General features: G+C 37.6%; 5 protein-coding genes and 2 long non-coding RNA genes across 8 annotated transcripts; 3 read left to right on the forward strand and 4 right to left on the reverse strand.

Moving 5' to 3' along the window:
* Positions 1-2,975: 2,975 nt before the first annotated feature.
* On the forward strand, positions 2,976-4,807 carry LOC110786747 (LOB domain-containing protein 15). The gene is made up of 3 exons (XM_021991324.2): positions 2,976-3,044; positions 3,192-3,480; positions 4,027-4,807. Exons 1-3 carry the CDS (start codon positions 3,031-3,033, stop codon positions 4,516-4,518), a joined length of 795 nt encoding a protein of 264 aa, XP_021847016.1. The 5' UTR covers positions 2,976-3,030; the 3' UTR covers positions 4,519-4,807.
* Positions 4,808-13,869: 9,062 nt separating this feature from the next.
* Positions 13,870-14,778, reverse strand: LOC110786748 (uncharacterized). Its single transcript, XR_002532935.2, has 2 exons — positions 14,290-14,778; positions 13,870-14,071 (listed from the first exon to the last, which is right to left on the reverse strand). It is a non-coding gene; the product is annotated as an uncharacterized lncRNA (long non-coding RNA).
* Positions 14,779-20,807: 6,029 nt separating this feature from the next.
* On the reverse strand, positions 20,808-22,282 carry LOC110786749 (peroxidase P7). Its single transcript, XM_021991325.2, has 4 exons — positions 22,024-22,282; positions 21,723-21,914; positions 21,457-21,622; positions 20,808-21,368 (listed from the first exon to the last, which is right to left on the reverse strand). The coding sequence occupies exons 1-4, from the start codon at positions 22,237-22,239 to the stop codon at positions 20,977-20,979; spliced, it is 966 nt and encodes a 321-aa protein (XP_021847017.1). The 5' UTR covers positions 22,240-22,282; the 3' UTR covers positions 20,808-20,976.
* A 4,888-nt stretch (positions 22,283-27,170) lies between these two features.
* LOC110786750 (peroxidase P7-like) lies at positions 27,171-30,015 on the reverse strand. Of its 2 annotated transcripts, none has more exons than XM_056834828.1 (4): positions 29,704-30,015; positions 29,416-29,607; positions 29,145-29,310; positions 27,171-27,867 (listed from the first exon to the last, which is right to left on the reverse strand). In XM_056834828.1, the coding sequence occupies exons 1-4, from the start codon at positions 29,917-29,919 to the stop codon at positions 27,482-27,484; spliced, it is 960 nt and encodes a 319-aa protein (XP_056690806.1). In that variant the 5' UTR covers positions 29,920-30,015; the 3' UTR covers positions 27,171-27,481. The 2 variants fall into 2 exon arrangements, with proteins under 2 accessions (XP_056690806.1, XP_021847018.1); XM_021991326.2 differs by having other exon boundaries at positions 29,698-30,015.
* Positions 30,016-39,611: 9,596 nt separating this feature from the next.
* On the forward strand, positions 39,612-42,623 carry LOC130466106 (uncharacterized). The gene is made up of 4 exons (XM_056834829.1): positions 39,612-39,685; positions 41,017-41,135; positions 41,871-42,266; positions 42,357-42,623. The coding sequence occupies exons 1-3, from the start codon at positions 39,652-39,654 to the stop codon at positions 42,096-42,098; spliced, it is 381 nt and encodes a 126-aa protein (XP_056690807.1). The 5' UTR covers positions 39,612-39,651; the 3' UTR covers positions 42,099-42,266; positions 42,357-42,623.
* Positions 42,624-50,011: 7,388 nt separating this feature from the next.
* On the forward strand, positions 50,012-52,837 carry LOC130466107 (uncharacterized). The gene is made up of 5 exons (XR_008926127.1): positions 50,012-50,140; positions 50,225-50,379; positions 52,180-52,249; positions 52,351-52,449; positions 52,551-52,837. It is a non-coding gene; the product is annotated as an uncharacterized lncRNA (long non-coding RNA).
* Positions 52,838-53,869: 1,032 nt separating this feature from the next.
* Positions 53,870-56,857, reverse strand: LOC110793348 (peroxidase 4). Its single transcript, XM_021998214.2, has 4 exons — positions 56,562-56,857; positions 56,261-56,452; positions 55,961-56,126; positions 53,870-54,502 (listed from the first exon to the last, which is right to left on the reverse strand). Exons 1-4 carry the CDS (start codon positions 56,769-56,771, stop codon positions 54,123-54,125), a joined length of 948 nt encoding a protein of 315 aa, XP_021853906.1. The 5' UTR covers positions 56,772-56,857; the 3' UTR covers positions 53,870-54,122.
* Between the last annotated feature and the right edge of the window lie 14,365 nt (positions 56,858-71,222).

Below are 71,222 nucleotides of genomic sequence, written 5' to 3' on the forward strand. Positions count from 1 at the left end.
GAAGGTTATTGACATGGCTACAAGTGATTTGTCGAGTGCAATCTTATCCCCGATTTTCCGCTCTTTGACAGCTCCTGATTCTCGTCTATTTATCTTTTTAGCTGCCGAAGAGGTTAAACCACAAATATCTAAACCACCAGAAATAACATTTGCCACTTTATTGTACCGCAGTGGCTCTGGTTGGTCGTTGCTAGGCGTTGAGTTGGCCTGGTGGGTCTTTTCCTTGTTGTAGGTCTCCTTCCCTTTGTCGCTCAGCAACTCCTTCAAGTGCCTCCGTTTCAGCAAATATGCGACCTCCTTTTTAAGGGAGATGCAATCTTCTGTTTTGTGGTCGTTGTCGCGGTGGTACTCACAATATTTGCTCATGTCCTTCATGGAATCGGGTATGTCGCTTTTCCTGGGCCATCTGACGCTTCCACCAATGTTTTTGAGGGCATTGACGACGCCTACAATGTCGACGTTGAAGCCATGTTCGGAGATGTCGGGGTAGTCGGCCCATTCATTCCTTTAACCATTGTTAGTATCATCATATTGATTGACACTTTGTACCGGGTTTTGGCGATTGTATGGTTGGTGTCGCCAGCTGTTGTTCCTTGGCGTGTTTGATCATATGTCGTTGTTACCCCCTGCTGATCGCTTTGCCGTCGTCAGGGTGGCCTCATCATCTTCCAAGCGCATTTGGGCACATGCTCTGAATCTGACCTCTTCGAACGTCGCACGTTGATATTTGGTAATCTTCCGGTACAACTCCGAATTAGGGATGAGACCTCTTTCAAAGGATTCTACAGTTGTCTTTACATCACAGTTTTTTATACTAATTTTTCTTACAATTGAAACGATTGAAGTAATTACGTACCGACTCGGTGGGAGCTAAGACCAACCGATAAAGGTCACTGGTTTGCTTCTCTAGTTGACGGTTGCTGGCGAACTGCTGGCCTGGTAAAAGGAATTGATCAGGTCGGCGAGGCATGAGATGGATCCGGGGGTGATGTTCATGAGCCACTTCGGCCAGTGCTAGTTCGTCGAGGGTACCTCCTAAGGATTTGCACACGACAGGTTCGACTAGGTCCCACGGATTGCCGATCTGCCACATCCGCTGCTTGTAGACGTTGACATGTCGGTAGGGGTCAGACGTCCTATCATAGACGGTGGTCCGAATGGGATCCTAAATTAGTGTGGGACTGTAACTCTGGCCATCTCCTCGCAGAAGGGTGACACAACGTATCCGTTGGCTGGTTCGGTCTCCACCGGTGTAGGTGCTCCTGGCATTTTTAACATTAGCTTCAGCATTAACGAACTTTGCTTCTCCAGAAATTTCAGGCGACGGGTCACGGGGTCAGGTTCTCTACCATCGTTCTCAACTGGTTCTTCCTTGTCGGACAGGGTCACTTCTTCCTCATCTCCAAGATCGAACTTCCGCCGGGCCTGAAGCGAGACTGATACTTGTAACTTTTTGCGACTCAAGCTCCTTCTGGAGGGTTTCGACAAAAGCCTTGAGGGAAAATTTTTAGATGTGATTCAACTCTGCTTGGGCCTTGGCATAGGCGGCCCGGATCTCCTCGAGCATCATATCTCCGAAAGACATTTTTTAGAGGGTTATTTTTTAGGGATTGTTTTCAAGGCCAAGAAACCTAGTTAATCTCCCCACAGACTGCGCCAAACTGTTTATTGTCAAATTTCGTCTAAGGGGAGACACTTGGCTTGGGTCGACACTAACTAAGAAATCGAATAAAGAAAGCAAGAACAGAGAGACGCCACAAGGAGATGGTGACACGGAAAACCCAGGAATAGGGAGAAAAACCGCAGATAGCAATGAGGCTACCAATCCACTAATATCCCTAATAATCTAAGTAAAAAAGAAGTACTTTGCGATAATGAAAGTACAGTAATTTCTTGATAATCTCTAAAGTGAATGGTAATGATATAATGCTTGAATGCTTGAGTGAACGTGTCTATTGCTTTGCCCGACTTCATCCTTTTATAGCTTGAGTCCAACAGACATATTAGTTACTAGGATCCCTGGGAAATAAGAGTCTGTTAAGTGGTCGGTTCCTCCACGTCTCCTGCTTGTCCTCAACGGTTTACTTAGTCTTTGATCACTTCCTTGATTCGTTCAACTCCATAAGCGGCGCTGCAGCTTGGATCTTGCCCATTACTTGCCCTAATTCCTGGTTGCTTAATCTCTATCGCCTACTTCTGCTCACGCCCGTTCCAGACCACACGTCTTAATCTGTAGATACGACAACACCGGTCTGGCGACACGACACAATCATTCGACAAAGCAGTTACGTCGTTAGTACAAAAATGGGATAACAATGCCCACATAAGTTAAGAAGTTACATGATTTTTTTCCGCACGCGTATACAAATCCTTGTAGAACATTGTTTATTTGACAATTTAATAAATTGTAGACCATGGCATGTCACTCATCATCTCATACTCAGCTAGCAGCCTATCATGAACTGACAATTAAGTAAGTAGCTACCACGACTAGTTAGTAGCTATCACCACGAGTCTTTAAGTTTTTAACCAACTAAGCTAGTAGATTAATTAATTTTACTCCGTATTCAACTATAATTACTTCGAGTATAGATTGCATCTAAATGAGTAATGTTGTGGCAACATGTACATCATTGTTTGTTCAGTTGTAATCTTTCAGTTCGTGGTAGAGAAAGATATAAACTTCACCACATTCTGTTTCTTTGATTTTTTTTAATTATTCCTTACAATATTCACTAATTCACTAAAGCCCGTACATCAATCAAGACAATATACTCAGAGACAGTCAAGTTCATCACCAACAAACACAACTAGTAATCAAATTCATCTTTAAAAAATAAGGTAATAAGCTAACCTTTTATTAATATCCCTAATTAATGTATTAATTCCACTTATATTTTATTGAATTTGCTATTAACTTGCCTTTTAAGCACTCCTTTCCCTTTCATTTTTTTTGTTCATTTTCTACTTCAACACCAAACTTTCTCTCTCTAGCTAAAACCCCACTTTTCATACCTTGAGCATGCCTGAATGTCCAGAGAAAGGTATCAATATACTCACATAATAATATACATGAAATTAAGCCCATATATAAATGTACATAATAATACTACATAGTAGCATGTATAAAATATTGTTGATGAATGAAACTAGATTTTTATTGATTATGGTGTTACACAACCTTTTGGCAGGGAGAGATTTGATGAGATAGGCAAGAAGATCAAGAGAGATAACGACGCATTTTCAAGAGGAGGAGGAGGAGGAGGAGGTGGTGGTGGTGGTGGTGGAGGAAGGCGGCATTTTCAGTTGGGTCCTCCCGGAATACTAAACACAACCACCCCTTGCGCCGCGTGCAAGCTCCTTAGGAGAAGATGTGCTCAAGAATGCCCCTTTTCACCTTACTTCTCCCCTCATGAACCCCAGAAATTCGCCTCCGTTCACAAAGTTTTTGGTGCTAGCAATGTTTCTAAGATGCTCATGGTAATTTTTTTATTTTTTTTCAAACCCTAGTTCAATTTTCCTCCCTAATTAAACTCAAGAATCGCAAATATAATTTTTACATGGACTTACTTCGAAAAGGAAAATTATTTTCCAATTTTTTTTTTTTGGGTCTTTGTAGTAGGTTTGATATACTACGTATTACTACGTATCATTAAGGAATCAAGTCCAATTACCTGTTTCAGTGGTGATTGGGGCTGAACCTGGTAGGGAGAACTCGTATTCGATCCCCCAACGACAATTGAGAGGGTACTGGAACTTATCCATCCATAACTCGCTCCAAATCCGGATTAGCCCTAAGGGTGAACCGGGTGCTAACAAAAAAAATCTATTAAGGAATCAATTGATCAAATTTAGTTAACTGAATAAGATCGGTTCAAACTGTTCCATAGTCCTTTTATTGTCATAGCCCCTATAGAATTAGAATTAACAATAAAAAAAAATGTTTTTTTTTTAATTAGAACTGAAACAATAAACCGTATAACCTAAAGAAATTTATTGATGTGTTTATGATGAATCTATATATAGGAAGTGCCAGAGAATCAACGAGCGGACGCGGCCAATAGCCTGGTGTATGAAGCAAATGTGAGGCTTAGAGATCCGGTTTATGGTTGTATGGGTGCAATTTCAGCATTACAACAACAAGTTCAAGTTTTACAAGCTGAACTTAATGCAGTAAGGGCTGAGATACTTAAATACAAGTATAGAGAAGCTAATCATTTATCCAACAATATTATTAGTACTAATAATAATATTAATAATAACCCAAACCCATCACCCTCTTCTCATGATCTTACTTTCTTTTCACCTGGGGCGGCGGTTTCAATAGCCGTGCCACCACCACTAACACCAGCAATTCCAACCCCTTCACCACCTCCTCCACCACCGCCGCCGCCGCCTCCTCTTCATAATATTCCTCCCCATAGTTCTTCTTCCATGTATACACATGAACCCTCATCTTCTACTCCTGATCATGATCACTATAGCTCCATTTCTAATGAAGACATCTACTTTGGTTAAACATAGATAGATCTGATCTTAAGGTAACCAAAATTGATAATCCCATTATTAATTATTGTTTCTTTCATTTTTATTTACAATGTAATAATTAAGATGAGGATTACAAAATCCAGATTCTAGCTTTATGTTTTTTTATTGGGAATTGCTGATTAATTTGTCTATGTAGAGAGGAGTTGATGTAAAAAGCCCTTATTGGTAATTTATTCTACCTCAGGAGTAGATATTTATGGTTGAAGAATAATTATTTCATTGCATAATTTTTATCCCATAAATTTATACAAATATTAAATGAAAACTATGAAATTCTTCCTGTTTTATACGTAGGACTTTGAATATGCAATTTGGTATGTAAGGGGTCGTCGCTAAAGAACAATACGAATTGGGTATAAACCTAAATCCGCAACACTACCAATTAAACTAATTTATACACTACAAGAATTTGTATCTTTAACGACAACCTAATTATATCAGGTCAAAAATCTCATCGTAAAAGTCTTTTGCGACGGACCAAACAAAGACGGGATTTGCGACGGGTTAACGACGAGATTTTTCATTAACGACGACCCCCTTTTATGACGGGTTTGTGACAGGAAACCCCGTCAATAATCAATGATTATTGGCCTTAATTTAGCGACGGGATTTCCATCATTAATGATACAATTTTTTATAGTGTTGATATCCAATTACCCATTAATTTCTCTTAAAACAATTTATACTTACAAATAAAAGTTAATATTGAAAATAAAAACACGATGTTTGTACATATATACAGTAGATTTTTCACCATTTAATTCAATATTTTGGCAAAGGGCCTATGTTCAAGACTTCAAGTAGCTAGACAAGTACACTCGTAGTTCACAACTATATAAATTCCATTAATACCTTTTGTTTATAACGCGTGGAGTATCTTTTAAGCAAGTGACATACATAATTATCTATAGATACGTTATCATTTTTCCATACGCAGAAATTTAAATGCATGCACAATCTCAATACGGGAAAGCAGCAAGAGCAATACTCAAGTTGACAACGAGTAGTAACTAAATGCATATTTCAATAAAAAATTTCCCGAACGAGTTACAACATACACGGACAATACAAATTATAAATGGTACGTGAACACATTCGAACTCATGATCTTATGGTACTTTCATTCTTAACCATTTAGTTGATATTTTATGCATGTTGGTTAGTTGTGATGTTGAGCTGTTGAGGCAGGTTATTGAACTTACATTTACTCGTAGCATTATGCTTAAGGAAACTCTCCAATGCATGCCATTGCCATGTTTAGAAATTTGAGCTTATAAATTAATTAAGGACTACACTTTGAGAAAATAAAGGTGGTGCCTTTGCACGTGTGCGAGATCGGGGTTTTACTATGGACTCTGTGCCATCATGCCATGGTTGTTTGTGCACTTTCTTTTTATCAACTTCCATTTAATTTTGTTCTCAAAATTGGGGTTCGGCAAAAGGTTTGCTTCTTATGTAGACAATCTAATGCATTCATTTTCAACGTTGTCAACCCTCCAACTGTCAATTATAGGGTTTTATATGTCCTTTCAACTAAATTACATATAATACGTATACTATGTATGTTCCTAAATAATTTTGTACTTCGTCCTTTTTTATTTATGTCATTTGCCGTTTTAATTTGTTCATACCCAACTTTACACGTTCTTAGATAATCGTTGCTTTTAATTGAATTATTATACTAAACTAGTCATTATTATGAAATTGTGTGATCTCAGCAATATTTTGACCAAGAGGAACTCGTTATAAGGATTATAAGTATCCAGTTTCATTCTTGTATAGATTTTGAATTACACATAATGAAAATTTCAAAATAAACAACTGATTATGACCTAGGTGAGTGTTGCGCTACAGTTAATTTGGTTACTAGTTTCTACCTTTCAATCTTACCAAAGACCAAGAAAGCAACAAGGCCAGGATGAAATCGGGTTTGGTCCGATGTCATGGTTGCTTGATTTTGTGGTATACTCATCTCACTTTCCCTTCCCTCATCGACTTTGCTTGTCTTTAAACAATGCTATGTTAAGAAGTATTATATTGTTTTTCCTAAATCAATGATAATGTGTATCATACTTAGGCTCACCTTATAGATCACCTATTCAGAAAAATATATTCAAATAATTAAATAAAGTTCAGATAAAATAAGTTTTTTAAAAATAAGATCTAATCAAGTGCAATTTATAGCTAGAATAAGTACAGTTAAATCCAAATAACTCCAGATATGTTAAAATCACGTAAATAATGTACTCCCTCCGTTCTTGAATGTTAGTCCTCTTTATGTATATATTGAGTTATTTTTATTTGTTAGTCCCTTTTATAATCTTTTATTATTTGTCTAACATTTGTCCTCATTATACCATTTAAAATATCCAAATTATCCACTTGTTTACTCCCAAATAAATTTTTATCCCTATTATACTATTTAAATCCCGTGCGATGCACGGGCTAAATTCTTTTCTTTATGAGATTTTTTTTTCAACTCTAAGAGATAGTTAGAACAATTATTGTTTCTATAACCAATGAGTATGACAGTTTTAACGGGTCTTTATTTATTTTTTTAAAAATTTCATAATTTATCTCTTATTATCTTTTAGGGGTCTTTATTTATCTATTTTTATTTTTATCTTATTATCTTTTGAAAAGTTTCAAAACTTATCCATTATTATCTTTTACTGAGTTTTATTTATCTTTTAAATTTTTTAAAAACTTATCCCTTATTATCTTTTACCAGTTTATTTATCTTTATCTCTTATTATTTTTTACCGGGTCTTTATTTATCTATTTTTATTTTTTAATAAATCTAAAATAATATTATTGTTTGATGACATGGAAATCCTATGAGACACTTCAAATGCTCTTCAAAAAACTCTCGTTTATATATGCTCTTCAAAAAACTCTCATTTATATATATACATGGAAATTCCTTGCTTTTATAAAACCATTTTTCAACTTTAAAATATGGAATTACCAAAGTATTACCGCCACCGTGATAATGGCTAAGGCTAGTACTAGAATTACGCGGCGGAAATAACCAATTTTAAACATTAAACAATAGTTAATGACCTCCATACAAGTTGGAACCATAACGGCCCAAACCAAAATACATTAAATCAAAATCCATTAACTAAACTTGAAAATGTGTTATATTCTAGACTAATTAAAATAATTAGAGTTCAAAACATGGCAAGTAAATAAACTCTCTCATTCAACCCTTGAAAGATTACTTGGCTTGCAAGTCACCTCTAAAAACCTGTTATTAAAATTCTACTCCCCAACAATACAAGTGCAAATGATGGATCATTATAAGGTCATTATAGAAACGACCATGACCATAACATAAAGCACGTTATCAGCGAAAGCTGACTACATACAAGCTAGAATGAAATCCTAAAACTAATTAACATGCTTCATTCCAACCATAATAATTGAAATCACATGCAAAAGCCAACTAATAAAACAATTAATCATGAAGACAAGAATCAAATCAAAACACGACTCTTGACTCATAGATTAATTAGAATAAGCATCGAACGGGCCTAAAAGAAATATCGATACGGAAGAGTGTTGGGAGCCCACCAAACACTAAAATAAATATCCATTACGGAAGAAAGTAGCCTTGTCGGACCATACCGACGGAATTCCAGCGCATAAAAAGAACAAAATAATCTTGTATCATTCGTAGGATTACAACTCCTTTGCAAGATACTCCCCCTATAGTCCATACTCAAGGTATTTACGTTCCAAGAGTTTTTAAGCTTATTCAGATTGCACTAGTTTTACGTTTATTAATATTAATTTATTTAAAAAGTCGACTCAAGACCAAATCAAATAAGTCATTTAATAAATGAACAATCAAATAATACTTCTTTTAGAATCATTATGACTTTTGATCAATACATTCAAAACTCAAATGGAATTACTCCAGGGTTCCTGTCAACAAAGTGTTGAGTCCACGACATGCCAGTTAACATGCGGGTTGTGCAATAAGCACGAAAGTTCCTAATTCAATTCACCTTGACTCATTTATGTATACCCACATCCGAGGCACGTGCGGTTACTGATAGTGCAACATGGCACGAATATACCCGGCTCATAAAAATGCTAGACATTACGTACAATAGCATAAATCATTTCTTGCATGCGAATAAACCATACATGCATAAACATACTTGGACAACATGCTTGTTATTTAAATTCAACAAACATAAAAACCAATCATAACATGCTTGCTCACATACTCAAACATGAATCCAATAATCCAAGTAAACATGAAGCACAACACATAATCACAACATGTATTCACATGAATTTAAGTTGGTCACCTGGACTTGTACGTACCTTGAATATCTAAGTACATGTGCCACTTTGTGATTCAATCCTTTAAATTAGAAATCTCCTCCTATCATTAAATAAATAAAACTTAATTATTATTCATGTTCATTAAATTTTCAGCAATTTTATTTAGTTTTAAATCACTTGAATTAATTAGAGATTAATCGTTAATCATTAAAATAATACTTCCAATAAATCGTTTAAAACCCTAGCATGAATTTTAATTGATTTCATGCATTAAACCTTTAAAAATCAACACTTCAAGACTTTAAACGAATCTGAAAATTATTATTGATTATCATAATTAAAATCGACATATTATTTTAATCAATTAGCCATAGAATCGAGTTTAATCAAAACTCTAACCCTAATTCAACATTAAAAATCATTAAACTCATACAAATTGGAGCTTTATTTATATTTCAAATCTGAAAATTCCTACTACTTCAAAAAATATCATCCCCAACAATCTAATCATCAAGATCTTCAACTTTGATGTCCATAACCAATTCCAATTGTAATTTAAAAATAAATATCCAACACTAATCAAAAAAATCCATAATTTAAAACACATCTTTAAGTAGAAAAGATTAGGAAGAAGAGGAATTATACCAAGACGACCTATAGCACGACACATTCACTATGGTGGGTGTAAGCGAGCGCATAAATAAGAACAAGGAAAGGAGTATGCACGGAACAACAACGCAGGCAGCACGCGTGTTGTTGTTGTCAATGTGGTAAGCGCGCGGGGAATATGGCACACCAACATAGGCAACGCGCGAGGACAAGGCACATCAGCATGGGAGAGGCAGCGAGCGCCGCAGGTGCGCAGTGCGAGGGAACTGCGGGGCGCTGCTCGGTGGTGCGGTGCTCGGCCGAAGAGAAGAGAGGGGATGAGTGACGCGAGGGGAAAGAAAAGAGTAGAGAGAGAAAGTTTGAGGGTTTTGTGAAATTAATGAAGTGGGAATTTAATGAATTATGAGGGAGTATTTATAGTTTAGTATCCTAGGTGGGCTGGGATTGAGTGCAGTAAAGTTGGGCATGAACAAGGATTGAGCTTGAATTAAAAGGAATCATTGAATTATTCACTTGGGCTTCTTATAAAAATTGGACTGGACTTAGAATAATTCAAATCATTTTTAATTTGCAAAACCCAATTATATTCCCAAATAGAAATTAAATTCATTTTCTCTGCAATTAAAAATAATACGGAGTAAAATATTTTTAATTAGTAAAATACATTTAAATAAATATTTAAATACAACATTAATTTATAAAAATAATAAAATGCTTTATAAAACATTTATCTTCCTTAATATATTTAATTATATTTATAATTACTTAAAAAATACAAGATATTATAAAACACAAAAAATATACAGATTATCTTCCTTATAAAAAAAATAATGCAAAATTTATTCTCATATTATATAAGAAAATACAACTTTATAAGTGAAATAATAATTAAAAAATTACATAAAATAGTTTACGTGAAACGAAAAAAAGTTTGTTTTCATAATTGTATAAGTGGAATTCTCATAACTCCATAAACACTATAAGGTCAAATAATTTGGAATTTGATTTTCCTTACATAGATTTAGGCAAATTTATTATGTGACATGAATGATATGCTTAACTTGCATGGATCTTTCATTGGTTGAATGAACATGTGAATGGCAGGGGCGAATCCAGGAATTTAAAAATGGGGGTTCAATTTTTTTTTTTTAATTTGCTTTCTAATTTCTCATATTTGCTCTTTTTAGGGGGTTAATGTTGAGAGGTAAGTAGACGAAATATTAAAAACGGTTATAATAAAATACGTGGATGATTTATGATATTTAATTTTGGTTTTTCATAACAATAAAACTCAACACTTAGTTCAAATTACAACAATAGTTTGGCGCAATTTCAATTTAAAATGAAAAAAATGAGTTTATCATAATTTGAAAGAGATTTACTTTATTACAATAATTGTTACTGAACAAATAGTACACAAAAACACTAATAAGAAAAAGGAACATCATTCTTAACGCTTGTGGGGCATTATGCTATTATACACGAAAGAATTAATTAAGCCTCTAAGTCTAAGAAACATGCAACTATAAGTCTATAAAAGTGAAGTATAAAAATACATTATTAGAAGTATATGTTATGGAAATTGCAAAACCTTTTTGAAGAAAAAATAACAATCCTTTTTTTATTTTATTTTTTCGTAAAAGCAAAATCATGAACCATTATAGGAGAAAAAAAGGGATGACGGAAAAACGACTTGTAAAATGATAAGGAGAAAAAGTACAAAGGGGATAAAAAAAATCATATTTAGCCTCCCATTAAGAGGATTCAAACCCAGGTCCCATGCATGACATAGTATTCAAGAAACCATTATGCTACAAGTATATTTCCTTGTCACTAGAGTAAGTTAATTAGACATAAATTAAATATTTCAAGTGCAATTAATTACCCATTATTAATTTTACAGTTTTTTTTCCAAAAATAATGGGGGTCCCTTTGGACCCCTCGGGGTCTATATAGGTCCGCCCCTGGTGAATGGTACATGGAATGTATTTTATTTGCAGGTTTGCAAGTGATGACTAGTATGACCCTAAATAAGATAGAAAGTATGATTTGCGTACACTTATTTTGAATGTAGTTATGAAATACACTATGCGTAGCCGTTTATATTTTTGTACGTAGTAATAATTAGGATATTTTCTTCAACAAAAGGTCTTTTATATTATGAAAAATAATAATGGATAAACATCTTAAAGGGGTTATATGGTTAGTTGTATACATTATTAATGATTTTGAAGGGATAATTATTGTTAAAGATAAAAAAAATTATCACTAAAAAATAGGTAACTTTTGCATTATGTCGGATAACATTTAAGCATTTTAAGTTAACTTTAACTTCGACTTACAATATTTATTGTACACCAGTCTTATAAATAAATGAGGTTTTTCTACGTTGTATCTATGTAGTACATTGATTTCTACGTTGTACCCAAACATTTTAAGTTTTACACATTGTACCCTCGTAATTGCAAAACTTAACCGTTTGTATCCTTGTCTCCAACCCAATGTTAACAATTTCCGTTATATTTTAAAAAAATCAATAATTTTTTGTGTTAACAACAAACATTGTTAAGGTTGATTATATAATATAGAAAAACCTTAGTTTGTTTAAAAAACAACGGAGGTTTTAAACGTTAGATTAACACAAGGATAAGGTTAACTACATATTACAACTGCAAGGGTACAATGTGGAAAATTTTAAATGCATGGGTACAACGTAGAAATCAAAGAAATATAGGGATACAACATAGAAAAACCCAAATAAATTTTTGTATTTTTTCAGTTATGTAAAATTAGTCCTATTTAGATGAAGATGGAGTCTCCCATTGAAGTTCATTTACGAATGTTCAATTCCATTTTCAAGAAAGAATTTGAATTTTCGAGATAAAGTTTGGGTCATACTAGATCAAATTTAGTCTTATGCATGTAATTTATTTATTTCTTAATTAAAAGTGTGAGATTGGTTTAATTGTTGTTGATGCATAATTAAGGATTTTAGTTCACTTGAAAACAAAACAAACACAATAAACCTTAAGATTCAAACAGGAAACTTGAGTTTGAATTGTGTTATTTCAAAATAACACTTGCCACTATATTTTTCGATCATTAGTGATATTACTCTTAAGTTGAAGCGAGGTGTTACTTTTAGTTCATAAAGAAGTAAGACACACTTAATAGTGAGTACATATTAGTTTAGGTCGATTCAATGATATCAACAAGGAGTTCTTAGATATTTTTGGCAATGGGATAAATTTTCTTAATAAGCTCTTAGATATACTTATCAACCAAGGATAGTGTATAGACAATAACGAATGTTTTGCTTCATTATCTAAAATATTTCAGGGTTAAGACAAGCTAAAACATACTTATTTATTAATTATTTTGATGGTGTTGGATACATTTTATTCTCACCTAGAGTTACATAAAATTTCCAATAAAATGCTTGATTTCAAGTTTATGCATGTTTTGTTAAGAAATTTAAATAATTAAGAGCGTGTACATGCATGCATGATTTTTTTTTTCAATTGTAGTTTCATTATGGCAAATAACGCAAACGATTCGATATTCAAATTGCGCTCAATTCTCGAAAAGGATAAATTAAGAGGCAACAACTTTCTTAACTAGCAAAGGAACTTGAAAATGTTTCTGATACAAGAAAGTAAGGAATATGTTTTGAAGGAGGCGATGCCCCGAAGCTGCAGGCGACGGGGTTACTCAAGTTGCCCTAAATCCTTGGGTAGATGCTAGCATGAATGTGAAATGTCTAATGCTTGCGACCATGAGTCCAGATATGCAGAAAATGATCATGGACTATATGCTTTAATGATCATTAGTGAGTTAATTAACATGTTCCAAGATCCAACTTGGACATAAAGGTTCAAAACTCAAAGTTAGATCCTTGAGACTAAACTCAAGAAAGAGAATTTGTTAGCCTACATGTTCTGAAGATGATTGAATTATTTGAAAATAATACTAGGTTGGATTTGCAATGCACTCAGAAGATGGCAATAGCCACCATCCTCCACTACAAGAAATGGATTAATTTCCGACCGCCGAAAGTGGTCGGTAAAACACGAAATACGGTCAGTAAACTATTTAGCGACCGCCAACGGTCGTAAAAGGCCGGTCAGTATTCTCCCGGACAGTAATTTGGGAAACTCCGACTGAAAAGCTATCGACTGCTTAGTAGTTGGTATTTTATCGACCGCTTAGGTAGTCGGTAATTAACGACCGCCTACCGCAGTCGCTAAATAACCGACTGCCAGTCGGTCGGTAAATTGAGTTAACGCAACAAAAAAAACATTGGAATCGGCTACTTTTTTCATAGTCGAATACGAAGTGCATTATATAGGTATCAAAAATTGCCCAATTTAATATTAAAATGTATTATGACATAATTCACTTGCAAATGTGAAGTAACAAAAAGGAACTTTTATTATGACATAATTCACTTGAATTACAATTACAAAGATGAGTATGAATAATTCTAAAAAAAAAATCGATCTAAAACTAAACATAAACCTCATACTATGTATACTTGAATTTATTTCCGTCCTTGTTCTCCCCAAATTTATCAAATCAACGATTCCTGCTATCAACAAATGACGAGATTAAATCCCTGCAAGTTCACGTTTTAACATATATAATAGATCGTTAAAAAAGTTAAAAAAAAAACATAAATACAATTTTATGCCCAGCTATGAAATTCCACGGGCTAAACAAAAAAACCAAATATAATTTATTTATTTTTTATATATTTTCACTAAATTCCTAGAAAATGCCCTGCACTATTGCAATTCAAATACAAAAAAGAAAATCAAAAATTACAAAGCTTACCTTATTGTGAAAACACATACAAGATCTATTCTCCTTCTTCACCTCCAAGTATTTCCCTTCCATATCTGCTCTTTAGAGCTTTGTTCTTCAATACTTGACTCCTTAATTCATATCGAAGATTTACTCAAATTCTTCACCTACATAAACAATTCAGCACACACAAACTCATCAGATTTAAATTTAAACAAAAAAAATATATATATAAGAAAAAATCAAATCATTGAAATTAATTAAATGAAAGAGTTGAAAATGAAATTGAAAAAAAAATAGAAACAGAAGAAAAAGCTAGAGAGAAGAGATTGAGGGAGGTTGAAGAGATATGAGTGTCGGAAGAAAAGAAAAAAAAGATGAGAGAGATATTGAGGGAGGTTGAAGAGAGAGAAAGAGAAGGGGAGCTGGGGAGATGAGGGAAATTGAAGAGAGAGAGAGAGAAAGAAAAGGGGGATGTATACGGCGCACTAACGTGGGTTGGAGTTTAGTAGGAGTTCATCTTAGGGTTTCAAGCTAGGAAAATCTTTTTAAAAATAAATAAATACTCTTGGCGGTCGGCAAAAGCGGTCGGTATTTTAACGACTGTATAAAATACGGTCGGTAATTTAACGACCAACTAAAATACAATCGGTAAATTTTTCAAATAGGCGGTTGGTAAAATTTATATTTATTTTAGAAATAGTCGGGTTTATACTGACTGCTATTTAGTTGTAACACATGGGAGAGCAGACGTTAATTTATCGACTGCTTTAGAAGCGGTCGGTAAATTTAAAAAATAGCGACTGCTTCTAAATCGGTCGGTAAATTAACGACTGCTTATAAATCGGTCGGTAAATTATGTTTTACACACTACTTTTATGGCGGTCGGTAAATTTAGTTGGTAATCAAGCGATTTCTTGTAGTGCTCCATTCTATTCGTAGCGAGCATGATCAGTTTAAAATAGATAATTACAACTTGAGTAATTTGGATAAAACGCTTACTGAGTTTCAAGGCATGCTGAAAACTAATGAACAAACACTCAAAAGTGACAGTAAGCATGATGTTCTTATGGTGCGTGGGGGTAAGTCGAGAGTGTCAGCTCATCAAAGCCAAAATAATGTAGAGCCATAAGACATGCAAATCAATGTGCAGTTGACAAGTGTCATTTTGTGATGTATTTGTCTTATTATATAAAAGAATATTTATATATTAATGTAAAGGTGTCCACTTACTCGTTAAATTAGATGTAATTCAAATCCATGTAAAAATATTGTTACAATTTGTAAATCGTGTATCGCACTAGTGTTATACTAGTTGGTGACTATTGGTCCGTAAATAGGTTCAAGCTGCAAAGTAACATGATCTTAGGCCTTATTCTGTTCACCTTATTTCCACTTATTACAGAAAAAATAAATTCAGATAAGTTCAGTTAAGTTCATATAAGATAAGTTCAGGAAAAATAAGGGTTGACTAAGTACAAATTATAACTAAAATAAGTTTTGATAAGTTCAGATAAGTTCAGTTAAGTTCAGATAAGATAAGTTCAGAAAAAATAAGTGGAAATCAGATGAATAGAACGCAACCTTAGAGTATATTGTAAAGCCCTGGACGCACTACAAGAATTTGTATCTTTAACGACAACCTAATTACGACGGGTTAAAAATCCCGTCGCAAAAGCCTTTTGCGACGGGGCAAACAACCAAACAATGACGGGAATGACCGTCGCAAATGTCTTTTACGACGGGTTTACGATGGATTTACGACGGGATTTCTATTAACGACGGCCCCCTTTTATGACGGGTTCGCGACAGAAAATCCCGTCGTTAATCAATGATTATTGGCCTTTCGCGACGGGATTTCCCGTCGTTAATAGTACAATTTCTTGTAGTGACGGGAGATATTACCTGCCAAAAAATCAAATAACAAATGATACTATAGAATCATTGTTAAAACCCCAATTATAATATCGTATAAGATGCAAAGTATATAGTTTCAAGAAAAATAAGGACTAATGACCTTGTTCTATGCACCTGATTTTATTGAACATAAATTATTTTTCATATTAAGGCTAAATTTTAATGATTCAATATACTGTGTTGATTTTTATTGAAGATGTTAACTCTTACTGATTAAAATCTATGATTCACGTATTATTAGGGATGGCAATGGGTCGGATCTGGACCGGGTCCGACAGGATCCAGACCCAGACCCGCTTTTTAAGAGGTGGATCCAGATCCGACCCAGATCCGTTAGGTCCAAAAAAATCAGATCCAGACCCAGATCCACTGGGTCTAATGGATTTAGGGTCGGATCTGGGTCCTAAATGGGTCTAAGCGTATTTGTTTTCCAAAAAAAATTGTCCCTCATTTTTCTTATAATATGTAATTTTTTCGCCCATTTTTTGTATGTAAACGTAACGTTGCTTTAATAAAACCACTAAATATGGAATATTCGTTAATTTTGTTTAGGAAAAAAAATCATATTAGCCTTGTGATACAATAAGTATTTAAAGTTTCTAATATTATTATTTATATGTCACATCAAACAATTTTTAAATAGTTTAGTATCATAAGAACTGAATAAAGTTTAGCACGCAAAGATTGAATTATATTTAAAGTTTAATAATTTTTTTAAAATTATATATATGGGTCTGTGTGTCGGATCTGGACCGGATCTGAATCTTTAATTCTTGGACCCGGACCCAGACCCGCCCCATTGAACAAAGACCCAGATCCGCCCCAGATCCACAGGGTCTAATTTTTTGGACCCAGAACCTTAAAAATAGACCGGGTCCAACCGGATCTGGGTCGGGTCTTGGACCCATTGCCATCCCTACGTATTATGTTCATTATTTTGTATTGATTAAAAATATTATAGCCATTGTAGGCTGGACACGCACACCACGAAATTGCCAAATTGGTCCATAGGAAAATCCAGCCCATTCTTGCTGAAATAGTTCATGACGGGATTGCTGGCATAAAGACCAGACCATATTCGATAAGATGCTTAAAGAATAAGGAGGTCAAATATTTTTGTTTTTGACGAAAAGAGCCCATATTTTAAATGGTCTTGTACAATACTCACTCCGTCTCTTTTTGTTTTCTACGTTTGGTATTTTGCACGCGTTTTAACGACTAATTAATGTGCATTAAGATTCTTCTAGGTTTTTCATGTAAACGAGGAAAATTACGTTTATTTATAATGTTTTCACTATTATCAAAATTCTGATATTGGAAAAATGAGAAAAAGTTAATGTCTTTATGGAAAAGTGTGAGGGATTAAATGACCAATGGATTTAATTGGTTAATATAATAACTTGTACAAATTTTGATAAAATATTAAATCATTTATGTAATAATATAAAAGGAAATGTAAATAACATTTTGAAACACCCAAAAAGGAAAACGTAAAAAACAAAAAGAGACGGAGAGAGTAAATTATTGCACACGACAATAACTTTTACTCAGTTTTTTTTTTGGTAATTTTTAAAATATTTTGATTAACTTTTATATTATAAAAAAATAAATTATGGATAAACATTTCAAAGATTATATGGTTACGTTTATACGAAGTACTACGTACATGACTAGTGCACTTTTAAAGGATAATTTTTATTAAAGTGAAAATTTTATCATTAAAAAATAGATAAGTTTTACATTGTATCAAGTTAACTTTTAAGCAATACAATATTAGATCATGTGCATGTATGGGTATTCAAAAAATTTATTTTACCATTTTTTGTAAAATATTAGAATAACAAAAGAATTGTACAAAAAAAAAAAGTAATACGATCTTGCAAATTTTCAAAACATTATAAAGTTATGATATATTTTATGATTTTACAAATATTATTTTTGAGAAATAAAATTAATTACAGTTGAAAATTTACATTGAAGATCAAATAGATAGGGAAAGATAAAATTTTAGTTAAAATACTGAATTTTTTCCATAAAAGTTAATTGAGATATATAAATAAATAAAAACTAAGAAAAATTCTGGCGGGGAAATTTATCGCCAGGAAATAACATGTGTCACTCCTAATATTTCGTATCTGTTTTAGTATAATGTAATAGATGAGTTAATTTTTACTCCGATATACAGTATTTATTTGTACATCACCTTAATTACGAACTTGTAGGACATATTTGATGATTCAAATTGTCTATCCAATTATTTGTACAACAATTGTATATGTCGTTTCTTCTTATTGGTCGATATTTGTAATTAGTCAACCACTTTTATTTTCATATCTAAAATAAGATAATGTTAACCTATGAGAAGAAGTACGTAGTCATCTACTAATGCATTTATGATGCATTGTTCGACAGAAGATTCATCGGTGAGAGAGAAATATGGAAAGATAAAATATAATGTTTATGCGAGTAAAGTAGCACAAACATTTCAAAGCATCAGATGTACACTAATTTGTTGAATGATGACTCTCTCTATTTTTATCACTCCTTTATTTAGGCTCCCATCTTTCACCTCCTCCATTCACATCGTATATATGAATTGAGATATGAACTTATACATTTGTTATGGAGACAAAATGAGGAAAGTCAGGCTTGAATTTTCGCCGGAGTTGTGGAAATAAGGGTAATTAGTTATGTTAGTGTAACTTTTCCTCCATATAAATTTAGGGTAATAATTTTTTATTGAGAATAAAGGTAACTAGTTTTATTAGGGTAACTTTTATTGAGAATAAGGTTAACTTTTATCAAGAATATGGGTATTATTACTGTAGATCGGGGACAATTTTTTTGGGTAAAGTAGTCAACCCCACAAATGTGACCAATTTCAACCCGTAAATGAATGACTCGTACCCGAACCTGGCATCTGACCGAAATATAACCGATAACAGAACTGAGTCAACTGACCCTACTGGAAAATGACCCGAACCCGATTCAACACCCGATCCAATGTCAACCCGAAAACGATTATAACCTGATGAAACCTGTTATTGAACCAACTCGTGACAACCCGTTACCTGATTTTACTCGACTTGTTATTGAACCAACTCATGACAACCCGTTACCTGATTTTACTCGACCTGTTGACAACCCGATTTGCCATTGACCTAATTAAATAATAACTTAAATCAAGTTAATATTGTTTTTTATAATTACCTAATCTAGAACAAGTGAAAAGCGTTAAACCAAATTTAACAAAATTTATAAAAGTTACTCCGTAATTATAAGGTGAAAACTTGACTAGACCTGATAGTTATCGGACCCGGTCTTAACCCATGTCCGATAGTGAACTCGACCTGAAATTTAACCGACCCGATAATTATCCGATCCGAACTTGACCCGAATCCAAAATTAACTACTACAAGTATAACTCAAACCCGACTCGTTAAGACCCAAACTCGAAATTGTGCCCGACTAGAAAACGACCCGACCTGAACCCGACCCAAACCCGACTTATACCGCGAAATGAAAAATAACCCCACATGACCCGCCAAATAATCAAATTGACCGAACCCGACCTGCACCCAGGTGATAAAATGACCCAACATTACCCGACCAGATCATGACCCGAGACCCGAAATGACCAAACCCGACTCGAGTAACTGTTTGACAACTCTAAGTAAACCCTATACCCAGTTGAGTTTTTTGAAAATTGTAATGCCCTTTTAGCTCATTTGAAGGAAAAAAAAACTATAACTGGCATGACCAAAACCATTTGTCTGGCCGTATGACTAGACTTGGAAAAACTGACCTGAACCCGAGAATACGTGATCCGATCTATAACCCGAAATTGATCTGAAACGACGATCCGAAATTAACCCAAAAATCAAATAGAACCGACCAAACCCGAAACCGACCCAAAAGTGATTTGACTTAAAATGACTCGGTACCCGAACGACCCGAACCAAAGTACCCAAATCGATCTTACCCGAAATCAAACTAACCCGAATCGAAAATAACTGTAAATTTTAAATCAATCCGTATCGATCCGAACTGAATAGCAACCCGAATTTACCAATTAGTTTTAAATACAAGCTTTTTTTTTTTTTTGCTTTTAATATTTTAATTATATTATTTTATATTATTATTATTATTATAAAATTCTTTTTATTAATTTATACTTTTTTATGTTATAGGAAAAAGGTTTGATAATATTATGATAGTGACCACCAAATCTAAAGAGAAATAGCCTAATTAAAGCTCCAAATTTGAAAAATCTGATCCAATTCGAAAAACTCGATCCAACCCAAAAGACCCGATTTATTATGACCTGATATGATACGAACCGATCCGATATTGACCCGAACCAGACGCGATCCAATTATAAAATACCGAAGTTATCCCGATCCATACCCAAAATCGACCTGGAAAAAAATGAGATGACCCGATCCGAATGGATCCGATCCAAACGACCCGTTTACCAGGTCTATGTATGACAAACTAGTACGTACTTAAATAGACGGACTATTAATTTGTTTGCTCTCTTTCAAGGCTTCAATAAAAACAGAACCTACCCTGTTTAGTTACAAACTTGTTGCCAGACAGAAATTTAATAAATTATATCGATGCTCCTGATGTTATATAACTTTGTAATCAATCATTCATTAATAAATCTGGAAGACAACTTCTACAATTGTGAAAACAAACTAAAAATTTAAGCTTCTAATTAGAGATTAATATAATCTGAACAGAAACAACATATTGGAAATACGATTTTTACTCGTATTAGGAACTTTCTTAATGGAACTAGTTAGTCTTCCTGCAGTTCTTCCTGATCTCGCCGTTAGATCCAGTGAGCGGCTTAATATCACCCATTTTGATCATTGCAGCCACAAAATCAGTGCTAAATCTGGTTGGATTACTGCTGTAAGTTTGGACGAGAGCGTTGGTGGAGCCGCCACTAAACAACTGTTGGTCAGAGTGTAGCAGGCCCTTTTGGTTGACAACATTCTTGTAGTACTTGTTGTCAAAGGAAGTTGGGGTTTGGAGGTCCAATGGTGCTAAGTTATTGTCCCCTGAGTTACTTTGTCTTGGACAATTTGCTTGCCTTGTTTTTGCAAATGTTGCGTCAATGTTGCTCTCGTTGTATATACGACTCCTAAAACTCGTGCACCTTGCTTGTCCAATTGTGTGTCCGCCTAGTTAATAATACCATTGTTAGCTACACATTACAAATGAAATATTACGTAAACAAATGTTGAAATTTGAGATTAGACTAGAGCATACCAGATAAAGCGACCATATCGGTGGTAGAAAGGCCTTGATTTTGGAAGCTAGAGATAAGTTGAGTAAGGCTAAAAGTGGGTTGTGGGATGTTATTGTTAGCAGCGGTTCGGCTGGCTGTCCTAGCATCCCTTCTGCCTAGCTTCACATTCCATGTTGGTCCTCCAAGCTACGACATTGAACAAAAAAGTTAAGATCAGACAACAGAAACAGAATTGAACTGTGTTAATTAGTAAGATGATACTACGAGTTAAATGTTAATTACTTACAATGACAACGGAATCTCTAGCAGTAACTGCTAATATATCGGCACATGAGACAACTCCTGGGCAAACTTTCTCCACTGCAGACTTTATTTGGTCGATCACTTCAAATCCTCTAACGGAGCCATTATTGGGTCCCGCCATCTTTTCACCTGTGAAACTAGATGTATCGTCTAGTAGAAGTGACCCATCACATCCCTGTTATATACATGTGTTACGTATATAAATTAGAAATAATTCTTATAATGCCAAATTAATAGTGTAAAGTATCTTCACATTAAAAAAAAACGCATGTTAAGATACTTACATTAACAAAGCAATCATGGAAGAACAGGCGAAGGAGAGAAGCCCCCATTCTAGACTCTTTCTTGATAGCGGATTGTACGACAGATTTTACAGTGGAATCGAGATTGGGGCAAGAGCTCGAGTAGAAGTTCGTAGAGAGTTGGGCATTTGAACTTCCCATAGAAAGAAGAAGAAGACAAGCTAGAGCTACAAAGGCCATGGAGGAAGAAGAAGCCATATTTTGAAAAAGGATGTTTGTTAGGAAGTGTGTTTGGAACAAGCTTAAGGAAATGCATGATATTTATAGTGATCATTTTGCATGCTTAAGGTAAAAGTAATTCTCAAGGCTACAATGTATTTGGTTGTAATACGTTGAACGTAGAACAAAGAAATGTCATTGGTTGAAAGCGATCAGCGATCAAAATAAAGGTCAAAAGACAAAAATAAAAGTCAAATTTAAACGAAGCCATAATTATGCAACTGTTCACAAGACTTTTGGAAGAACAACTTTTTTGGACAAAGAAAAGATATATACCGACAATATACGACTTAGTCAATGGAGTTTTGGTGCAAATTTGTCAAATTGTGGCGCACACCTGCTCAGCTAACTAACAAGAGATTTTGGTTGGTATGTAATCAAGGTTTTTTTGCGGACAAAATTCAAAAAACATAATACCAAATGAAGTTTGACATTGTTACAAGTTGGATGTAATTGTTATTGGAAAATATTGAACTAGTAATTGCATAATTAATGAGTTAGCAAAATCTAATGGGTCAAAAAAATTGAGGAGAAAAACGAGCGAGTAGTACAAAGACAAAGTGTTCATAAGTACATACGTTAGGAGCAATATCTTGAAGACAATACATGGTTCTCCAAAATCGAATTGATTCCTAAAGAAATTAGTTTTACAAGCTGATGGTCTACAGATTTACCATCCTTTTTACCAGGAGTCCAACAAATACACTTACAATAAGTGTAAATTGTAAAGCCTCAACACAAAATCTAGTTCAAAAAAATGAGTGGCATCATTCAGAAGATGATGGATAACAACCCGTCAATCCAAAGAAAAATCCAAAATTATTGAAATACTATTATAAAAATTAGTGTCACCTTAAGAATTGGCTTATACTTCATAATAGATCGAGATAAACAAAATAATAAACAAATCTGCATTGAATTATATTCCTTCGTTACTTAAAGTTTTTTACACTTACTTTTGTATGGACTCCAATTCAATATTTAACCACTATAGTATATATATTCCCTCCGTATTTTAAAAAGAGGTACACTTTCCTTAAACAGCTGTATTTTAAAAAGAGATACACTTTCCTTTTTTGACATGTTTTGTTCTCCATTCCCCATTATATTAATATTCCTCTCTTTCTTATGGTCCCCACACTTACTCACTTCATCTTTTAACTATAATAAATAATTCATCAACTACCTCACTTTCATCTTATTTTAATAAATTCAACTCACTCTCCTAAAATCAGGTGCCGACATCTTGGTGATCAAGCTCTTAAGGGTATTGGTGATGATAAAACACCTGGTCTTGATGGACTTACTGCTGTTTTCTTCAAAAAGACTTGGCACATTATCAAGATGGATGTTTACAAAGCAGTTATGGAGGTGTTTACTACCAACACTATGCTGTCCCAGTATAATTGTACCTCTGTTACTCTTGTTCCAAAGGTGGCTAATCCCACTAAAGTCAAAGACTTTAGGCCTATTGCCTGCTGCAATGTTGTTTACAAGCTAGTCTCCAAAATTCTCACTACAAGAATGCAGCATATAATTGGTGATGTTGTTAGTGATGCTCAATCTGGTTTTATCCCTGAGAGACAGATTTCTGATAACATCTTGCTTGCTACTGAACTGATTAATTAAAGGCTACACCAGGGCCCATATATCTCCTAGATGCCTACTTAAAGTGGATCTAAAAAAGGCCTATGACTCTATTGAATGGAGTTTTCTCAAAGAGGTGATGACTGAACTAGGCTTCCCTGACAGATTTGTGACTTGGGTGTTTAGCTGCATCACAACTGTTTCCTATAGCATCCTGATTAATGGCAAACCCACTAAGCCTTTCAGTGCAAAGAAAGGGCTAAGGCAGGGGGATCCTATGTCCCCTTTCCTTTTTGCAATTGGCATGGAATATCTTACTAGGCACCTTCAGCAGCTCCAAACTCAAACTGCTTTCAACTTCCATCCCAAGTGTAAAAAGTTGGCTATTACTCATCTCATGTTTGCTGATGATCTACTTATGTTCTCTAGAGCAGATATTCATTCTGTGCAGATGCTGCTTTCTGCTTTCCATCAGTTCTCTGTTGCTTCTGGCCTTGAGGATAATCTTGATAAAAGTAACATCTATCTTGGTGGGATCTCTTCCACTGAGAAAGCTGCAATCTTAGCTGCTGTTCATATTCCTGAAGGGGCCTTCCCATTTAGGTATCTTGGTGTGCCCCTTGCTACAAAAAAGCTAGCTTATAATCAATGCAGGCCTTTGATTGAGAAAGTAGTGGCTAGAGCCAAAACTTGGACAGCTAGGAATCTCACCTATGCTGGCAGGCTGCAACTGGTGCAAACTATTCTTCTAAGCATGCAATCATTCTGGTGTCAGATCTTCATCTTGCCTAAGAAGGTAATTAAGGAGATTCAAAACTTCTGTAGAATTTTCTTGTGGACTGGTCACACTGATCCATCAAGGAAGTCTTTGGTTGCTTGGTTCAATTTGTGCCTCCCTAAAACTGCAGGGGGGTGGAATATTAAAGAGATGAGTCTTTGGAACAAAGCTGCAGTAGCTAAGCTATTATGGGCACTGACACACAAAAAAGATAAGTTGTGGTGTAGGTGGGTGCACACCTACTATATTAAGGGAAGATCTCTTGATACTAAGTGGCCTGCTACTATGTCTTGGCCACTTAAGAAGATTTTATCTTCTGTTCAAATGATTGAAGATGTGGGAGGTTGGGTTACAGTTTGCAGGAATGGAAAATTTTCTATCAAAAAGATGTATCAGTGTCTTCTTGGTGATCATGTGAAAGTGCCATGGAGAAGGATTGTATGCAACAACAAAGCATCCCCTAAGAGCTTGTTTATAACTTGGCTTGCTCTTTGGAATAGGCTCCCTACTAGGGACAGGTTGGTGGCTTGGAAGATCACTACTGTGGAGGATTGCCCCTTGTGTACTACAAAGAAAGAATCTGCAGCACATTTGTTCTTTGAGTGTGATTATTCTGCTGCAGTCTGGAATACTATTCTGCATAGCCTAAAGTTTACCAGGACAGCTTCTTCTTTTGACCAAGAGTTAGCATGGATTCTGAAAGCTGCCAAGAGAACTGGGGACAGATACAAGCTGCTTGTTATGTATTTTGCTGAGTGCTTGTACAGCATCTGGTTGCAGAGGAATGAAATGGTGTTTAACCACAAATGTAGGAAGCCTGCTGATATTGTTCCAGATATCATGTTTAGAGTTGCTTGTAGGGCAACTGCTAGCCAGCATATATGTTTCTGCTTACTTAGCCTGTGTTGTAGTTGATTAGTTGTTGGCTGTTGCTTTGCTGTTGATTATGTTGTACTGGTGGTCTGGCTTAACTGCTTCCTAGTTTTGACTAGGTGTAATTCCCTCTTTTGGTAATAAAATATCTTTATTTGCCAAAAAAAAAAAAAACTATGCATTAAGTTACTAACTCATAATTTTTAATTTTCTACTAATTTTTTTAGAGTGGGAATTACTATTAATTAATAACTAATTAAATTATGATTATTTAAAATAGAAGTAATTAATTAATTAGTTTAAATAGTAATTTAATTAAATTATGAGTTCAAATAACTAGTAATTAATTGCTTCTATTTTAAATAATCATAATTTCAATAACTCATAATTTTACTACTCCCTCCGTTCCTTCATACTCGCCCCAATTTGACCGGCACATAGATTTAGGAAATTTAATTGACTTAATAATTTATTACAGAGTAGGTGTTAGTTGATAGTGGAGTATTTTTTTAATATAGTCAGTGAAAAATGTGTCAAATAAAGGGTGGGATGAGGTACGTAGGGGTGTATGGGGGTTGAATTTTTTAATGTTACTTTTAGGAAGTAAGGAATATATGTGGGTCTATGGTTAAGTGAGAAATGATATAATATTAGTAGAAGTATGTCATTTATAGAAACGAGACGAGTATTAAGGGACAACTTTATAAGGAAAGCGGCGTGAGTAATAAGGGACGGAGGGAGTATTTATTAAATAATTTAATTAGTAAAATAGATCTTAGAGCATCTCCTATGGTTGTAGCTATATAGGGACTAGCTTGCAATTTTAAAAAATTCCAAGCTACTAGCTTAACCATTGAAGTCCAAATGATAAATTAGCTTGGGTAAGCAAATTTGCTTAAACAAGCTAATTTGCTTGAAAAAACTTGGCCAATGAAATAATATTAAATAAAATTATGTTTAAAATATTGATTGTTAAACATAACTACATTAATATCAAGCTAGTAGCTAACCATTGGGGTACCAATTAGTTAAAACGGAAAGTAGCTTGATATATTACCGTTGAAGATGCTCTTATTTTAAGTAGAAGTACTCCCTCTATATTTTATTAAAGGATATATACACTTTGACCGGCACGTAATTATAGGAGAGTGAGTAGAATTTATTAAAATAAGATGAAAGTGAGGTAGTTGATGAATTATTTATTATAGTTAAAAGATGATGTGAGTAAGTGTGGGGATCACAAGAAGGAGAAAAATATAGTTGAAAATAGGGACCATAATATGCCAAAAAAAGGAAAGTGTATCTTTTACTAAACTATGGTCGTTTGTGAAAATTGTATCCTTTAATAAAATACAGAGGGAGTAACTGATAGTTATTTTTTTATTATGCATTTATTTTATTACTATTTTAAATATTGTTTTATTATTTATTAATTAAAGTATGTAATAATTTATTAAATAATTAATTTAAATACTAATTAATTTGGTTAATTAATTATTAAGAATATAATGAATGGATAATACATAATAGTGTCATAAATGTCATTTTACATAGTCATAACCAACCGCCAACAAATGAATTACTCAAACATCTTTATAAGTCAAATATCCAACTGAAAAGCCAATGTCAAGAACCAGTCAAAGCAGCAAAGTAAAACAGGCGATAACCAACGGCCAGTAATTCAAGATAGTTACAAGTTCAAATGAGGGAGGTTCCACCCTAAAAATACTCCGTATATAGCAATATATATAAGGGAGTAGCCTCTTATTAAGGGATTAGCTCTCATCTTTTACAAATGTGGGACACTCACATGTATTATTTAGGAAGGCTATACTTCAACACCATATGACTTACACGAGTCCATACATGGAGATTAAAAGGGGAAAATAGGAAGAATCACACATAATTCCATTATTTTGCAATTATGGTGTTCTAACTTCTTGTATAAATTAGGGATTAATTTCATACAAATCCTTAAAGAAACTAGTTAATCATCCTGCAATTCTTTCTGATCTCGCCGTTGGATCCAGTGAGCGGTTTAATATCTCCCATGTTGTTCATGGCGGTGGCAAAATCGGAGAAAAATGTATCGAGATTGTTGGCGTAACCTTCAGTGAGGGCCTTCATGGATAATTCTTGGTCAGAATGTAGAAGACCCTTTTGGCTGATGATGTTCTTGTAGTAATCGTTGTCAAAGTAAGTCGGGGTTTGGAGGTCCAAGGGTGCTAAGTTGTTATCCCCTGAGTTACTCGATCTTGGACAATTTGCTTGCCTTGTTTTTGCAAAGGACGCGTCAATGTTATAGCCAATTTCATTGTATATGCGATTCCTGAAACTTGTGCACCTTGCTTGTCCAATTGTATGGGCACCTAATAAAGAATTTCATAATAAGTTAAACTTCCATGTGTACTTATTAGGAACATGACTAGTTATGCATATTATTAGTGGGCAGTAATGTGCTAGTGGAATTTTTTTTTATCCGAAGTTACAATTTCACACCTAAGATCACTACAAGAATTTGTATCTTTAACGACAATCTAATTACGACGGGTCAAAAATCCCGTCGCAAAAGCCTTTAATCCCCGTGCTTGGACTCATGTATTTGTATGTTCTAGTTTATCGGCTCACATAGGTTAATTATGCTGTATACCTACACTACAAAAAATTGTACCATTAACGATGAGAAATCATGTCGCTAAAGGACAATAATCATTGATTAATGACGGAATATCCTGTCGCGAACCCGTCATAAAAGGGGGCCGTCGTTATTGGAAAATCCCGTCCTTAACTCGTCGTTAAAGACATTTGCGACGTTTTGTTTGGTTGTTAGTCCCGTCGCAAAAGGCTTTTTCGACAGAATTTTTGACCCGTCGTAACTACACTACAAGAATTTGTATCTTTAACGACAACCTAATTACAACGGTTCAAAAATTCCGTCGCAAAAGCCTTTTGCGACGGGGCTAACAACCTAACAAAGACGGGAATAACCGTCGTAAATGTCTTTTACGACGGGTTAACGACGAGATTTTCTATTAACGACGACCCCCTTTTATGACGGATCCACGACAGGAAATCCCGTTGTTAATCAACAATTATGAGTCTTTTGCGACGTAATTTCCCGTCGTTAATAGTACAATTTCTTGTAGTGGATGAAGCAGGTAATGTGAGTAAAGTGGTTGTGGCACAATCAATTAGTACCAGTTTCTTGATTAACGTGTAGAAAGGTATGTTGCAAACTTGCAACTATATAGAAACGGAGAAAGTATGTTTTATGAACCTATAAAACTTCTCTTGAATAACTTAATTAATTGGATTGAATGAAATATAAGTATAATTTTGATATATATTTTTTCCCTCTCTCACCTCTATTATAATTTCAACGGTGTATGTGAGATTTATATACTATGATAATCATGTGGTCAATAGAGTAATTAGTTCACATTCGTAACCATATATATGATTAATTAATTGGTCTATCAGAGTATTGTTACATTTAACCATTAGGTTATCTTATTTCCGCGTCCATTATCTACCAGACTACAACTACGTATTATCAATATGTATTTTATATAAAAGATTAGAGAGAATAGTTGATGTGTACTACAGAGTAAGCTTGAGCAATTCAGGACGAGAGACGAATGTATACCAGATAAAGCCACCAAATCAGTGATAGAAAGGCCTTGATCTTCAAAGCTTGACAACAATTGACTGAGGCTAAACGTTGGTTGTGGGATGTTGTTGTTTGCAGCGGATTGGCTGGCTGTCCTAGCATCTCTTCTACCCAGCTTTACATTCCAACTTGGTCCTCCAAGCTACAACAAAATTATTAGACTAGTAAGTTCTTCTTAAAGTCAATATTAATTAAAGTCAACAATGAAAATAATGTTGTAAGTTCGTCTTAATTATTTTTTACTCACAATGACAACAGAATCTCTAGCTGCAATTGCCAAGATGTCGGCACATGAGACAATGCCTGGACAAGCATTCTCAACCGCTGACTTTATCTGGTCGATCACCTCAAATCCTCTAACTGAGCCGTTATTGGGCCTAGCCATCTTTTCACCGGTGAAAGTAGAAGTATCGTCTAGTAACAGTGATCCATCACATCCCTGTTATACATACGTAAGAAGAATCTTGTAAAAACTAAAAGTATTCTTTCCCAAATAAACAATTAAATGAGATTATGTTTAGATGGTTACACTAACAAAACAATCATGGAAGAACAAACGAAGGAGAGAAGCTCCCATCCTATTCTCTCTATTAATAGCAGATTGCACGACAGATTTCACCGTGGAGTGGAGATTGGGGCAAGAGCTAGAGTAGAAGTTCGTGGTTAGTTGGGCATTCGAGCTAACCACAAGAAGGTAAAACACGACGAATATAACCGTCAAAGAAGAAGAACAAGAAGAAGAAGAAGACATATTTTTCTTAGTTTGAATGAAGTTAATTTGTTAGCAAATGAATATTGTTAAGGACTTGGAAAGTGTGGTTGGAGGAAGCTTATTACAGGAAAGTGCATGATACTAATATGGAGTAGTAGTGTTATAGCTAGGATTAGAGTGAACTAAGGACAAATTTAAAGAAAAGTCAAAAGTATTGAAAAAAATAAAACGATAGGTCAGAGACCGATGGTCAGCCATAAGTTATCATATTGCGACTTTGCCGACTTAATTAGCCTTTTTTTTTAATATTAAAATACACAAAAGTTAGTATAGTCTTTTCTCCAGAGTGTATGCCTACTTAGCTCATACAGTGAATGGACTAACCAAATAAAACTTGGTAGACACTGATAAAGAACAAAAGTTTGGAGAATGTAGCCAATCAAGAGTTAGATGAGATTAGTATAGGTATGCAGCCTAATTAACATACACCGCGTCTCCTGTGAGACCAGTCACACCATCAACTTGATGGTGTGACGAGCGCGAAACCAATAGCGTACCTCCCCTAAAACTAAAAAAAAAGTAACAGACACTAGTGCAAAAACGTTTAATTGCATCGCTGCATTTGCATCGCCAATCTAAACATGTGACGCAAATGACAAATTTTAGCATAAAATTTAGTCATTTGCGTCGCAGCTTTATTAAACAACGAGGCAAATGACTCTAAAATGCTCCCAGAGTCATTTGCGTCGCAGATTAGTAAAACAGCGACGCAATTTATGAAGGAAATAATGCCCTTGGTCCAAGTATGCATTCTATGATAAGTCTAATAAATGCGGTTCAGTATTAATTAACAAGTTAATAATTCAGTGAGATCAAGTGAGCTGAATGCCTAGCTAGAGGCCGCTTCAGTTCAAGTGGAATTAATGATATTAATCCACAGCTTACTCTTGACTGAACCCGTAGGGTCACACAAATAGTACGTAAACGGATCAAGTATTTAATGGCATTAAATACTCCATCTATGAATATTCGGAATCGACGGATCTTGGTTTCAGTGGGAGCTGAGATCGTCACAGGCAAGAAATGAATACTCCGGAAACGATGATATTGCCGGAAACGGAAATATGGATCGTATCGGAAATATGAATATTATCCAAGTCGTAGATGTTGCCGGAAACGGAAACATGGTACGTATCGGAAAATATTATCGGAAATGGAAATATTGCCAGAATCGGAAATATTGCCGGAAACGGAAATATTGTCAGAATCGGAAATATTATCGGAATCGGAAAATAATTCCGGAAACGGAAATATTAAATATTTGTTCGAAACGGAAATTAATTCCGGAATCGGAAATATTAAATATTGTTCGTATCGGAAATGAATTCCGAAATCGGAAATTTAATCGGAAGCGTATCGTACGAATAAGCATCGGACGAGGCCTGCCGGACGAGGGCCCAGCACGAAGCCAGGCCATCGCCCAGCAAGCCAAGCGCGCCACACGAACAGCCAAGGCCACGCCAGGCCCAGCGCAAGGCCAGGCCCAGCAGGCCGAGGCAGCGCGCACAGCGCGCGCAGCGCGCGCAGGAGCTGCGTGGGCTTGTAGCTCGCGTAGGCCTCGTTGCGTAGGCTGCTGCTCGCACACACGCGCATGGGCGGCCCATCGTGGCTGCCGTGTGTGTGTGCGTAAGTGTTTGTGTTCATGCACGATTCCTAAAGCATGCAGAATTCGGTTAATGATTAAATTCCTAATTCTATTTGATAAATTAATTAATTAGAGTTCTTGTAGGATTCTAGGTTTAATTAATTTGTATCTGAATAGGATTCCAATTCCCTTTCCATACCCCTATAAATATGTGTCCTGGGTTCACAATTTAAAACGAGTTTCAAAGTATTCAAAGTGAGTTTTTGAGAGAAAAATTCAGCCACACATCTTGCTCAAAAGTGCCGAAAATTCTAGTACCTTAAGGGCGATTCTAGTTGGTCAATCTTAAGGCGGATCCGGACGTGCTGTGGACTATCTACGGAGGGGCGACACTTGGAGTCCTAAAGACTTGTTCTTGCTCGGTTCGGGCGCAGCTAGGGAGGGCACGCAACAAAGAGTATGCATCTAAATTATGCTATATGATTATGTGTAAATAATATGTATTCCTGGGCTAATGGTTGTTTCCGCATGATTTATGTAATATCATATGTATCATAACCTAACAGTGGTATCACGAGCCCCTTATTATTTTCATAATCTAATTTGCATAAACATGGTTAAATATTACAAATTTGCAAGAATTAAAAGGGGTGATTAATTTTCGTAATTGTTAATTAATTGCAAATTGCGTTTATTTAATTATACGTACGCAGTTTTTCGGCAGTTTCTTCGTTACTCATCCAAATCGAGTGATTTTTGTGTCAATTCCGCATGTAAAAGGCATTCTAAAATTTTGACAAAAATAGTAATTTTCTGCCGAACCCAGAATTCTCAAATTCGAAGCCTAACTATGACTTTTCGAAGGTTTTAGTTTTTCGAATGCAAAATTTCGTAAATTTAAGATGTTAAATTAAATATTTGCGATTCTTGTTGATAAATCTTGAATTTTTGATTGACCTACTGTATATGTTTAACAAGTTTCAATGCCTAGCCTTGTTAATTATGTAATCTAATTTGTAATTATGATTAATTTGTTGAAAATTAGAATAATTTAGAATTAATTTGATTTTCATAATTAATTATAATTTAATTAGAAACCTTGATTAAAAACCACCATAAAAATTGTAAATTTATGATAAATTTTAAATTTTTATGACCTAGACTTGAATCCATGACAATCGGAAATCAATTGGATAATAAATTTTCGATTTTTCGCCCTAAAATTATGAAATTAATATTATTTATTAATTTGTCATTAATTTTAAATATAAATTTTAAATTTTTATGCGATTCGTTCATAAAACTTGCACGCACAAAGCAATGGACGCTTCGTGTTACCCTTAAGGGGTGTTGTATAGTGCGGGCATGCGACGACGAGCAAGGGAGCTCGTCGCCCGTGCGGCACGAATGCAATGAGCAAGGGCGTAGTGCACGAGCACAAGGCAGCAGCCCTGCCTTGTGTTGTGGGCCACGAGCTATGAACAAATGGGCATGGGCGAAAGGCAAGCCAAGGCAGTCGCGTGTGGGCAGCAAGCGAGCTGCGCCACAACGCGCACTGCCTCGCGCAAGAGCGCGCAGCCTCGCGCGCAGCGAGCGCAAGCTCGCGTGCCACGAGCGCTGCGCCCAGCGTTGCTCGCGCGCACAGCGAGCGATGTCGCGCGCCCAGCGAGCGATGTCGCGAGCCCAGCGAGCGATGTCGCGCGCCCAGCGAGCGATGGCTCGCGCGCACTGCGAGCGATGGCTCGCGTGCGACGAGCGCTGGCGCGCGCGCAGCGAGCACCACAGCGTGCGATGGCTTGCGATTGGTAGAGCAGCAGCTATGCGACGAGCGCATGGGCTGCGCGCATATGGCCAGCAATGGCTGTATGCGTGCGGCCCATGGGCGTGCAATGCGTAGGGTGTTTGCGTTACGATTAGATCGTTTTGAATGTTTAATTTGAAAATTTCAGTTCACGTAATTTTAATTAATTTTAAAATTAATAATTTAAATTATTTTCTTGGATTTTAATTTTGAATATTGTAATTATAATAAATGTTATTTATTCTAATTATTTTACTAAAATTAAAATCATGAATTAATTTAAATAACGACTGAAATTAAATTAAACTTTTTGGATTCAATTATAAATTTATATGAGCTTTAAATTTTAATTAAATTTGTATGTTTCCGGTTAGACTAGAAATACATTTTTATGTTTAAAATTAGTAAAGCATATGAATTTATTGGTTTAAGTGGGAGCGCTTTTTAGTCATAAACTCTTGATTAGGTCTACAAATCCTTAGGGTTAAAACAACTTGATTAGAATTAATAAGGACTGAATAATTGGTAGATTATTGGTGCCCTTGATTAATTGCTGCAAATATTTACGTGATGCATAATGTGTTTTACTAACCAGCTAAGTGGGCCATTCATGATAATGAATGGGTGAATGGTATATATTGTATATGTACTGTTTTGCAGGTTATGAAGTGACTAGTATGGCCCAAATAGGATAGAAAATATGGTCTGCGTACCATTAATTTGAATGTAATTGGTCTAAAGTACCAAAGTTATTTTTCAATTCAAATATGGTCTGCGAACCATCAAATAGTTGTAATTAGTTATAGCTTATCCTATTTGAAGAAAATGGTGCCTCCCACGGAGATTTTCAAGACGGACTTTGAAGTCAAAGCTTCAAGATGAAGTCGGGCCATACTAGATCACATTTATCTTATGCATGTTTTAAGTTATTTATTGCTTTAAATATGTCTTAAAATGCATGAGATCAAAAGCTTGATTATGTTGCATGATTAAGGATTTTAGTTCACTTAAAATCTAACCAACATAGTAAGAGCCTTAAGTTCCAAACTTAAAAATTGAGTTAAAAGGTGCCATGCCAAAATATACACTTGCTTGGATATCCTTTACATCAATCTAGTAATAATTTTCGCTCAGCGAGGTGTTACTTATTGGTCCTAAAGGGGCAAGGTACACAAATAATTGTGAGTACATGTTAGTTTTGGTGAAACTCAACGATATAAGTAAGGAGTCCTTTTATGTCGTGGCAAAATCGATAGGTTTACCTAATAAGTTCTTAGACGTACCTATCAACCAAGAGTAGTTTCTAGACTATTAGCAAAAGGCTTTTGCTTACCTAAGATGTTCTAGGATTAAGTCGACAAACTGTGCTTAGTTCTTCAATGATTTTAGGATCTTGGAATCATTTTATTCACACCTGCCGGAACACATAACTTGAATAAAATTCTTAATAAACATTGAATTATGCATGTATGCTAGAATTTAAGTTTATTAAGAGAAACTGTGAATGGTTATTTATTTGTTTATTCTTTTCAATTGTAGTTTTTAATATGGCAAACAACAATTCATTCAACATTCGATCAATTCTCGAAAAGGAGAAGTTGAACGGGAAAAACTTCCTTGACTGGCAAAGGAACTTGCAAATAGTTCTTATGCAGGAAGAAAAGGAGTATGTCCTAGATGAGGCGATGCCCGTAGCTGCAGGCGACGGGGTCACTCAGGCAGCCCTCAATCGTTGGATTGATGCCAACAAGGATGTGAAATGTCTAATGCTCGCCACCATGAGTGCGGATCTGCAGAAAACGTTCATCAACTCAGATGCTTTCACAATCATCAGTGAGTTGAAGAACATGTTCCAAGATCTGGCTCGAGTCGAAAGATTCGAGACTCATAGGCAAATTCTTGAGACCAAGCTTAAGAAGGGCGAGCCCGTAAGTCCACATGTTCTCAAAATGATTGGACTCATTGAGAATATGAGTCGGCTGGATCAACAATTTTCTCAGGAAATGGCTATAGACACCATCCTCCATTATCTTCATAGCGGGTATGATCAGTTCAAACTGAACTACAGCATGAATAGTCTGGACAAAACGCTCACTGAGCTTCACGGCATGCTGAAGACCGCTGAAAAGACGCTCAAAAGTGATAAGCAGGATGTGCTTATGGTGCGTGGGGGCAAGTTCAAGAAATCTGGAAAGAAGAGGAATGCTAAGAAAGGTGGCAACAAGGCCAGCCCAACTAAGCAAACTGGCGCCAAATCTGTAAAGAGGAAGGTCAGTCAACCCACTTCTGAATCCGAATGCTTCTACTGCAAGAAGAAGGGGCATTGGAAGAGAGATTGCTTGAAGCTAAAGGAAGATCAGAAGAACGGAACAGTCGTTCCATCTTCAGGTATTTTCGTTATAGACTGTATACTTGCTAATTCAACTTCTTGGGTATTAGATACAGGTTGTGGCTCACACTTATGTTCCAATCCACAGGGACTAAGAAGAAGTAGAAAGTTAAGCAAGGGTGAAGTCGACCTACGAGTGGGAAATGGAGCACGGATTGCTGCATTAGCTGTAGGAACTTACTATTTGTCGTTGCCCTCCGGGCTAGTTTTGGAACTGGAAGAATGTTTCCATGTTCCAAGTCTTACTAAAAACATCATTTCAGTTTCTTGCTTAGATGCTAAGGGATTTTCCTTTTTAATAAAAGACAATAGTTGTTCGTTTTATTTTAAAGAGATGTTTTATGGATCTGCTAGATTAGTCAATGGACTTTATTTATTAGATCACGACAAACAAGTATATAACATAAATACCAAAAAGGCCAAAAAGAATGATTCAGATCTCACCTATCTGTGGCATTGTCGATTAGGCCATATAAACTTGAAACGCTTAGAAAGACTTCAGAAGGAAGGAATTCTAGAACCATTTGACTTAGAGGATTATGGTAAATGCGAATCATGTTTACTTGGCAAAATGACAAAGCAACCTTTCTCTAAAGTTGGAGAAAGAGCAAATGAACTATTGGGTTTAATCCATACAGATGTATGTGGACCAATGAGTACAAATGCTAGAGGTGGTTTCAGCTACTTTATCACTTTCACTGATGACTTCAGTAGGTATGGTTTTGTCTACCTAATGAAGCATAAGTCTGAATCCTTTGACAAATTCAAGGAATTTCAGAGTGAAGTAGAGAATCAATTAGGCAAGAAGATTAAGGCACTGCGGTCTGATAGAGGCGGTGAATATCTGAGCTATGAATTTGATGACCATCTGAAAGAATGTGGAATTCTATCAGAATTGACTCCTCCTGGAACACCACAATGGAACGGTGTGTCGGAACGGAGGAACAGAACCTTGCTAGACATGGTCAGGTCAATGATGGGTCAGGCCGAACTTCCATTAGAATTTTGGGGACATGCACTAAATACAGCTGCACTCACTATAAATAGAGCTCCGTCTAAAGCTGTCGAAAAGACTCCATACGAATTATGGTTTGGAAAGCCTCCAAATGTATCTTTTCTTAAGATTTGGGGATGTGAAGTATACGTCAAACGATTAATTTCAGACAAACTTCATCCAAAATCTGACAAATGTATCACTACTACAAAAAGTGGCAAAGAGATCCCTTAAATAAGACCCCTTATTTAAATAGCGGGTCTCTTTGATGGAGGAGACCTCCTATCCCAAAAAACGGGTCTCTTATATCACGTATAGAAAAAGAAAAGACCTACTATCATAGAACACGGATCTCTTATATTTCGTGGGCCCCATTTTAAAAGAAAGAGGAGACCTTCTCTCACAAAACACGGGTCTCTTTTTACACCCCTCCTCCTTATTTCAATCTCCCTCCCTCTACCCGCAAACGAGCAGTCTCTCTCAGCAAAACCTAGCTAATGTTAATGTCTCTCTCCTCCACAACCTACAATAATCTTCAAAAAGAAAAAATATATGGAGCTTCAGCAAAAACCCCTAAAAACAACGACGATTGAGAACATGTTGGTGCAGATCTGCGATTGAAAGAAGCAAATTATGGAGAAATTCCTCGCCATTCTCAAATTTATACTTCAGGTATCACTGGTATTTCTCTTTCTCAATTTTTGATGATTTCTTCTAGTTATGTCATAATTTGTTGGATGGTATTATTTCTTGGAGGCGTAGGTTTGTCAATTAGGGCAAAGATTTGTTCATTTTTTCAGCATTTCTAGTTAATTTGTGATTGCTGCAGATATTGTTAGCTCTAATTTTATATTTGTTGCTGATAAATTTATGTTAATGCGTTTTCAATTGAACTTCGTGATTTATGTGTTGTTAGCTATGGTTTTTTTTTGTCAATTTTGTTCTTTAAAGGAATAAACAACAGAAAATGTGTAATTTTTTCAATTTGCTTAAACTAGATACAGTTCTTGTTTCTTCAGATAATTATTGTTGGTTTAAGTTGTTGATTGCTTGGTTTCAAACTCCAATTAATGTGAAAGGTTCTCTGTGTGACTTTATTGAGCTTTAGCAGGTTTGGTTTGGAGAGTGTCTTCTTAGGTATTGTTGGAACTTAGAAATACCCTTGTGTTTGTTCTTCAGTCAATTATCCCATAGGAAATGTGAAGTTTGGGCGTTTGGCATTTGTAACTTTCAAGTAGTTTGGGATATAGATTGGTCTATAGTATTATCCATTCTGAACTTTCTAGGTGTCTCTGTTTATTCATGGAGAGGGATGTTATTTGTGCAGAGAGTACAACTGAGCATTTCTTTGAATTCATCATTCCTGATATAATAATGTTGACCCCCCAGAGAAACTTTGCATACTATTTTCTTACGTCACTCAACCAAGGGACTGGTTTTTTTTTTTCTGGGGAACTATGTGAGGTTGATACTATTAGTTCAAGAACTATAGAAGTATTCTTACGTATATATCTTCTGAACTCCGCCACTATTAATTGGAATTTGCGTAGTCCATGACTTGAAATATTTGCATAGTTAATGACTTGAATCAACATGGTCTTTTTTCACGGGTTTCTCCCCTATATTGTGTAGTAGTATGACTGCACAATCAGAAGAGCGAAACAAGGAGCCTTTGTAGCCTCTTGCGTTTATTTGTTTGTAGCCACGATGCCCTTATGGATGCATTTTCAATTTGGAGAAGATCATACTAAGCTCGTGCAATGTTATCTGATATATGCCAACAGTCCCTTGTAGATGTATTTTCAACTGCTCGTGGTTTGTTGCTAACGAGTTACTTACAAGATACTACTCACAAGTGGATGTTTCAACTCTGATATTGTTCAAATCAACTATAGCTCTTCTTGGTCTCAGTAGTTTAAGAATACTTTGAATTCAGATGGGTATATTAACTATTCTAATCTATACTACTATTTAATAGCAAGGATGCATGCAAGAAATATAGAATGCACGTGTCCCCTTTTGTTATTTTTTTTTAAATTTTTTTTTTATATTTCAAAATTCCAAGTACTGTATTTTCTTTCACGTCGTTCATCAAAATCACCTCATATCGCTCATATCGCTCATCTCCTCTAATATCGCCTCTCTCCTTTCAAAATCCTCAACCCATTAAATTTGATTTCCATCCCATGGATTCCACCAGAAACTTCCATTCCCTCCCCCTAATTAATCCTTTAAACTCCATCCTGATCAAACACTTTTAAAAAGTTTATAAATCAAATATAAGTTAATCAATTTCCTCCACCAAGAAGAAAATTGTGTTGGTATGATTAATCCTGTTTTTTCTCACTTGCTATATTGACATTTTAAATAGGTTCATCTATCTTTTCCAATTTGATTTAAAGTTTTGTTTCTGTCTTTTCCAATTTGATTTTACTCCCTCCGTATTTTTTTAAGAGATACACTTGGCCGGGCACGGGTATTAAGAAGAATAATTGAATGAAATAAAATAATAAAGCAAGTGGGGTTGGATAGATATTTTAATAATTAAATATGTGGGGACCATGTCATTTTGGTGGGTGGAGGGTGGGGTGGGTTTATGAAAATATTTGTTTAATAGGATGGTGGGTGATAGGGTATATTAGATGTATTATTTAATTAGATGGTGGGGTTGATAAGTTACTAAAAATGGCAAGTGTATCTCTTAAATAAATACGGCCGGAAAAGGCAAGTGTATCTCTTAAAAAAATACGGAGGGAGTAAGTTTTAACTATTTATTTCTACGATATTTGCTTGACTATGAATTTTCTTTCTTTTAATTGGGGGTTTATTCATAATAATTTTAAAATTTAATCATTAAAATTGTCAATTCATGCATACTAAGTATAATTTTTGGGTTTGGAACCTGTGTGCAGGTGTTTGTACGAATTTAATTTAACGAGTTAATGGTGGATGGGACGGACGGAAATCTGAGTATAGGTAATCTTCTGGTAAAATTCAGATTTTTATTCATTGATTTGAGAAAAAATGTGTAACGAAGTTGGGATAGAAGAAATTGGTTGGTATAGGTTGGATTATTTGAATGAGTAGTTCGTTTGATCTAGAACTATAATGTGTATGCCTATTCAATTCGAAGTTGGATTATTAATTAATAGTAGTTAGTTTGATCGAGAACCTGGAATGTGGGTGTTTATACAATTTGGTGTTACTGTTGCATGAATTTGGTGTGTTTATATAATGGGGTATTAATTGTATAGTTTTATGATTTTGTCAAGTTAGCAATGGTTGATGAAATGTCAAGGATATTAGATGCTTCAATATATGGCATTATGGCTCGGTAGTGTGAAACCCCCTCAATTTTCTCATTGACTCACTTTCTCCAAAGCAATATCTATTTCGTATGTCCATTCGACACTACGTATTTTCATTCAGCCTTTTCTTTTAATTAACCTTTCATAACAATCTCCCTTTTCAATCTAAGTACTCATCTCAAACATGTTTTATACTATATGTTTGGTGTTTTTTTAGCGTACTGGATTCAATTTTACTGATTTATTTTTCAATTTTTTCTTCTCTTTTTGCTATTTCGTGTAGTTCTCTGAAGCAACATACAGAGTAATGAATATAAATGAAAATATAACACAAATTCAACAACTTGCAAGACTTGGAGTTTTAGCATCTACTTTTGAACAGGTTCAGGTCATATTAACTCCAAATTTTTCACTTACATGCAACTTTAAAATATTTGTGTCGTTTCATACGGAGTAGTATTGTCTGATTTTTGAACAAAATAGTCAGAAACATATAAAGTCATTGCTTTTTTCACCAGAGTGTTTTTTCTTCACGTACTTCATTAAAAGTGTTTTAAATTATAAAGATGTGAATGTTTTTTAATAAAGGAAAAGTTATCAGAAATTAACCTGATGTCAAGACCATATCCTGACGTATATACTCCGTAATTTGAACAGATGAAATTTAATTGTTTGTTGACTACAAAATAAGTGTATGCGATGATATTGTGAAATGTATAATGTACGTAGTTACACAATAATAGTGTGGTTGATGATGTTGATCGTTTATATTGCATCATTATCATTAAAATTAAATATAACTAATGCTAATTAGTTGTTCAACTATACGCCTCACTAAATTGACAAAATATAATCAAATATATCACTTTTACTCTTTTTTATGTCCAAATTACTTTGTTCCTTTTGATTGGTTGCCAAGTTTGCACATTGTATTAGAAATAAGATTTGCAAAATGTATTTTGGACTACTTATTAAATATTTTACTATCTCACTCTACAGGTGCGAAAAAAGACAACATCGTTGGAAAAAGAAATTATCAACCCTCTTATGGAGATTACGGGGTTGGTCTGCCACAAGCCTTTTCAGCATCTAACATCTTGAAGAACTTAAATTTGAAGGTAATATTGACGCAACAAGTTCTAGAGGAATTCACTAATCACGAAGACAATAATGGATCTAAGATTTAGTTGATTTTGATGCTTAAGAGAAACACAAACAAAGGGCATTTCCTTATGCCAAGGATCAACCTCTAAAGTTAGTGTTTTATGCTTCTAACTGTGATATAATGTACTTCAGTTGCTTTTGTTCGTCTTCTGTTCTGCTTCTGATCTGCTCTGCGTACTAGTCTGTTTCTGTCCTACTTTACGAACTATTCTTTGCTTTGCTGATGTGTTTTTTTGCTCTAATGTGCTGAGTTCTAAACTGATTTGCTGTTCTGCTAGCTTTAACTAACTTGATTTTATGTAACTAACCTGATTTTATGTAACTAACCTGATCTGATCTGATTTTCTGTACAGCAGTGTGTAAACTGTTCTTGCTAGTTTTAAGGAGCTATTTATTGCTTTTAAGTTGGGATATATAACCTGATATTGGTTAATGTGGTGTTTTGTTTGAAGGATCTACATGTCCCAGTTCCATGTTGCCCGGTTGTTGTGCTGGTAGTGTCTTGTCAAAGTTATCCTAATTTAGTTGCATAATAAGTTAGCATTTAGCCTGTTGTAAAGTACATGAAAAATCTTTCTTACGATGCAGAAGCTTAATATTGGAATATGGTGCACAAGTTAATTCAGTTGCGTGCTATCTTTTGCTGTCTTTTTATGATGTACATTGCTCGTATTTGCTCAATTTTTCAGGATTGGGATTCACAGAATGGTTCACAAATAGCTACAGAATTGTGTGGATTTGTAACCATTTTGTCTGGGACGTTTCTGCTTAACAAAACAAAGGACATGGGAAGTACTCCAACAGCACCAGCAGTACCTGTAACTGAACTTGTTAGGCAATATAGCAGCAATTGCATTCATAAAAGTTCAAAGCATTCTAACCTCCATGGTAGCCCAGAACGCAATTGCAGAGAATAAGCTCAATTTTTAGAGATCCAACAAATATTTTTGCCGGTTAGATGATATCTTGTCTCTTGGTGCACAAAGTTTGGGCTTGAAATGTTCATCACAAATACAGAATGGCCAATTTTTTTTAGCAGAAGTGCAGACAAATTTCTGATTAAAGGGTGGACAAATTCCTGACCTGTATGTTTTGTTTGTTGAGGTTTTACCTACTTTGTTAACTATTATAGAACAATGCATTTGTTTAACTACTAATTATGCTACTTATTACAGTTTTCTGAAGAAATTTATTCATCGGAAAATGCGGATGAGGTTAGAGACATGTGGGTCGAGTATTTGCTCAAGCAAGAAGCGGATGAAGAAAACAAAGTTGATGGTATGGAAATAACTCCATGAGTTTTGGTTCCAATTGTTGATAAGTTGTGAATTATTATATTTTGGAACTGGTTTTTGTTTTACGTTTTTTGAAATTGCGATATAAAGCTTAGACGTTTATGCAAATTACAATTAATGTAAAGCTTTTGCGTTTTGAGCATTACTTGTGGGATTTTTATTTTTTTTTGGGTAATATATCGATTACTATGGAAGTTCTCGAATTATTACAAAGTACGTATTATAGCAGCAGGTGTACGTAGTTACGTACGTAATATCGATTTTTTTTTAATAAAAAAATTTGCAAAGAGACCCGTTAGGTATAAAAAGGGCTCTCTAGTTATAATAATAAAAAATTCAAAGAGACCCCATATCTAACATATGGGGTCTTAATTTGTAAAATATAAAAATATTAGAAGTAACAAAGAGACCCTCTATATTATATATGAGGTCTTAATTTCTTGAATAAAAAAAAATAAAAAAAATCAAAGAGACCTCCTATCTTACATAAGGGGTCTGAATATTTTTAACAAAAGACCTCATATCTCTAATATGGGGTCTCTTTCCCTTCTAAAATATTTTTGACCAAGTTTACATAAGAGACCTCCTTTCTTACGTGAAAGGTCTCTAGCTTTTAACAAACAGACCCCCTCTTCTAGAGAGGGTCTCTTTATCAAAGAGACCTCTGAGATAGAGACCCCTTGAAAGGAGGTCTCTTTGGCCATTTAGGAAGGGTCTCTTTACCATTTTTTGTAGTAGTGTATCCTTGTGGGCTATCCAAAGGAAACAAAGGGGTATTACTTCTACAATACATCTGAGAACAAGGTGTTTGTTGCTCGAGATGGTGTCTTTTTGGAGAAGGATCACATTTCCAAAATGACAAGTGGGAGAAAAGTAGACCTCGAAGAAATTCGAGTCGAACAACAAACTCTAGAGAATGCTCAAGATGACATTCAGGATGAAACTCAGAGATCTTTAGAAGAATCTGGTGAGAATCATGGTCAATCTAGAAATGTTACCCCGCGTAGATCGCAAAGATATAGATCTCAACCGGAAAGGTACTTAGGTATTTTGACGAACGAGAGCTATGACGTTCTATTACTTGAAAGTGATGAACCTGCGACTTACAAACAAGCTATGACGAGCCCTAGCTCCAAGCAATGGCAAGAAGCCATGCAATCTGAATTAGACTCCATGTCTGAAAACCAAGTATGGGATTTGGTCGATTTGCCAGATGGCTACCAAGCCATTGGAAGCAAATGGGTTTTCAAACTGAAAAAGGACAAGGATGGGAAACTTGAAGTTTTCAAAGCTAGATTGGTTGCAAAAGGTTACAGGCAAGTCCACGGTGTGGATTACGATGAAACCTGATCACCAGTTGCAATGCTAAAGTCTATTCGGATAATGTTAGCAATCGCTGCATATTACGATTACGAAATATGGTAGATGGATGTCAAAACTGCTTTCTTAAACGGCGTTTTAACAGAAACCGTGTTTATGACACAACCTGAAGGTTTTGAGGATTCAAAGAATGCTAAAAAGGTATGCAAGCTAAAGAAGTCAATCTACAGATTGAAGCAGGCATCCAGGAGCTGGAATATACGTTTTGATGAAGCAGTCAGTGACTTTGGTTTCATCAAGAACGCAGACGAATCTTGTGTATACAAGAAGGTCAGTGGGAGCAAAATTTCTTTCCTAGTATTATATGTCGACGACATATTACTTATCGGAAATGACATTCCTATGTTGAACTCTGTCAAGATTTGGCTTGGGAAATGTTTTTCGATGAAGGATCTAGGAGAAGCACAGTACATATTGGGCATCAAGATTTACAGAGATAGATCTAAAAGGATGATTGGACTTAGTCAAAGCACTTATATCAATAAGGTGCTTGATAGGTTCAAGATGGCGGACTCCAAGCGAGGCTACCTACCCATGTCTCATGGAATGACTCTAAGCAAGACTCAGTGCCCAAAAACACTTGATGAGCGTAGACGAATGAATGGGATTCCATATGCATCATTGATTGGTTCAATAATGTATGCTATGATATGTACACGCCCGGATGTTGCGTACGCACTCAGTGCTACGAGCAGATACCAGTCAGACCCAGGAGAGGCGCATTGGACTGCTGCCAAGAATATTCTGAAGTACCTGAAAAGGCACAAAGATGACTTCCTGGTCTATGGTGGAGATGATGAATTAATTGTTAAAGGCTATACGGACGCAAGTTTCCAAACCGACAAAGATGATTTCAGATCACAGTCTGGGTTTGTCTTCTGCCTCAATGGAGGAGCAGTAAGCTGGAAAAGTGCTAAGCAAAGCACCATTGCGGATTCTACAACTGAAGCGGAGTACATTGCTGCACATGAAGCAGCAAAGGAAGCTATATGGCTAAGGAAGTTCATAGGTGAACTTGGTGTAGTCCCCTCCATTAAAGGACCAATAGCCCTGTATTGTGACAATAACGGAGCTATTGCACAGGCAAAAGAGCCTAGACACCACCAAAGAGTCAAGCATGTACTTCGTAGATTTCACCTTCTACGAGAGTTCGTTGAAAGAAAAGAAGTCGAGATAAGCAAGATTGGAACTGATGACAACATATCAGATCCATTAACTAAACCTCTGCCGCAGGCGAAGCACAACTCGCACACTGCAGCTATGGGAATCAAGCATATTGGAGAATGGCTTTGATGTCTCTGTTTAATGTTTTAAAGTTTTAGAGTTTAAATCTTTGTAAAACATTATTGGTTAATCATTCACAATAAATGAAAAGAATTCATTTTTCCATTTAATTTGTGGTTTATTAAATGATGAGTTCCTTCAAATTTGACGATATATTCAAGATAGACTGTCAGGACCAGTCCTGTGACTAAGAAATGTGTATCAAGTGAACTTGAATGTCAAAGGTTGAAAATGGTCCCTAATCGGAGTTTTCTATAAAATTGGACGCATAGAAAACGTTAGACGATTAGAATGCAAGATGACTAGTAGTTCTGTTTCTTGAACTATGTGGACATGGCAATGTCATAATCATTTGCATAGATACTTACTTTGGGAAGACTAGTATCGGACAAGACCTATGAAACTTTACTGTAAGAGATGAAAATCTGTCATAAGTAAATTTCATTAAATTATTAGATACTAAATCCTCAATACCTGAGTGATTTGAGATTACTTGTTTGAGAACTGGTTGCTTTGACGTTGACCAACCGTCGCACCGTAAAAGGAGGCTATAAAGGCAACGCTCAGGTAATCACCTATCAAACGAAGTCTAATCTCAAGATCGCAAGATTGGGATTGTCCTCCCATAAATCGGGATGAGATGCTTAAAAGTTGTACAAGGCCACTCGGAGAGCTAGAAACTGTGAAATGCATGGCCGTGCTCGGATGAATCATAGGCTATGATTATCTGTTTATTTGATCAGTTGAACTCTGAAACCGAGAAACACCTCTGGACATAATAAGGATGACAACTCTTACCTTATGTTCAAGAGCAAGCATCGAGCGACAAAGGAATTAGGAAATGCACACTTGTCCCTAAGGACAAGTGGGAGACTGAAGGAAATAATGCCCTTGGTCCAATTATGCATTCTATGATAAGTCTAATAAATGCGGTTCAGTATTAATTAACAAGTTAATAATTCAGTGAGATCAAGTGAGCTGAATGCCTAGCTAGAGGCCGCTTCAGTTCAAGTGGAATTAATGATATTAATCCACAGCTTACTCTTGACTGAACCCGTAGGGTCACACAAATAGTACGTAAACGGATCAAGTATTTAATGGCATTAAATACTCCATCTATGAATATTCGGAATCGACGGATCTTGGTTTCAGTGGGAGCTGAGATCGTCACAGGCAAGAAATGAATACTCCGGAAACGATGATATTGCCGGAAACGGAAATATGGATCGTATCGGAAATATGAATATTATCCAAGTCGTAGATGTTGCCGGAAACGGAAACATGGTACGTATCGGAAAATATTATCGGAAATGGAAATATTGCCAGAATCGGAAATATTGCCGGAAACGGAAATATTGTCAGAATCGGAAATATTATCGGAATCGGAAAATAATTCCGGAAACGGAAATATTAAATATTTGTTCGAAACGGAAATTAATTCCGGAATCGGAAATATTAAATATTGTTCGTATCGGAAATGAATTCCGAAATCGGAAATTTAATCGGAAGCGTATCGTACGAATAAGCATCGGACGAGGCCTGCCGGACGAGGGCCCAGCACGAAGCCAGGCCATCGCCCAGCAAGCCAAGCGCGCCACACGAACAGCCAAGGCCACGCCAGGCCCAGCGCAAGGCCAGGCCCAGCAGGCCGAGGAAGCGCGCACAGCGCGCGCAGCGCGCGCAGGAGCTGCGTGGGCTTGTAGCTCGCGTAGGCCTCGCTGCGTGGGCTGCTGCTCGCACACACGCGCATGGGCGGCCCATCGTGGCTGCCGTGTGTGTGTGCGTAAGTGTTTGTGTTCATGCACGATTCCTAAAGCATGCAGAGTTCGGTTAATGATTAAATTCCTAATTCTATTTGATAAATTAATTAATTAGAGTTCTTGTAGGATTCTAGGTTTAATTAATTTGTATCTGAATAGGATTCCAATTCCCTTTCCATACCCCTATAAATATGTGACCTGGGTTCACAATTTAAAACGAGTTTCAAAGTATTCAAAGTGAGTTTTTGAGAGAAAAATTCAATCACACATCTTGCTCAAAAGTGCCGAAAATTCTAGTACCTTAAGGGCAATTCTAGTTGGTCAATCTTAAGGCGGATCCGGACGTGCTGTGGACTATCTACGGAGGGGCGACACTTGGAGTCCTAAAGACTTGTTCTTGCTCGGTTCGGGCGCAGCTAGGGAGGGCACGCAACAAAGAGTATGCATCTAAATTATGCTATATGATTATGTGTAAATAATACGTATTCCTGGGTTAATGGTTGTTTCCGCATGATTTATGTAATATCATATGTATCATAACCTAACAATTTAATCAATCAAGTGCGTCGCAGTTTTATTAATCTGCGATGCAAATGACTCTGAGAACATCTTAGAGTCATTTGCCTCGCAGTTTAATAAAGCTGCGACGCACAGGTGTTTGTGAATTTAATTTTTTCTCAAATTCGTGCTCACCTTTTAATTGTTTTCTTCAATATTCTGACTTGCTCCAAATGACCTAAATCTATCGAAACCAGTTAAGCCCAAAACTTCCGTTCTCACCGGCTTCACCCTTCCGTTTACCAGCTTCACTGCCGTCGTCTTCCCTCATTCTGCGTCGTTCTCTCCTTCCCCTGCGCCGTTCAACTTGCTGTTCGTCCTCCTCTTCAACCTGCTGCTCGTTCTCTTCTTCCCCTGCGTCGTTCAACTCAAACTAATCAGTGTCGCTGCTCCGTGTTAACGCCGCCTTCCACGGCAGCCGCCCACGCCGCCGCCCACTCCTCCGCTCCTGGTCACTGTCTTCTCTCCTCTCCTAGGTATATTTAAAGATTGAATCTTAATTTTGATATTAAGATTGAATTTTTGTGGATATTGAATTTTAATTGTTCATTTTAATTTTAATTGTGCATTGTCTCTTGACTGTTAAGGTTTTGAGTTCGTTTGATTTTTGACGGAATAATGCACTGATAATTCTTAGAATTTCGTTGTTTAGAATTTTACTTTTTTGGCATTGGACTGCTATTCTGTAGGTTTTAGGCACGGAATTGCTATTATTTTGTGAGATTTGGATGTATTTGGGAGAAATGTGTTATGATTTTGATTGTTGTTTAAATTAATTTTCAGCTTTACCCTTATATCCTTGTAGTATTGGTCTTCTGACTTGTATTGGTCTGGTTTCCTGAAAAAATCAAAATGTTGAGAGTGAAGTGCAATTTCTCTTGCTGCAATATATTTTTTATATCATCAAATGTATGGATAATATTAATGCAATTTGCCAAATTCTGTTGCTCTCATTTTTGTACTCCATGTTTTAATTGGGAACTTGTGAAGAAACCCTTTCGTTGGCAACTTGGCATTATTTTCTTTATTTTTCTTTTAGGTAAAGAGCTTCACTATTATTTTCTGTTATGTTAAATACTAGATGTTGTTAAGGTCCCGTAAGGATTTTCATGTTGTTGCCACAGAAGCTGTTTGGTAATATGTGCTTGAATATTACGTATACTACCTCCGTAGATGCTGAAGATAACATACAAGAGTTGTTTGTGTTAGGTGTAGAAGCAATCCCGGATTGACAGAGGTTTCCTCTAGTTCTGTTGGCTTCTCCTTTTTATGTTCTTGTTTTATTTATTTTCTTCAAATTTTGTGAAGACTTAACAAAAGATAGTTGTCGAACACTTGCATATCATTGCATTGAACATGATCGAACACTGTAATTTTCAATTGCTGTTGGTAATTAGATCACGAAACTGGTGATTTGGCAATTAGACATGTAACCAATGTATAAATTTCGTAGTTATGAAGTGGACTCGGAGCAGTTGTCTTGGCATATGCTCTTTTTGGTGATTAAATTTTCTACACGACCTTTCTTTCTGTGGCAATTTGGAATTACTTATTAGTTACAATCGTTGTCAGAAACTCTGTGGAGTTGGATGTTTTAATAGTGATTTATCGCTTTTTAAATTGGAGTTCACTCTTTGAATAATCTATAATATGTAGACAGGGCAGTGATGTGTCTGTGAAGGATCTTGACTACCTTTTGTCTCTACTTGAGGAAAAGAAGAGAAAGATGGCCGGAGCAAGAAGAAGCTAGGGTTTGAAGCCAGTAATTAAACTCGCTAAGAATACAAGGAAATGGTTAAGATTGAAGCCAGTAAACTCGCTAAGAAGCATCCACGATGTCTTGCAGATGGAATGAGCTACTAGGACGGTGGTTGACTGGTACTTTCATTCCGGCAGAAATATTAAAAGTACAAGAGGTTGTGTCAATGAGATCAATCAGTATATTTCGCAACATAATCAGCTTTTGTTGGATCACATAACTGACCTTACTTTGGAGCTCTCTGATGCCCAGTTTGTGTTCTGTGATGTTTACCAAGGCTTCATGCGTATCTTGTCCAACCTTAAACACTATGGTAAGCACTTTCATTACATTACATTGGTGGAACTGTTTTTAACCTATGATCTTGTAACAATGCTGGTTATAATGTTGTACAATACTTAGTGTTACTTGTGCAGTTATATATGCATAATTATGTCTCTAAGCTGATTCTGTTGTGATGTTGGTAGTGATGGTATGTGAATTTTTGGGTGGTAGGCATCAAGGAAACAAGAGGAGCATGTTGTGGAATAGGGTGGCATGGAGCAGCATCGGGGTGCGACACCATGGAGATGGTTTGCAACCAAAGTACAGCTCATGTAATCCTTCCGAGGCCGTCAATTATCTGTTGGCCGACTCTGCCTGGTTCGGTCATCCATTGGGTGACATCTTTCATCCCTTGAGCGTCCGAGCACTGGTGAACATAGCTTCAGCAGCAGCAGCAGCAGGAGGTGTTCTGGCAACAACAATTATCGATTACAAGCTAGAAGCAGCAGCAGCAGTTCTGGCAGAAGTAGAAAGCAGCAATTCTGGCAGCAGCTGCAGTTGAAATAAGAACAAAACCAAGCCAGCCTAAAGAGTGTTTATTTTCACCAGTTGCTGGACTTTCTTGAAGTTCTCTGCCTTAACTGTGACTATCACCGTTGGTAATGCATCCCATCTTTGTATTGAAAGTCATATATTGATTTGTCATAGATTTGATTTCTAACATCTTCCATTTTTATATCCAGGATAGAGATCTTCTGTCATGATATCAGTGTGCATATTCCTCATCATATCTCTCCTAAAATTCTAAGTTACGCACACAATCAAAATATCTACAACTATGGCGAAACCAAGAAACACAAGCAGATCCACAGTCACTTTAATCTGGTCTTCTCATCTGGTAAGCTTCACTTCATCCCTTTTTCTTATTTTGATTTTCGTAATTTGTGCACAATTGTCAAATTAGAATCTGGATTTAATATTGATTGATTGGGTACAATATTCTGATACATAATTTGTATTGTATTGAAATATTTGCTTGAAAACATTCCTTAGGTTCTTTAGTTCAAAGTTTGGTTCGAAAACTTCATTTTTGCCTAAAAATGACCTAGAACGACCCAATTAGCCTTAAATGTGAAATAATAGATTATAAAGAGCCTTAGAAAGTTATAACTATGCATATGAGACGTGTAATAAGTTTGAAAACATTCCTTAGGTTCTTTAGTTCAAAGTTGGGTTCGAAAACATCATTTTTGCCTTAAAATGACCTAGAACGACCCAATTAGCCTTAAATGTGAAATAATAGATTGTAAAGAGCCTTAGAAAGTTATAACTATGCATATGAGACGTGTAATAAGTTTGAAAACATTCCTTAGGTTCTTTAGTTCAAAGTTGGGTTCGAAAACTTCATTTTTACCTAAACATGACCTAGAACGACCCAATTAGCCTTAAATGTGAAATAATAGATTGTAAAGAGCCTTAGAAAGTGGTAAATATGCATATTAAAGGTGTAATAAGTTTGAAAACATTCCTTAGGTTCTTTAGTTCAAAGTTGGGTTCGAAAACTTCATTTTTGCCTAAAAATGACCTAGAACAACCCAATTAGCCTTAAATGTGAAATAATAGATTGTAAAGAGCCTTATAAAGTTGTAAATAAGCATATTAAACGTAGAATAAGTTTGAAAACATTCCTTAGGTTCTTTAGTTCAAAGTTGGGTTCGAAAACATCATTTTTGCCTAAAAATGACCTAGAACGACCCAACTAGCCTTAAATGTGAAATAATAGATTGTAAAGAGCCTTAGAAAGTTATAAATATGCATATGAGACGTGTAATAAATTTGAAAACATTCCTTTGGTTCTTTGGTTCAAAGTTGGGTTCGAAAACATCATTTTTGCCTAAAAATGACCTAGAACGACCCAATTAGCCTTAAATGTGAAATAATAGATTGTAAAGAGCCTTAGAAAGTTGTAAATATGCATATTAAACGTGTAATAAGTTTGAAAACATTCCTTAGGTTCTTTAGTTCAAAGTTGGGTTCGAAAACTTCATTTTTGCCCAAATATGTCCTAGAACGACCCAATTAGCCTTAAATGTGAAATAATAGATTGTAAAGAGCCTTAGAAAGTTGTAAATAAGCATATTAAACGTAGAATAAGTTTGAAAACATTCCTTAGGTTCTTTAGTTCAAAGTTGGGTTCGAAAACTTCATTTTTGCCTAAAAATGACCTAGAACGACCCAATTAGCCTTAAATGTGAAATAATAGATTGTAAAGAGCCTTAGAAAGTTATAACTATGCATATGAGACGTGTAATAAGTTTGAAAACATTCCTTAGGTTCTTTGGTTCAAAGTTGGGTTCGAAAACATCATTTTTAAAAATGACCTAGAACGACCCAATTAGCCTTAAATGTGAAATAATAGATTGTAAAGAGCCTTAGAAAGTTATAACTATGCATATGAGACGTGTAATAAGTTTGAAAACATTCCTTAGGTTCATTAGTTCAAAGTTGGGTTCGAAAACATCATTTTTGCCTAAAAATGACCTAGAACGACTCAATTAGCCTTAAATGTGGCTACTACGTATATAATTGCATTTACACGTGTAAACAAAATATATAATTGCACTTACATGTAAAATATTCTTTGCATTTACATGTGTAAACAAAGTATATATAATTGCATATTTTATCGAATGTGTAGTGCTTTTCGGAGTTACAAGAGACTAGGTGGACAATCTAAGGGAACTAAATTAACATGGATTCCAGCACAGGTATAATTAGTTTATTATTTACCTAAGAAGCAAGTTTTTCAAAATTATAACATACAATGTGATAGAAATTTTACTTGTGTTATTTATTTTAATGCATTTAGTGTGCTCAACAACCGGGATCACTAGATTGTGGCTACTACGTCATGCGTTTTATGTACGACATAATAATGAATCATGGTAATAGTCAAGATCTTACTAAGGTATGTTCTCATAAACTACGTACTTTATATAATAAATTGAAGTACACAAAACTATTATATTGATCGATCGTTGATAAATTGAATTATTTACACTTTTTTAGGATTTTTCAAGAACATTGCCTTATTCACCGGAGGAGATTAATGAGGTGAAAGATTTTTGGGCAGATTACTTCATGAACAATGTCGAATTTTTAGCTTAATTTGTAATATGAACTTGATCTCTAGCTAGCTACGTACCTTTGTTGTAATAATTTTATGTTTGTTGTAACATGTTGGTTGATCTATGACGAATTTAATTGCCTTTTATTGGGAACGTTAATTACGTTGTAAACTTTTGTGACAGGTATTATTTATAAATGTATTCCCGGTATTGGGAATGAAGCGTCTAATTTCAAAGACGATCATGTCGGAATTTCCAACTATAATATTAAAAAACGAATTTTTTTTTTTAAAAAAATAAGTCATTTGCCACGCACGTTAGCTTAATGTGCGAGGCAAATGACTTAATTTTTTGGCGCTAAAATTGTCATTTGCGTCGCACATTAAGCAAATGTGCGTGGCAAAAGACTTTTTTTTTTGGCGCCTGAAAGTCATTTACGTCGCACATTAAGCTAATGTGCGTGGCAAATGACTTTTTTTTTGGCGCCTAAAAGTCATTTGCGTCACACATTTAGCTAATGTGCGTGACAAATGACTTTTCAACATGGTGCCTGAAAAGTCATTTGCCACGCACATTTGCTTATTGTGCGACGCAAATAAGGGTCATTTGCGTCGCACATTTAGCTAATGTGCGTGGCAAATGACTTTTCAACATGGTGCCTGAAAAGTCATTTGCCACGCACATTTGCTTATTGTGCGACGCAAATAAGGGTCATTTGCGTCGCACAAATGTGCGACGTAAATGACTTTTAGTCATTTGCGTCGAGAGCTTTTGCCACGCACGATGTGCGACGCAAATGTGCTTAAAAGTGCGATGCAAATGACCCTTTTTCCACTAGTGAGATCTAAACTATAGAAGTAACATACCTAAACTAAAAAAGTACCTCCTCTAAAATTTTTTTTTTTAAAAAAAAAGTAACATATCTAAACTATAGAAGTAACATACCTAAATTCGTAAGTGTGAACTGGTCTCACCATCAGTTGATGGTGATGACAGTCTCATATAAGAATTTGGGATTAACATATGTGAGCCGATAAACTAGAACATACAAATACATGAGTCCAAACACGGGGATTAAAAGAGAAAACAATGGAGTTTTTTTGTTTTGGTACTCACTCGGGTAGCATATTAATTAAACAAAAAACAAGAGGGGGTAAGGTTAACGTTATAATTTTAATAGCAAAAAATTACCATGCATAGTACTTTGTAACATTGTAGCTAAAAAGAAATTGTCATTTTGGGGAAGTTTTGGAATTAAAATTGAAAGAAGAAAGTAGTTGTATACTGTTATACAATCCTTGTGAACCAAAAAGAGTAAACTTACATAGACAAATTTTACAATTATACGTAACAAATTCTTACGGCATAACTAAAACAGTAAAAACACAAAGTGAAAGCTTAACTACTATGGGCCAGTGGCCTCTTTGGGATCGTAACTATAAAAAAAGATATAGTAACATTATGGTGTCCTTGTATCATTAACTAAGGTACGTACAATTCCTTGATAAGGAAACTAGTTAATCATTCTGCAATTCTTTCTTATCTCGCCGTTTGAACCAGTGAGCGGTTTAATATCTCCCATATTGTTCATGGCGGTGGCAAAATCGGAGTAAAATCTACCGAGGTTGCCGCCGTAAGTTTGGACGAGGGCATTGGTGGATAATTGTTGATCAGAGTGTAGAAGACCCTTTTGATTGATGATGTTCTTGTAGTAATCGTTGTCGAAGCAAGTCGGGGTTTGAAGGTCCAAGGGTGCTAAGTTGTTATCCCCTGAGTTACTTGCTCTTGGACAATTTGCCTGCCTTGTTTTCGCAAATGACTCGTCAATGTTGCTTTCATTGTATATGCGACTCCTGAAACTTGTGCACCTTGCTTGTCCTATTGTATGGGCACCTAATAAAGAATTTCATAATAATATTATTATTATTATTATTATTATTATTATTATTATTATTATTATTATTATTATTATTATTATATGTTAAAATTGTGTATGTGAGATTTACTATATATGATAAGGACTTCTCAAGGACCACACAAATTCTTATTATTTATAAGGGTTGTACAATAATTAATTTACACCGGAGTAAAAGTTAACTCAAAATGCTTAAAAGTTATGCTTATATATATAAAAGTTATCTATTTTTTAGTGATAAATTTTTTCATTTTAATATAACTTATTTCTTTAAAATCACTAATCTATTACTATATACTAAAAGAGACACCAGGAATGACACGTGTCATTTCCTGGTGAAAAAAAATTCCCGCCAAAAACTCTTTCCTAAAAAGACATATTTATTTTATTCTTTTTTTTATTTTTTCTCCTTTTGTATAAATGTTTATATATGGAAAAAAAATATGGATTATGAAATATGCCATTATTAAAATTTTGGTAAAATTTTAGTCAAACTATCATGTCAATAATAGAAAATATTTTTACTCGATATTTTGGTCAAATTAGCATATTAAATACATCAAATATTTTAGTCAGATCATCATATTAAACATATACTACCTCCGTTCCTTAATGTTCTTTACGCTTTGGAATATGTGTCCAAAGTATGAAAACTTTGACCGTGGATTCTCACTGTTATACACATCAAAATGTTATCATGAAGATCTTGTTAGATTGGTCTCGTTGTGTATTTTCACAATATCAAATTTTTATAATTTTTTCACCTACAGAAATGGATATATAAATCGTTAAATATTGCATTGGAGTCCGTGCAAATAGTAACCGTAAAGAACATTAAGGAACGGAGGTAGTAAAATATATAATACGTAGTATGTTAAAATATGATAAAATGAGTACATTCGAGATTATTATTTACGCAATAGATTTAAGGGATAAATAATTCAAATAAAATTTTTATAAAAAAGATGGTCAAATAATAATTTTTAAATATCCGTGCGTGCACGGGACCTAATCTAGTAATGTATAAAACTAATCATTTAATCCTTTAAAATGTTTATCTATCACCTTTTATTTATTAATATAAAAGTTAATCAAAATTAGGTTAAAATTACAAATAAAATGGGTTAAAGTTATTTTGGTGTATAATAAATTTATTGTACACCTTGTGCGATGCAAGAGCTTTTGCAACAACAATTACGAAGTGCATAGTTTTGTAAATATCTACTAAGATAAAATTATTGCAATGGAGTCAAAAGAATAATTAGTAGTAGTAATATCTAGTGTTGAAATTGCATGCAAGTTGACTTTAGTAACCATATGATTATGATGGCTTCTTTGACAAGTAACACTAGCTCGCTAAGATTTCTTCATAGGAAAAAATTCTTTTATTTAAATTTGGGTTGAAGTTAAGAGCAAGAGGGCCGGGATAAATATACCTGATAAAGCGACCATATCAGTGGTGGAAAGGCCTTGATTTCGGAAACTTGAGATCAATTGACTAAGGCTAAACGTTGGTTGTGGAATGTCGTTGTTTGCGTCGGATTGGCTGGCTGTCCTAGCATCTCTTCTGCCCAGCTTTACATTCCAAGTTGGTCCTCCAAGCTACAACAAAATTTCATTAAATTAAGATTAAAATTACCAAGTTATGTAATTAAAGTCATTTATGAATAATGTTGTAGTTTGATGTTGTACGTAGCAGTAAATAAGTTTGTCGTTATTTTTAGTTTTTTACTCACAGTGACAACAGAGTCTCTAGCTGTAATGGCCAAGATGTCGGCACATGAGACAATGCCTGGACAAGCATTCTCAACAGCAGACTTTATTTGGTCGATCACCTCGAATCCTCTAACTGAGCCATTATTAGGCCTTGCCATCTTTTCACCCGTGAAATTAGAAGTATCGTCTAGTAAAAGTGACCCATCACATCCCTGTTATACATGTAAATGTTCATAAGTACGTACTCCGTAAAAAAAAAATCTTGTAAATGTAAAAAGTAATGTAGTTTATCTAAAAATGAGATTATGTTTAGATGTTTACATTAACAAAGCAGTCATGAAAGAACAAACGAAGGAGAGAAGCGCCCATCCTATTCTCTCTATTGATAGCAGATTGCACGACAGATTTCACCGTGGAATGGAGATTGGGGCAAGAGCTAGAGTAGAAGTTCATGGTTAGTTGAGCATTCGAGCTCACCACAAGAAGGTAAGACACGATGAATATAACCATTGAACAAGAAAAAGAAGCCATATTTTTCTTAACTAGAAGGAAGTTTGTTAGCAAAACTACAAGCAAATGAGTATTGCTAACAACTTAGGAAGTGTGGTTGGAGCAAGCTTAGAGGAAAGTGCGTGATATTTATAGTAGTCTTGTAGGTAAAACTTTCTCAAGGTTAATTAGTATGTGGGGCCCTAACAAAATGCCTAGTTGCATGTGATTGTCTTTTTAAATGTAGTAATTAGCGGTAGGATTAGAGTGAACCAAGTACAAAATGAAAAGTCAAGTGTTGGAACCAATCAAAGGGCAGGTCAGACCGACCAGCCATAAGTTATCATATTGCGACTTAGCTTGTGCAGTGGACGAACTAACTAAAAGAGACTTGGTAGACATTAGAAAATCACGAAAGTTTGACATTATCGCAAATGGACCCACCTTACCTAACATAAAACACGGAGCAGTTAGCCCGTAAAGAGGTAGAGAAAGTAGATTCACCACCCCAATTTAACGAAGCAAGGAGTTAGGGATCCAACTCATGTGTACAATTTAGAGCTGTCAAAAACTGATTCGATCTGAAAATTCAATCTGAACTGACCGAATCTGTAATTAATCATGACCCAAAATTTTGATAAAATAATTAATCCGAAACCCGACCTGTACCCTACCCAAAAAAATCGATGACTGATTTTAACCCGATGTTGTATGACCCGAAACCGAACTCGACACCGACCGAAAAATGACCGATAACCGAACTGACCCGACTGAACAATGATCTGAACCCGATTCGATACCCAACAATGACCTTAACCCGAATTTTACCACGTAACCTGTTAGTGACTCGACTTGTGCAGTAAATTTTTTACTCTTGAATATTTTGGGATTACGAAATCAGTTATTGACTCAATCTTAACCTGTGTTCGAGAGTGAACTTGACCTGAATTTTAATCGCCCCGAAGTTATCTTATCCGAACTTGACCCCAAACTCGAGATTAACTGCTACAAACTCGGCTATATAAGACTCAAACCCGAAATTGAACCTGACCCGAACCCGACTTGTACCCGACATGACCTGACCGAAAACCAACTAGACCGAACCCGACCTGCACCCGAAAATAAAGTGACCCAAAACGACCGGAAATGTTCATGACCCGAGATCCGAGATGATCTGCCCCGAACCCGATCCGATAATGGTGTATCCAAGATCTTAAAATAGGATAGACATTTTCAGATGACATACGTATTCTATAGTTTGCATACTACGTATAAAATAAATAAATTAAATTACATGTATATTACATAAAAGTAAAGAACATCATATTGTATATAAAAATAAAAAGAAGAAATACGGTGTTGCTATGGACCGAACCGGTGAGCTATTGAAAAGATGCAATTGCTTATATAATTGCAGTATATAACCACTAAGATGCAATTGCAGTTGTGTATCTTTTATGGGTTAAATATTACTTATATAATTAGCGATTTTGTATTTTCAGCACATTTATTAGTTTTTTTTTAGGGCGAAGGGTAGACAAAAGTGCAACATGGATCCGTCCATGCGATCCGATGATCTATTTTAACAGCTCTAGTACGATGCTCATTGTGTGTTACATTTAAGGAGTAAAAGAACATAAATGCTTTATGGCGCGATATTATGATAACAAAAGAAGTATGGGACATGTACTTCTATTTTTAAAGCTACAACAAAGAACATATGTATTACTACGTAGTTAGTTACTTAGTTATGAATTTATTATAATGTATGTTATATTGGTTTACAAATTCAATGTATAGTACTGTATGTTATATTGGTTTACAAATCCATTTGTGTTCTTTTGGTGTATAATGAATAATTCATGACTATTATTAATTGCTTGTAATTTGGTGAATTAAAGTAATGATTCATGTTTGTTTTGCTAATGTCAATAAAATTACGTTTTTTGAATGTGGTGAGCTCATCAATGATCAGTTGGTGGAGGATCGTAAAATTGGTTTGTTAGTAAAGATTAATATGATCAGATCACAACAATAATACTTTTTTTAATGCAATATGATGAATCGGATGAAAATCGTTCTTGTGGCTACAACAAATCATTATATCATTGCCCCTATTAAAAATATTGTATTTTCATCAATATGTGCAAAAGATGTCCCACGTTACAAAATTTCTAGATTATCATAGTTTTGATGAATGATTATCATAGTTTTGACTATATTTTTATATTCAAATTTATAACTATTTAGTAATTGTTCCGGTGTTGTAAAGATGGAAACAATGGGCTTCGAATGAAGGCCCTTTTGTATGTGTTGAAGATCTTGCTTGTTTGAATGAGTGGAGTCCGAATTCACCTGCACAAGAGCAAAGTTACTAGCCTCGGGGGTGTTTCCGAGGAAAGCCCCTCCGCTGCCTAAGTAAGAATGATGCTCGGATTCTAGAGAGAAGTTCTCTAGAAGAGTAGTCTTAAGGCGGTAAATTGGACGTACCTTGAGGTGTGAGCCTTGGCGGCCTATTTATAGTGTTTGCATAATAAATGCCCATAGGTCATTTATTACTATTGGGCCTTGGGCCTTAATGGATGGCTGAATAGCCACTGGTGGGTTCGATGTTGTTGTTTAGAGCCATTGGGCTTTGGACTTAGTGGCCCAATTGAGAGTCAATTGGGAGCCCAAACAACATGCCCCCCAGACCCGGTCCATTTAGAATTAAATGGGTGGGTTTCCAGCTGTCAGAAGTCCGAAAGTTCCCTCTCTTTTTTGAAAAGGGATGATTTGCATTGATGACAAGTGTTGGGAATTGTACTGTGTCATGGAGATCGTGGGTTTGAGGAAGTTGATGCGCCCTTTCTCTTTTCTATAAATACTGGGTGCTTTGCTCCTTTTGAACTTTTTACTCCTTATTTCAAACCCATTCTCTCTCTAAATTCCGGCGATCGCAGTGTAATTTGCTTCTTCAGATCTACGAAATTCGGCCAACTTTAGACTTCGGGAACTTGTGTTGTTCGCTTTATCGGCGAATTCCGCTTCGGAAAAAGGTAATTTGTTTCTGAGTTCTCCTTTTTTCTTCGTTCTTCCTTCTACCCCTCAATCTAAACCCTAGATCGAGATTTCGCGACCATGGCAAAGAATAGGGGCAAAAGCAAGTTCGTTGTTGGCTCCTCGAGTGAGAGAGAGAACGTGCCTTCGGGGAGGTTACCGAAATCTTCGAGGGGTCGACCTTCGGAGAGGCCGTTGGAGAAGAGTGCGATTGGTTGGGATGCTTCCGAAGATGAACGCGCAACCTCTGGTGAGAGAGCTGGCTTTTCGGGTGCTCGTCGTCGTTACTCCGAGTTTCCAGTTCATTGGACGGAAGCTGATCCGAAGGGCAAGTATGCCTCAATTTTGCATGAGACCACGCAGATCGACGGTCCGTTGGAGAAATCGGTCAGCGGTGACTGGTTGGTGGAAGCGAAGTTAGGGAATTATCATCGGAAGGCCGAGGAGCTATACGGAATTCAGCATGCCTTGGGGTACTGGTGCGAGCTTCCTGAGCAAGAGCGTCCTCGGGTGACTCATCCACCGAGGGGGTTCATTTCCGTGTATACTCACCATTTGGAGAATGGTCTCCGCTTTCCTCTGGATCCGTTCGTATCCGAGCTTTTGGTGTCGTACAACATTAGTTTGGCCCAGCTCACACCCAAATCTATGAGGCACATAATCGGATTTAGATGGGTGTGTGACTTCGTCAATTTCCCCTGCTCTGTCGCTGTTTTTCGGGATCTTCACGATCTGGTTCTCAACCATGCTTCCAAGGGTGATGGGTATGGTTGGTGGACCATTGTCAACAAGAAGTCCCGAAAGAGGGGGGATCCGAACTACATCACGGCGTACCCCTACCTTAGCTCTGACCACAATTGGAAAACGGAGTGGTTGCTCGTCCGTGTGCCGACGGATCCGAAGCATCCCAACTTTTATCGTCCTCCGAAGTGGTTCGTGGCTCCTAATCCTGATATGAGGGGTGTGGCAGCTCCAGATCGGAACCATCGTCACTATGTGGACCTCCTCCAGTGGTTCTTGGCTCAAGAGGATAACCATCGACTGCCGTCTAGCTGGCTTCCGAATCTCAATTACATTTTGAGGGAGGACATTCTTGCTGTTGCCGGTCTCAGCAGGATCTTTGACAGGGGTAGGTGTCTTTCGGCTGAGACCGTTTTTCAGTGAGTTTGTCCTCTTTCCTGCTTCGTTTTGCTGACATGTTTTGTGCTTTGTTTTTGCAGAGTACGGCTTTAGCCGCATTGATCCTAAGAAGTTGGGCATTTCTTTGGATTTGAAGACTATTTACGACCCGGCTCCCGAGTACAAGTTCGGAAAAGATAACCCTCGTAATCCTTGTCTGAAGGATTACGTGTTGTCTCCTTCGGGGGTTGCTCGGATATCCGAAGTTCGAGCTGATCCGTGGGATTCCGCCTCCTCTGTTGAAGCTGTTCCTGTGAAGGTTGTGCTTCCTGAGTTGAAGACAACTTCGGACCCGGTGAGTGTTCATTTATAGGCTCGATTTTCTGTTTGTCTTTTTCTTTTCGGTTGGCCGTCGGCTAACGTCTTGGTCCTGGACCATCTTTTTAGGGTCCTGGGACTGACGCTGTGCCGCGTGCCGTTCCTTCGGTTTCATCTCCGGCTCGGATAGATATCTCTTTATCTAGGAACCGGGTATTTCCCGCTTTTTTCTCTATTTCTTCCTTTTTCTTCTTTTATATTCGTTGACCCTTGGTCTCCCCTTTTTAGGATCAACGCAAAAGGAAGGGTAGCACTCTTTTGAGGCCTTCCACGCATCCGAAGAAAGCGAAGGCTTCTCAGCCCTCGGAGAAGGTATTTGTTCTGACTTGGAGTTTTTGTAGTTCGTTTCTCCCTTTTTCTGAAACTAATCTTTGAACGCTTGCTATGTAGGAAGCGGTTTCGGAAGTTATGCCTCCTCCTAAGAATCTTCTTCACTTCATGCCCTTGCCGGGGCAGAAGTTAAAGAGTGTGGTGGTTGCTGAACCGCCGCCCGTGGATCAGCCGCTGATCGAGGAAGATATCATCCCCTCTCCCCTAAAACCATCTGCTGCTTCGGGGATCGAAATCCAGGATATCACCGAGGTGATGGAGGCGATTGAAGCCGATTTTGTTCCTGGTTTGGTTGTCCCTGAGGTAGCTGAGGAGAAGGAGTCTGCTGATCTTCCCTTCGAGAGAGAGAAGAGTCCAGACAAGGAGATGATAGATCTCTCGGGCCCCGAAGCTGCGGTCCCCGAGGTTCAGAAGGAGGTTCCCTCTGCTGGAGAGGAGGAGCAGCCCGAGCAAGGTTTGACGAGGAAGAGGCGCCACTCAACTTTGGGCTCTACTTCTACCTCGGCCCTGGATAGGCTGATCCATGCTGATCCCTGTTCGGATGTTCCGCTAAAACGGATCCCTGAAGAAGTAAGGGAGGCGATGGCTCGATATGCTAGGGCTCCGATTTTGGGAGAGGACCCCTTGGCCCACGTGGGATCCTTGGTGGGCCCCGAGGCTGCTCGGGAGAATCTGCTTCGTGCTAACCCGCAGTGGAGGGTTCCTGGGGCCGAAGAGAGGAATCCGGCTATGATGGCCCAGTACTATCTGAACGAGGTAATTTGCTAGATTTTTCTCTTTGAGTTGTGTTTTTGTTTTATGTTTTTCCTATTTTGCTCATCTTTCTCTCGTTCCCAGGCTGTTTTCTGGTCTTCGTTCGCTTCCGAGTGTAGCTCGGTTGAGGAGAAACAACTGAGGAAATATCGTGAGGCTTATGCTCGTGATATTCCCATTTTGGACCAGAAGGCTGGGCAACTCCTCTCCGAGCTTACGGAACTCAAGCAGCTGTACCTTCATTATAGTCGCGAGGCTAGAGAGTCTGCTGAGAAGATCGGGACCGAGGTTGGCCAGCTCATCTTCCGAGTTGAAGAGGATGCTGAGAAGATCGCTTCCTTTGCTGAGGAAAAGAAGGATATGGCCGCTAAGTTCGCTAGCGAACTTGAGGAAAAAGATAGACTCTTCCAGGAGATGAAGTCTAAATTTGAAGCGGCCGACAAGGAGCATAAAGAGGCGGAGTTAAGGCTCCACCATTTTGTCCAGCATCGGGAGCTGATCCAGCAGCAAGCTGATAAGGTGCCTGTCCTTCGGCTGAAGCTTCGGGAAAAGGATGACTATATTCGGAAGCTGGAGCAGGAGCGAGTCAACCTCTACACTGCTGATCAGTGTAGAGAGCAGTACTGGAACGGCATCCTGGGTGCTCGGCGCATGTTTGCGAAGCACATGCCTCACTTCCCTTGGAACGAGAAAGTTCCCCTATGGATGCAGGCCGAGGACCACTTGGTGGAATGCCAAGCTGATCGAGATGAAGCTGAAGCTGAACGCCAAGCTGCTCTTGCAGAGGCTCGGGCCCAGAAGGCCACTTCCGAGGGTGATACTACTGCTGGGGGTTCTTCGAAGGATGCTCCCCTGGGGGCCGCTCCTGAGACTCCTAAGAGTTAGGGACTCGGGCAGTCGTCTTCTTCAGAGTCGGTCGGTTCCAGTTGAGGACTTCCGAATATGTGCTTGCTTTTCCCCCTTTTGCCTCGGCGCTGCGTTGTACTCGTTTCTTTTTGCTTTCTTAGTACTTCGGTAGGCCGGTATTGTCTGTTGATGGCTGCCGATTTTAACTGTTTCATTTTGTTTTCAATTTTTGAGGTTTTCAATATTTGTACTTCCCCCAAATATTGAATAAAAAATGAATGTTTGTTACTTGGCTGCTTCTTTTCAACTTGTTCTTTCGCAATTTTAGGTCTTTAAATCCGTAGATTTCTCGAGCTCCTCTTTCTGTAGACTTGCTAAAAACCTTTTGATCTTGCGAGCTCTTTAAATCCGTAGATCGGTTAAGAGACTTTTTAACTTTTGCGAGTTCTTCAAATCCGTAGATCTGCTAAGAGACTCTTTGACTTTGTGAGTTCTTCAAATCCGTAGATCTGCTAAGAGACTCTTTAGTTTTGCGAGTTCTTCAAATCCGTAGATCTGCTAAGAGACTCTTTAGTTTTGCGAGTTCTTCAAATCCGTAGATCTGCTAAGAGACTCTTTAGTTTTGCGAGTTCTTCAAATCCGTAGATCTGCTAAGAGACTCTTTAGTTTTGCGAGTTCTTCAAATCCGTAGATCTGCTAAGAGACTCTTTAGTTTCCAGACTCTTCAAATCCGTCGATCTGCTCAGAGGTTTGGATTGTTCTTCCGATCTCTTGTGGTTCGGAAACCTGGGCAAGAGATCGCTAGTCTGCCTCTTTAGTTATGCCTTCGGCGATCCGTGGATCTGAGCCGGAGTTTTATAACTTGATTCGAGCGACTGTTTGTTGCGAACAAATTTTATTAGGGTACCGCGAATCCGAGGATTCTGGACGATTCCCTGAAGTGTATGATTTGGTCATTTCTTGCATTTTATCAAGGAATGGGCAAAGTCAACCTGTTTTTAGTCTCGGATTGATCAGATCCGAGGCTGCATATATATATAAAGGGACAATAATTATAGAGATAAGTTTAATGAAACACATGGTGCCAATGGCTTTCCTCTTCTCATTAAACAACTTACTTGGTTTACAGACAGAGATCATACAAAATATTTCTTGAGAACATCGGTATTCCAATGGTTCTTCAGAATTGTTCCATCTAACTGTTTCAGCATATACGTGCCTGGCCTTTTTTCGGAATGGATGATGTATGGTCCTTCCCAAGTGGCTGAGAGTTTGCCATGGATCCGTCCTTTCTGAACCGAGGCGGCGTTTCTGAGTACTAGATCACCGACTTTTAGGGGTCTGGCGTTGACTCTTCGGTTGTAATGCTTGTTGACCCTCTGCAAATAGGCTGCGTTGAGTGTCCTTGCATCGTTCCGAGCTTCGTCCAGTAGATCGAGAGCTTCGGATAGAAGTTGATTGTTGCTTTCTCCTTGGAGCCCATCATACCTGTTGTATGCCTGAATCCTCAGGCTTTCTGTTCCGATTTCCACAGGAATTACAGCTTCGGATCCGTATACAAGGTGGAACGGTGTTTGCCCGGTAGCTTCTTTCTCAGTGGTCCGAAGGGACCATAGCGTTCCGGGTAGCTCTTCTAACCATTTGTTTTTGTCATCTTCGACTCTTTTCTTGAGTGCATTGAGGATGAGTTTGTTAGCAGCTTCGGCTTGCCCGTTGCTTTGTGGGTGACAGACTGCCGAGTACGCTAGGTGTATGCCGAACTGTTTGCACCACTTTTGCAACGGGGTGTTGTCGAACTGTTTCCCGTGGTCGAAGACCATCAGTCTTGGTATGCCGAACCTTGTGATGATGTTCTGCCATATGAACTTGCGGACCTGAGGTTCGGTGATGGAGGAGACAGCTTCGGCTTCGATCCATTTGCTAAAATAGTCGACTCCTACAATCAACCACTTCTTCTGGTTCGTCGCTGAGGGGAAAGGACCAATGATGTCTAACCCCCACTGTGCGAATGGTAATGGATACAGCGTTGATTGTAGGGTTTGAGCTGGTTGATGGATGGCTGGTGCGAACTTTTGGCATTTCTCGCATTTCCTTGCCATCTGCTTTGCCTCGGAAACCATAGTGGGCCACCAGTACCCAGCCCGAAGGGCTTTATGTGCTAATGTCCTACCTCCAATGTGGTTTCCGCATATCCCGAGGTGGATTTCCCTTAGGATGTAGTCAGCGTCTGTTGGACCCACACATTTTAGCAGCGGAGCAGAGAATGATTTCCTCATGAGCTCTCCTTCGGCGCTGATGATGAACCATCTGTTGAATCTTTTCAGTTTTCTCGCTTGCAGCTTATCTTCGGGAAGTTCTCCCCTTTCTTTGTATGCAACTACTGCGTCCATCCAGCTAGGTTCGGTACGTAAGCTGCATACTGTGGTGGGTAGCAAGTCGATGCTTCTCTCTTGGTGAACTTCCACGTGGACCGACCTGTTTAGGTCGATGAGTGTTGAGCTTGCGAGTTTTGACAGTGCGTCTGCTTGCGTGTTCTGTCCTCGGGGAATGAGGATGACTTCAAAGGATCTTAACTTTGACGTTAAGGATTTAATTTTTGCTAAATAGGCTGTCATGCTGGGCCATTTGGCCTCATACTCCCCTCGGATCTGGTTGGCTACAAGCTGGGAATCAGTTTTGAGGCGAACATGTTCGGCCTCCAGGGATAAACAAAGCTCTATCCCTGCGATTGCGGCCTCGTATTCGGCCTCGTTGTTGGTTGCTTTGAAGCCGAACTTCAATGCATACTCTATGCTTTTCCCCGTCGGGGGGATCAGTACAACTCCTGCCCCTGAGCCGTTTATTGTGGAAGATCCGTCAGTGAAGACCTCCCAAGTGCTTTTCGTATCATCCAACATTTCCTGGTATGAGCACTCGGCCAAGAAGTCTGCCAATGCTTGTGCTTTGATTGCTGTCCTCGGCTGATATTTGATGCCGAACTCTGATAGTTCGAAGGCCCAGGCAGCCAATCTTCCTGACCTCTCTATTTTGTCGAGTACTTTTTCGAGCGGTTGGTCAGTTAGCACTGTGATCTGGTGGGAGTCGAAGTATGGCCTCAGTTTTCGTGCAGCTACCACTACTGCATATGCGACTTTCTCGATGAGTGGGTACCGGGTTTCGGCCCCTGTGAGTGTTCGGCTGGTGAAGTAGATTGGCTGTTGCTTCTTTTCTTCTTCCCGAAGAAGCACTGCGCTGACGGTTCCAGGGCTAACTGCGACATATAGGTACAGGGTTTCCCCCTCCTTTGGTCTGGCCAGTGTCGGCAGTTGAGCTAGGTGGGCTCTGAGTTGCTGAAAAGCTTCTTTTTGCTCCTGTTCCCATATCAGTTCGGGATCCACTTTCCTCGGGACCCCTTTTTTCTTGACTGGTTCTGCTTCTCCTCCGGGGAGGTTCTTTGGTTTCAGTGCTTTGAAGAAGGGGGCTCCCTTATCCGAGGCTTTTGATATGAACCTTGTTAGTGCGGCTAACCTGCCGGTTAGCCTCTGCACATCTCTCTTGGTCTTCGGCTCGGGTAAATCCAATGCCGCTTGGACTTTGTCCGGGTTCGCATCAATTCCTCTTTCGCTCACCATGAATCCGAGGAATTTACCTGACTTCACCCCGAAGACGCATTTTTTTGGGTTCAGCTTCATGCTGTGCTTCCTCAGGTTTCCGAAGGTCTCTGCCAAGTCTTTGACGTGGTCTTCCTCCTTGATGCTTTTTACGATGGAGTCATCCACATAGACCTCCACATTCCTCCCTTTCTGGTCGGCGAAGACGTGATCAACTAGTCTCTGGTAGGTGGCTCCGGCATTTTTCAAGCCGAAAGGCATCATTTTGTAGTTGAACACTCCTGCGCTTGTGATGAACGCTGTCTTTGCCCTGTCATCGGGGTGCATGAATACTTGGTGGTAGCCTGAAAAGGCATCCATGAAGCTGAGCAGTGCATGGCCGCTGGTGGAGTCAACCAATTGATCTATCCTTGGCAGGGGATAGCAGTCTTTGGGGCAGGCTCGGTTCAGGTCTGTGAAATCCACGCACATTCGCCAGGAGCCATTCGCTTTTTTGACCATCACCACGTTGGCCAGCCATTTCGGATACATGCATGGCTCAATGAATCCGGCCTCCTGCAACTTTTTCACCTCCTCGGCGATGGCTTTGTTTTTCTCCGAGGAGTAGTTCCTCTTTTTTTGCTTGACTGGCCGAGCTTCAGCGTTGACGTCCAGCTTGTGACAAATCAGCTTCGGATTTATCCCTGGCATATCTGCTGCTGACCATGCAAAGATGTCTTTATGATCCCTGAGTAATCGGATCAAATCGATTCGGAGCCCCGAGCTTAGGCCCTTGCCTATTCGGACGCTCCTGTCTGAATCCTCTTCGAGGAAGATATCCTCCATTTCTTGATCTGGTTCGGGAGATAGGGTTTCGGGGCGGGCATCAACTTCTGCGGGAGACAAGCTGCTCGTGCTTGCTCTTCTCCTTTTTGCCTCGCTTTCCTCTCCCTTAGCTCCTTTTTCTTCCTCGGGGCCGTCCTCTAGTTTGGGCTTTCGGACAGCAGTGTGGCAGGTTCTTCTCGCCACTTCTTGATCACCTCTGATTCGTTCGGCGAATCCTGCATCCGAGACGTATATCATCAGCTGGTGGTATGTGGAGGGGACTGCTTGCATCTTGTGAATCATGGTTCTCCCCATGATTACGTTGTATACGGAGTCGCAGTCCATCACCAAAAATTCGTCCCGAAGGGTTTTTGCTGCCTGGCCTTCGCCCACTGTGACTGGCAGGGTGATCTTTCCTCGAGGGATAGCTGCGGATCCGTTGAATCCGATCAGAGGATAACTGACTTTCGTCAGTGCTTCCTCTGGCTCTTCGAGGATCAGCTGCTCGAAGCAGTTTCTGAAGATGATATTGACGGCACTTCCTCCGTCGACTAACACTCGATGTACGTTATGGTTGTTGAGGTCCATGGAAATGACCAGAGGATCGTCATGTTTGTACTGGACTCCGAAGCAATCATCAGCAGTGAAGGTCATGTTCGGGGGGTGTGGTTGGTTGTCTCCAACCGCGCTGAAGTTGACCCGATGGGAGAGGGCTCTTAGGTGTTTCTTGCTGGCCTGGCCAGACTTCTGCCCCCCGAACACCACCAGGATGTCGTTTTTCTTATGTCCTGTTGTTTCGTAGACCCTCTTCTGGGGTTGCTCATGCTGTTTGCCACTGGCGGCCTTTTCTTTTTCCTCCCTTCGGTCTAACAAGTACTGTTTCAGGTAGCCTCGGCGAACGAGGTCCTCAATGTTGTCTTTCAGCGAGTTGCACTCTTCGGTGTGGTGACCGAAGTCATCATGGAACTCGCACCACTTGTTCTTGTTTCTCCGAGCTGGGTTGGACTTGAGCTTCCCCGGTAGTTTCCACTTTTCGTCATTTCTGTTGAGGCTAAATATCTCTTTTCGGGGCAGAGCTAGTGGAGTGTAGTTGGTGTATTTGGGTTGAAGTTCACCCCTTCTCCCGTCTTTCTTCGGGCTCATCTCTCTAGCTCCTACTTTCTCTTTCCCCTTCCTTGAGCCGCCCTCGGGCTTGCTCTGGGTATTCTTTGTGTCTCTCGGATCTGACGATCCCTTCAATCTTGCAGCGGCCTTGTTGAACTCTTCGGTTCTGATGAACGCATCAGCCATTTGGAGCACGTCAGCTATTCTGGAGGGGTTCTTCATTGAGAGTTCGTCACGGAACTTCCCTTCCTGGAGCGCGTGCTTCAAGGCGAAGATGGCCACGTCTGGCTGCAAGTTTGGTATGTTTGTTGATTCCTTCATGAATCTGGCCATGAATTCTCTCAGACTTTCGTCTCTTTCTTGTTGGATTGAGGTCAGTTCTGCTGTGGTTCGCTCGGGGCGATTGTTGCTCACGAACTGTGTGCAGAATCTCTTTTTCAGCTTTTTCCAGCTCTTGATCGATCCCTTCGGCAGCGATCTAAACCACTCTCCCGCCACTCCGGTTAGCGTGGTTGGGAAGTATTTACACCAACATGCTTCGGAGTAGGGACTCAAGAACATTTGCTGCTCGTAGGAGATGACATGATCCCTCGGATCTGTGATTCCGCTGTAGGTTAGGTGCGCTGGCAGTCTTACCTTCGGTATTTCTTCCATGATCAGCTCGTCCGAGAAAGGGGATGACGTAGGAGTCATGATTCTTTTCCCGAGTCTAGCCCTGATGCCTTCGTTTGCCGAGGTTCTGTGATTAGAACGCTCGGGCGTACGATGGGGGCTAGGGGTTCGATCATGCCTCCTGTCTCTTCTTCTTTCTCGGCTACTGACCTCGGGTCGTTCGCCAGACCTGCTCGACTCACCTACCCCGAGTCTCGTATGGATCGAAGGTCTTAACCTTGAGTGGACCGAGGGCCTCAACCTGCTGAGCACCGAGCTTCGGATCCGAGTGTTACGAGTAGTTGATTCGCTTTGGAGAGCTGTTGGAGTAGGCGATGGTCTCGCAAACCAATCTGGTTGCTGTTGTGCCCTTTTTTGGGTGTCCCACGTGCTTTCCATCCACCTCGACGTCAAGTGTGTACCTGTCAAGGGAAGGAGTTCTCGTTCGGGTCTGGACACTTCCGCACTGGGTGGCTCGTTCAGCCTTCGCCTGGTCCTCCTCTCTTCTCTGCGGTCATTTGCCAGTCCTTGCTGCTTCTCATTGAAGAGGAAGTTTTGCATGATGGTCATGGCCGCAGTGAGCTCTTCCCTAGTTGGAATCGGAGGTCCTGCATTCGTGGCGGTCGTAGCTCTGCTTGGCTGTGACCTCGCCATCGATTGAGGGTGCCCCTCTTGGTCAGATTCTGAATCTGACCGCACCATCATATCGTCGTTATTGTTGTTAACAGCATCATTCACCATTTTCGCGGAAAGAGGTGATTGATGTCTTTCAAAGGCTTTGAAGTGTTCTTCCCCACAGACGGCGCCAAATTGTTCCGGTGTTGTAAAGATGGAAACAATGGGCTTCGAATGAAGGCCCTTTTGTATGTGTTGAAGATCTTGCTTGTTTGAATGAGTGGAGTCCGAATTCACCTGCACAAGAGCAAAGTTACTAGCCTCGGGGGTGTTTCCGAGGAAAGCCCCTCCGATGCCTAAGTAAGAATGATGCTCGGATTCTAGAGAGAAGTTCTCTAGAAGAGTAGTCTTAAGGCGGTAAATTGGACGTACCTTGAGGTGTGAGCCTTGGCGGCCTATTTATAGTGTTTGCATAATAAATGCCCATAGGTCATTTATTACTATTGGGCCTTGGGCCTTAATGGATGGCTGAATAGCCACTGGTGGGTTCGATGTTGTTGTTTAGAGCCATTGGGCTTTGGACTTAGTGGCCCAATTGAGAGTCAATTGGGAGCCCAAACAGTAATGAATTGATTTTCCTTTTAATAAAATGGGCGTAGGCCACTCATTAGAAGTTAAAAGAAAGTTAAAAATTCAACCAAATTTGGTGGAGAAGTGCATTGGTTTCTTTCCAAAAGTTCAAAACTATTCAGAAAACTAATTAATAAATCATGAAAAACTCATAAAAATATTTTAAAATGTTTTTCGAAAAATTGAGACGCAGTATGAAGTTATGGTTGATGGACAAAAACAGTACAATGTGAGTGCCTGAGTGGCAAGTCTCAAATTCTCATCAAACGCTCAAATCACTCGATCCCTTATCTGATGTCTCATAGGACTCATATTCCAAATTACTTCCTCTTTTCCTAAAGTTTGCACTTTATTAAGAATTGGTATATCCAAAATGAAATTGGGAGGTATGTTTGCCTTTTAGTCAGATTAAATAATTTTTTGTGAGGAAAAAGATATGGGGACCATAAGCCAAATAAGGTATTGGGCAAATAAATAGAGACAATCATTTTTAGTCTATAGAACAATCTTTTAGGGACAGAGAGAGTAGCTGGTTAGATAAATTAAAAATGGTCAAGGTTGGTCCCTTAGAATTTGTACAATCAACGTAATTAATACAACCAAGTACTCAAACCGGCTTATACAACCAACTAGC

This window comes from Spinacia oleracea, chromosome 1 (assembly GCF_020520425.1).
Source record: "Spinacia oleracea cultivar Varoflay chromosome 1, BTI_SOV_V1, whole genome shotgun sequence".
Lineage (NCBI taxonomy): Eukaryota > Viridiplantae > Streptophyta > Magnoliopsida > Caryophyllales > Amaranthaceae > Spinacia > Spinacia oleracea.

Bases quoted from the DNA above. Each gene is read 5' to 3' on its own strand.
- LOC110793348 (XM_021998214.2), bottom strand. From the start codon at position 56,771: ATGGCTTCTTTTTCTTGTTCAATGGTTATATTCATCGTGTCTTACCTT. The intron at 56,127-56,260 runs GTGAGTAAAAAA...ATTTTGTTGTAG, and splicing joins CTAGAGACTCTGTTGTCACT to CTTGGAGGACCAACTTGGAA. The intron at 54,503-55,960 runs GTATATTTATCC...ATTCTTTATTAG, and splicing joins TGATATGGTCGCTTTATCAG to GTGCCCATACAATAGGACAA.
- LOC110786749 (XM_021991325.2), bottom strand. From the start codon at position 22,239: ATGGCTTCTTCTTCCTCCATGGCCTTTGTAGCTCTAGCTTGTCTTCTT. The intron at 21,915-22,023 runs GTAAGTATCTTA...TGTATATAACAG, and splicing joins TCCATGATTGCTTTGTTAAT to GGATGTGATGGGTCACTTCT. The intron at 21,369-21,456 runs GTATGCTCTAGT...ATTATTAACTAG, and splicing joins CGATATGGTCGCTTTATCTG to GCGGACACACAATTGGACAA.
- LOC110786747 (XM_021991324.2), top strand. The intron at 3,481-4,026 runs GTAATTTTTTTA...ATCTATATATAG, and splicing joins ATGTTTCTAAGATGCTCATG to GAAGTGCCAGAGAATCAACG.
- LOC130466106 (XM_056834829.1), top strand. From the start codon at position 39,652: ATGGTGGATGGGACGGACGGAAATCTGAGTATAG. The intron at 39,686-41,016 runs GTAATCTTCTGG...CTCACTCTACAG, and splicing joins GGACGGAAATCTGAGTATAG to GTGCGAAAAAAGACAACATC. The intron at 41,136-41,870 runs GTAATATTGACG...TCAATTTTTCAG, and splicing joins TGAAGAACTTAAATTTGAAG to GATTGGGATTCACAGAATGG.
- LOC110786750 (XM_021991326.2), bottom strand. From the start codon at position 29,919: ATGTCTTCTTCTTCTTCTTGTTCTTCTTCTTTGACGGTTATATTCGTC. The intron at 29,608-29,697 runs GTAACCATCTAA...TATGTATAACAG, and splicing joins TCCATGATTGTTTTGTTAGT to GGATGTGATGGATCACTGTT. The intron at 27,868-29,144 runs GTATACATTCGT...ATTCTTTATTAG, and splicing joins TGATTTGGTGGCTTTATCTG to GTGCCCATACAATTGGACAA.